This window comes from Humulus lupulus, chromosome 4, assembly GCF_963169125.1.
Source record: "Humulus lupulus chromosome 4, drHumLupu1.1, whole genome shotgun sequence".
In the NCBI taxonomy this organism is placed as follows: Eukaryota; Viridiplantae; Streptophyta; class Magnoliopsida; order Rosales; family Cannabaceae; genus Humulus; species Humulus lupulus.
The window spans coordinates 233,724,603-233,796,691 of NC_084796.1; positions in this window are offsets into that span (position 1 = coordinate 233,724,603).

Genomic DNA, 72,089 nt, shown 5'->3' on the forward strand with positions numbered 1-72,089 from the left:
TCAAGGTGCGTTACTAGGCACCAAGTTCACGGTGTTAACCGAACGGGTGTATACAATACCCTAGATGGCCATGCCATGGCAACTTGCATTCATCGTGCTTGTTTTCGTTCCTTGCCGATCCTGGCCTGTGTAGATCCTGGCCTATGTCGATCCCGACCTTTATAGATCAGTCACAAACACATAAACATGACATAGAAATTACACAAATTATAATACAATACTAAACAATGATAATCTCGCCATGAGTTGCTCTACGGGCGCAAACTGTTTTCTTACCTGAGTCCTGAGCTTACAGTGCAAGGTGATCCCAGCACGATCCCTAATTCCGAGCCTTAGCGGTAAAACCTAGTCACAATGTAATAATACATAACCATCACAATCTAAATTAATTTATAACTTTCGGATTAATATACTAGCCTCCGAGACCTCGAATTCTACTAAACCGGGTAGTAGGATCCTTTCCGAGCCCTTAAATTTGAGTTCACGGGCCTAAAAACCCTAGTTGGCCTATATTTTCCCGGGGCTAAAAACCCTAATTCACCAAAACCCAAAATCAAACCAAGGTTTAACCTTCAAGAAAACCTTTAAACAACAGCAGAAAACCTCCAGAAATTTAGAGACAACCTTACCTAATTCTAAGAATCGACCCTAAGCTAAATCCCAACCACTTCAAGCTTCAAATTCTAGAGCTTCTCCTTCAAAATTTCCAAGCCTTGAGTTAGAATGGTACTAGAGAGAGAAAGCGAGAGTTGAGGGTGTTGTGTTTTTTTTCTAAGTGTTCTGCTGAAGTTAGCCTAACCAAGTCTATCCTTAGCCATTTAATGCCTCCAAGGGCAATCCCGTCATTTGCCACATTCCCGCTAATTCCTCGATTAGTCCTATAAATCCCTAATTAATCCCAGCATACCCAAATAACCGTTAATCCGCTTCCTCGAACCGCCTCGGACCACACATCTCAAATATATCCCCACAATACTGTGGTCTCAAGCATAGCACACACATAATTACATTTACTCTGAACGAGCCAAAATGATAAATATGCCCTTATTAACATGAACAGGCCCACATGCATATTTAATTCACATAAACATACACATCTAAGCATATAATAATATAACTCGAGTAATCAAGTACTGATACACATATATCACAATTAATCACGTAATAATACAGTTATATTAATTATTTCCCTTCAGGCACGCTAATCAAGGCACTAAGCCTTATTAGCAAATTTGGGGCATAACACTGACGATCCAAGACCGAACAAACAAAAAAATCCAATGCTAATAAGCATGCCAACACGCAATACATTCAATCACGGTGCTAATAAGCACTTCCTGATATTCATCAGCAAATAACAATGCTAATAAGCATTCATGGCATTCAAAAGAAATTAACGATGCAAATAAGCATGTTCAAGCATTTATACATGTATAGCAATGCTAATAAGCATGTTCTTTAGTCCCTGCCATTATTAACAGTGATAATAAGCATTTCCTAGCCTATATTCAAATAACAACGCTAATAAGTGGTTCCTTTGCATTTACAAGCAATAACAAGGCTAATAAGCATATCTTTATCATTCTTGTAGCAATCAAGGGACTTGTCCTATCAGAATATCTTATGCTCCCTAATAAGGCATGCAGATAAGGTGTATGCATTTATTTAAACAGTTAAACATTTAATCACATAAGAAGTTACCAAACCCTGAGTCGAGCTTGTCTTTAGTGGCGAGAGTACATGCCTGACCACTCTTCAAGAACCCTTAAACCTTGGCAGCTTTGATACCAAGTTTGTGATGCCCCACATCACTATGGCTGCTTTCTGGAATGAAGACTGACCCTACAAACCAACACGAGTCTTTCCAACGTGCTTTGTCATCACTCGCACGTTTCTTGGGAAAACTTCCCAGGAGGTCACCCATCTTGAGATTACTCCAGGTCAAGAACGCTTAACTTAGGAGTTCTCAAGTGATGGGCTACCGAGAACGGTGAGGGTCGGGTACGGCAAAGGCCGAGTACGACAAGGGGCCGAGAGCAGCGTTTAGCACGCAAGGTGAGAGTTTCTAGGGAGAGACCCTATGGGATACCTGTGATATCCTCACAGTGTGGTCGTATGTGTTTAGCCTGTTGGTGGTTTAATTGTATGCTGAATGATAGCTATGCATGTGTTATTTGCTTGTGTGAGTTTTCTTGCTGGGCTTCGGCTCACGGGTGCTCTATGGTGCAGGTAAGGGCAAGGGGAAGGTCTACCTACCATGAGTAGAGAGAGAGTGTGAAGCGACGCATACATGTTTGGCCTGCCTGGCAGCCACGACCAGGGGTATTTTTGTGAGATGTTTGTATTAAACCTAAATTTTGTCGTTTAGCTGGCTTTAGTTATATTTCTGAGTTGTAAATATTTCTAAACAGTATTTTGAGATCCCAAATGTTAAATGCTTTATAATTTTCAATGAATGGATATATTTTCAAATTATGTGACTTCGTTTATGGTTTAGCTACACTATTGTCTTAAAACGTCGATTAGCGAGTTAACTGCACGTTTTAAACTCACTAGTAACGGATTTAAGGAAGTATGGCGTTACAACTTGGTATCAGAGTGAGCCAAGGTTTATGGTTCCTGGAGATTGACCGAACATGTACACTCACTGTCAGTGACAAGCTTGACTCAAGGTTGGTTGGTAATGATTGAATTATATGCTTGAATATGTGCTTAGCTTCCCTGTTTGCCTGCTTATTTTATATAGAGCATGATGAATGAGTTAACATATGCATGATGCCAGGGCATGGGTCATTGAGTGTTATATGTTATTTGTATGTTATGAGGATTGCTGTTATGGTTGGATGATGTGATTGGGAGGTGGTTTTGGATGTTATTATCATGCTTGATGAGTGACGTTGTTGATTACAGGCATATTGTTGAGATTCCTCGACAATCACCGAGACTCCGCGGCAGTCGGGCCGAGGATGACAACTAGGGTCAGGACCCTCCACCTACCCCACAAAATTGGAACAAGATGTTTGCCTAAATGGAAGCGAGACTACAACGAACAAAGGAAGAACTTCAACAGTTGAGGCAGCAGGCCCCTCCTCAGGCCACTAGGTTGTCAGTTCAGCAGGCTATGGCATCAGTGCCAATTCAGCCTGTTATGGAGAACAGGTGGGAACCTTTATATGAGAGGTTCAGGAACCAACATCCTCCCACCTTCGAGGGTGGACCGGACCCACTGCGGGCAGAGCAGTGGATGAATATGATTTTCTCCATCCTGGATTTTATGAGGGTGGAAGGGAACGAGAGGGTAGCTTGTGCTAGCTACATGTTCATAGAGGATGCCCGCATCTGGTGGGATGTTGTGACTCAAAGGAGGAATGTGGCGGTTATGACTTGGGAAGAATTCAGACACATCTTCGATGAGAAATACTACATTGTTGCAATCCGAGCTGCGAAGGTTGACGAGTTCATAACCCTGACTCAGAACCGGTTGATAGTTACTGAGTAAGCTCTGAGATTTGATCGGTTGGCGAAGTTTGTGCTAGATTTAGTGCCAACTGATGCGGCAAGAAGGGATAGATTTTTACAGGGGTTGAATGTTATGATCGTTCGTGATGTGAAGATTACTTTGGATCCAGAGACTACTACTTATGCCTAGGTCGTGGACAAGGCCTTTACAGCTGAGGGGGCCGAGGATCAGATATGGAGAGAGAACGTTGTTAGGCGCGATGCTAGGAGGACGGTGCCTCCTTTTATTGGATCCAGCCGGGGATAGTGGCTCTAGTGGGCAGAAGAGAAAGCCCCCAGATTCTTTTGTTCCTCCCAGCTCAGATAGGAGGGCACAAGGTGCTTTTAGTGGCTAGCCCCTCGGTTGTGACAGGTCAGATTTCTAGTGTTGGGTTTTCTTATACTGCATTGATTGATTCGAGAGCTACTCATTCATTTGTGTCTACTAGAGTGATAGATAAACTGTGTAGACCTAGTATTTTGTATTCTAGGGGTTTTCAAACTTTGTGCCGACTGGGGAACTGGTAGTCTCTAGGAGATGGATTAGAGCATTGCCAGTTAAGATAGATGGTAGGGAGTTGTCTGTTAATTTGATTGAGCTAGCGATGGATGATTTCGATATGATCCTAGGGATGGACTGGTTATCGAAGTATGGGGCGACGAATGACTGCAAGCGCTGAATGGTGACTTTTGAACCAGAAGGGGAGGTACCCTTTGTATTTGTGAGGACATACCAAAGATCGATTTCCGCACGAGGTATGGACACTATGAATTCCTGGTTATGTCCTTTGGATTAACCAATGCCCCAGCAGCTTTTATGGACATGATGAATCGGGTTTTCAAGGACTATTTGGACAAGTTTGTGATTGTGTTTATCGACGACATTCTGGAGTACTCTCAGTTAGAGACAAAGCATGAGCAGCATCTACGTTTAGTATTGCAACGGTTGAGGGAGCATAGGTTATATGCTAAGTTCAGCAAGTTCGAGTTTTAGCTACCGCAAGTCACGTTTCTGGGCCATATTTTCAGTAATGAGGGAATTCTGGTTGACCCAAGTAAGATTGAGGCAGTGAGATATTGGCCTAAACCGAGCAGTGTTTCTGAAGTTATGAGTTTTCTGGGATTTTTAGGGTATTATCGGCGGTTTGTTGAGGGGTTCTTCAAGATAGCTACACCGTTGACTGAATTGACGAGAAAGAAGAATAAGTATGCTTGGACAGATAGGTGTGAGAATAGTTTCAAGGAACTGAAGCGGCGTCTGATCACCACACCAGTGTTGAGTCTGGCGACGGACAATGAGAAGTTTGTGGTTTACTATGACGCTTCCAGACATGGTTTAGGGTGTGTGTTGATGCAAGCTGGAAAGGTGATAGCCTATGCATCAAGATAGTTAAAGGATTATGAGCAGAGATATCCCATGCATGATCTGGAGTTGGCAACGGTGGTATTCGCACTTAAGATTTGGAGACATTATCTGTATGGTGAAAAGTGCGAGATATACACTGATCGTAAGAGTTTGAAGTACTTCTTTACTCAAAAGGATCTGAATATGCGCCAGGGGTAGTGGTTGGAGTTGGTAAAGGATTATGATTGTGATATCCTATACCATCTTGGAATGGCTAATGTAGTGGCTGATGCATTGAGTCGAAAGGGCCCAGGACAGTTCTTTAGTTCGAGACAGATATCTAATAAGCTAGCTGAGGAGATGACTAGAGAGGGTATAGAGTTGGGGGTTGGTCGGTTAGCCAACATTACTCTTCATTCTTCACTCCTTGAGAGGATCAAGGAGGCGCAAGGGAAGGATTCCCAGTTGAGAGGGCACAAAGAGAATGTCTTAGTCGGAGCGGCTAAGGACTTTTCTATCTCGGATATGGGATTACTGAAGTATAAGGGACGGATCTGTGTTCCAATGGATTCTGATATTCGATGGGAGATCTTGGATGAATCGTATACCACTCCCTATTCCTTACATCCAGGTACGACGAAGATGTATCAAGATTTGAGAGTCTTATATTGGTGGTCGGGCATGAAGAGTGATGTGGTGGGTTATGTGGCCAAGTGCTTAACGTGTCAATAGGTTAAGGCTGAACATCAGAGGCCAGGAGGTTTATTGCAGCCTCTAGGGATTCTAGAGTGGAAGTGGGAAGATATTACCATGGAATTCATGGTTGGTTTGCCGAAGATCGTGGGACAGCATGACTCGGTGTGGGTGATTGTGGATAGGTATACCAAGTCCGCCCACTTTTTACCTGTCAGGACGACTTATACTGTGGAATAGTACGCCAAGTTATATGTGAAGGAAATTGTTCGACTTCATGGGTCTCCAAGGTCGATAGTATCCGACAGGGACCCCACCTTCTCCTCCAAGTTTTGGGAGAGTCTGCAGAAGGCTCTGGGCACACAGTTGTAGTTTAGTACAGCTTATCATCCTCAGCCAGATGGACAATCTGAGAGGACAATTCAGATACTAGAAGATATGCTACGAGCCTGTGTGCTGGATTTTGGAGCAAGTATCTCCCTTTGATTGAGTTCTCGTACAATAATAGTATCAGGCGACTATTGGAATGGCTCCTTATGAGATGCTATATGGGAGGAAGTGCAGATCACCTATCCATTGGGATGAGACGGGTGAGAGGAGATACGTAGGTCTTGAGATGGTTCAAAGGACCAATGAGGTGATTGAAAAGATTAAAGCTCGAATGCTCGCCTCCCAGAGTCGTCAGAAGAGTTACTCGGACTTGAGATGCAGGATCGTAGAATTTTAGGTCGGTGACCATGTGTTTCGTAGGGTTTCACCTTTGAGGGGAGTGAAATGGTTTGGTGTTCAGGGCAAGCTGAGCCCTAGGTTTGTTGGCCCCTTTGAGATTCTGGAACGGGTTGGAGAGGTAGCTTACAAATTTGCAATGCCTTTAGCTTTATCAAGGGTTCATGATGTTTTTCACGTATCCATGATCCAAAAGTATGTATCAGATTCGACGCATGTTCTGAGTTATGAGAATTTGGAACTGGACCAATATTTGTCATATGAGGAGAAGCCAGTTCAGATTCTCGATCGGAAGGATAAAGTCTTGCAGAGCAAGATCATCGCCTTGGTGAAAATGCTATGGAGGAACAACAAGGTTAAGGAGGTGATGTGGGAACTTGAATCAAAGATGCGGGAGTGGTATCCCGAGTTGTTAAGGTAATTTCGAGGACGAAATTTCTGTAAGGAAGGGATAGCTGTAGTGCCCAAATTTGCTAATAAGGCTTAGGGCCTTGATTAGTGTGCCTGGAGGGCAATCAGTGATTTATTATTATAATATGTGAATTTTGATAAGTATATGATTAGAGATGCATGTTTTGGTGAGTTAAATATGCATGTGGACCCCGTTTGGTTATTAGGGGAATGTTTGTAATTTTAGCCTGTTGAGGGGATAAATGTAATTATTGTGATATATCTGTGCTGCATGATCCGAGACAGTCCTAGGGAGCGGTTAGCTAGAAAGTCACAACAGGGTCGAATACCCGACTCGAGGCGAGTCGTGGGGTATTTCGAGCATTAGACGTTTTATTGGGTTATCGAGTTATGAAAATAAATATTTGGAGATATATATGAAGTTATAATTTTTAGGAGTGAATATTGGGGAAATTTACCATTTTGCCCCCGGGGACGTTTTTGGTACCCCGAGCCTTTGAGATAACCTTAGAGACTTAAGTTAAATAAACAAATTGAGGGAACACTCAGAAACTAAGGAACCAACCCTTTTTCTCTCTATCTCCCAATTCCCCCTTCTCTCGTAGTAGCTTGGTGAATTATCTAACCAGAGATTAAGGAATCAAGCTGGGATTTTGGGAGCTAGAAGCTTGGGATTTAGGGAATTAATTCAGATATTCAATTAAGTTCAAGGTAAGCTTTTAAACTTGTTGAATTGTGTTGAATTGTAGTTGGTGTTTCAAGGTTGTGCATGTGAGCTAGGTTGAGAATTGATCTTGGTTATTTGGGTGGGTTTTGGGGTTAGGGGTTTCTGGTTGAGCCAGGCAGCGACATGGGTTCATGGAGCCGCTGCACTTAATGTGTTTTTGGGCTTCAAGGAGGTTTTAGGCTCGGGAATCCAAAAGTTAAGGCTCGAGATGGATTTTATCACCCGGATTGATAGAATTCAAGGTCCAGGAGACTAGAATTATCACCCAAAGTTATTTAATGGATTAGAACATGATGGATGGATGGATATTGTTCATGCATTGTGACTAGGGTTTCAGCGACGCTCAGACTAGGGGACTGTGCTCGGGACATTGGTGTTTGGAAAGCTCGGGACACAAGTAAGAAAACTGTTGTACCCGTAGAGCAGGGCGAGGCCCTATAGTTTGTGTTGCAGGGAACGGCCCTATACGATTGTGTACAGGGCATAGCCCCATTGATTCTGTTTATATGTGTTTAAGTATTTGTTTAGTTATGCTATGTGTGCATATATGTGAATGAACGGCAAGAGCCAGGAACGGCGAGGGCCGGGAACGGTGAAGGCCAAGTACGGCAAGGGGTCGGGAGCAGAGTTTAGCACGCGGGGTATGAGTTGCCAGAGCGAGAACCTATAGGATACCTTGGATATCCTCACGGTGTAGACCGCGAACCCAGGGCCTGGTAAAGCGCTTGGGACGACATGATCGTATGTGTTTAGCTCGTTGGAGGTTTAATTGTATGCTGAATGATAGCTATGCATATGTTATTTGCTTTTGTGAGTTTTCTTGCTGGGCTTCTGCTCACGGGAGCTCTATGGTGTAGGTAAGGGCAAGGGGAAGGGCGACCTACCATGAGTATAGAGAGCGTGAAGCGACGCGTACATGTTTGGCCTGCCTAGCTGCCACGACTAGGGGTATTTTTGGGAGATGTTTGTATTAAACCTAAATTTTTTCGTTTAGCTGACTTTAGTTATATTTCTGATTTGTAAATATTTCTTAACAATATTTTGGGATCACAAATGTTAAACGCTTTATAATTTTCAATGAATGGATATATTTTCAAATTATGTGACTTTATTTATGGTTTAGCTACACGTTTGTCTTAAAACCTCGATTAGTGAGTTTACTGCACATTTTAAACTCACTTAGTAATGGCTCTAAGAAAGTAGGGCATTACACTAAGCTTCTCCCTAAGCGTTCCCGAGCATAAGCTAGCCCCGATTTCTCCAATGAATCGAGAGAGTAAGAAAACATGAACAAAAGAGAGAGTTTGCTGAGTGTTAAGTGAACGTGTTTTTGTGTTTTTTGTATTTGTGAGGTTACTTAGACTATAAGTAACTCTAAGTAAATCCCAATGTTCGGGGTACCGAAAGCGTCCCCGAGGGAAAAATGGTCAAAATCTCTAGAATTCCCTCCTAGTCTCATTAACTTCGAATATATCCTTGAATATTTATTCCCATTACCCGATAACACGGTAATGTACTAGATACCAAAAATACCCCTTGAATCACCCCGAGTCGTGTATTAGGTCCCTTTGTGACTTTCCTAATAACTTTCTCCCTAGGATCGCCTCGTGCCGAGTAACCCAAATATACCCACATAATAATGCTCGAGGAACGAGAAGCTTGCTTAAGTTCATAAATGGACCTATTCAACTTGCAAACTTTTTCTTCTTGTCCAGCTACTTTAAATCCTTATGACTGATCCATATAAATGACTTTTTCAAGCTTTCCATTAAGAAAAGTTGTCTTAACATCAATTTTCCATATTTAATAGTCGAGAGTGGCTGCTATGGATAGGAGGATGTGAATGACTTGAGCATGGCTACTGGACTAAAAGTTTCCTCATAGTCCACGCCTTCTCTTTGGGTATAACCCTTTGCCATTAATCGAGCTTTATAAGTTCTAATCTTTCCATCAACACCTCATTTCTTCTTGTAGATCCACTTGCACCCAATGGCCCTAAAGTCACTAGGTGCTTCCACAAGATCCCGGACAGAATTTGAGTACATGGACTCCATTTCTTTCTTCATGGCTTCGAGTCATAGTTTCTTTTTAGGGCTAGCCATTGCCTATTTGAAAGACAACAGATCATCATCACTAGGGTCACTAACAATTTCACCATCCAAACTATAGTGAATTGGGTTCCTAGAAACCCTCCAACTACAACGAGGCTCCATGACTGTTTGCTCAGGAATAATGGCACTTTCTTCAATTGAAGCGACTTGCGTCGGTTTGACATGAAGAGTGGAAATTTCATCATCAACTTGTGTTGATGACGATGGAACATTGGTTGGAGTCAATTCTTCAACCATCTCCTTAAAAACTAATTTTCTGTGCAGTTTGAAGTTATGGACATAATCGTTTTCCAGAAAAGTAGCATTCATTGAAGTAAACACTTTTTTTTCTGAATGACTATAGAAAATTCCACCCCGAGTTCCTTTAGGGTAGCCAAAAAACATGCAAACTTCGGTTCACAGATCTAGCTTTCCTTCCTTTTTCCTCATGATGTGGGCGGGACACCCCCAAATTCTATAATGACATAATCTAGGTTCACGACCATTCCAATGTTCGAAAGGTGTTTTAGGGATTGATTTGGACAGTACAACATTTAGAATGTGATTCGCTGTTTCAATTGGATGTCCCCATAATGAAGTTGGCAGAGTTGAGTATCTAAGCATGCATTTAACCTTTTCCAATAAAGTTTTGTTCTGGCGTTATGCTACACCATTTTGTTACGAAGTACCCAGGGCAGTAAGTTGTGATAAAATCCCAAGTTCAGTTAAATGATCTTGGAACTGCATATCCAAACATTCTCCACTCTTATCAGATTGCAAGATCTTTAACGTTTTACCTAATTGGTTCTGAGCCATACCTAGGAATTCCTGAAACTTTGAAAAAATTTCTAATTTCCTATGCAATAGGTAAAGACATGAGAATCTAGAGTATTCATCAATGAAAGTGACGAAATACTCAAAACGACCTCTAGCTTTTACATTCAAACGTCCACAAACATCTGAATGAACAATTCCAAGTGATCATATAAAATGAGATTACAAGGAAATTGGGTTTTAATTAGGAAATAAAACCCCAACACACGGCCCGTGTCAAGAAAATTAAGGGCTAGGCACTCTGACTTGGAGAGAGTCGTGGCGCTTGGGAAGGGCGTTGCGACTCAAATTAAGGATATTGGCCAAGTTAGGTTTCGGGTGGCTGGAACCCGAACCTACGGTCTAGAGCAGGGTTCTACTACCCGATTGAGTAGAATTTGAGATCTCGGAGACTAGGACTCAGGCTGGAATTCTTTACTTACTCGATATTTATGGATATCGCTTATTATGGTTGTGAGTAGGATACCTCTACGACATGGGACAGTGTTGTGCATGGGGGATCGTTGATAACTAAATTATGCTTGGACCAGAGGTAAGAAAACTGCACCCAATACATGATATATGTGATTAGGGTTTGGCCTGGTTGTTAAGTATAGATTTGATGAGGAGTTGGGTCCCTGTGAATGAGCATGATTATGATTATGCCTGTGATTGCCTGATTAAGCATGCATGAATACTGTTTATACAGATACTTATTAAATGATATGTGCTTGTTTGCATTAACTAATTAAAAAGCATTGACTTATAATTCAAGGACGAAAGTAGTGCGCTGAGCGTTGGTCGAAAGCATTGACTTATAAGTCAAGGGCAGCAATAGCGCGCTGAGCGTTGGTCGAAAGCATTGACTTATAATTCAAGGGTGGCAATAGTGCACTGAGCGCAAGTTAATGTGGTTCGGCCTAATCAAGAGTGTGATATACGCTTGACCGACCCTATGGTTGTTGGATATTTAAGCGCTAGGTACGGTGGCCTAGCTCTAAGGCTGGTTATACAAAGAATAGGGCAATGGGCCCCAAGATGACTCTATAGTCCCATATCCTAGGGAAATTGGCCCCGGTTTGACTTATTAGTCATTCATTTAGGGCAATGACCTCAGGGTGACTCTATGGTCACGTTTTTAGGATAATGGGCCCTGGTTTGACACTGTAGTCACTTATCTGAATAGAATGCATGCATGAGTAGGGTTATTACTGCTAGGCATGCTTATTATGATTTTGTGATATGTTATTAACTGATTATGAGCATGTTTAAGTTTTCTTGCTGAGCCTTGGCTCACGAGTGCTTTGTGGTGTAGGTAAGGGGAAAGGGAAGATGGACCAGCCATGAGTTGGAGAGCTTCAGTAACGACGTGTACATATGCGGCTGCTCGACCACCATGGCCAGTGTTTCTCAGAGGAACTAGGGTCAAACCCTATTTTGCCGCTTAGGTCAGCTGGTTGTAACTTTTGAATTGTAAAACATTATTTTGGGATCCCATTTATGAACGTAAACATTTTAATGAAATGGTTATTCCTTTTGACCAAAAAATTTAACCCTAAATCGTTAAACACGTTTAGTTACACATTTATGGCCAAGAGACTCGTTTAGAGGGTCCAGCACTATTTAAAAGACACAGTGTAATTGTCTTGGCTATCTAGGGCGTTACACTGACGATGTCCCCGGAAACCTTGCCCTTTACTCTTGCTCGCTGTCCTTGGAGTCTTGTTGTGTTCGGGTGCTCAACAAGCCTTCTTTTGCCCCAGAGCAGGGTTGTCATCGATTTTTCCCTTGCCATGCTCTTGTGGCGCAGGTGAGACTCCAGCTCCAGCTAGGTGCATAAGCGGCACACCTGCTGGCGAATCTTGCGTCTTGTAAGTGGAGTGCTCGGGAAGCACACCTACTACGCCGATAGGTGGCACTCCAGCTGGGTGCACAAGTGGCACACCAGCTGGCTGCACGAGTGTCACACCAGCTGGCTGCCTAGATAGTACTTCGTCATGTGGATCTGCTCGCAGCCCTAAGGATGACAGAGAGGCCCTCATGGAGTTAACCATCTCCTATAAAGCGGCAATATTTTCCTCATGAGCATGGAGTTTTTGTTGGTTTTTATAAATCAAATCAGAGATTATACACAGCGGAACAATAATCAAATTGTTAATTTAATCCCATAAGATTTCTAGATCTACTTCTTCACATGCATATATATATTGAATCAAAGACATGAATAGAAAAAATACCTCAGGTCCTTCCTTGTTGCTATCTTTTTGTATGGATAAATCCTTGAGATCTCAAACCAAGATCTTCCAAAATGTTCTCAGCACACAAAGAACGAGTGTGGGCTTGCTATACTAAAATAGGCAAAATCTATTTATCAGATGTTCTCAACACATGAGATCTGATTAAGTTTGGACCTAGGTTTTGTGAAGAACAGTGACTTTTGTATGTATCACTGTTCTCTTTCTCTGAGAGAGATTTCAAGATATTTTTCTATCCCTGAAAAGTTACGTTCTGTAAAACTGATATCCTATATTTAATATATCCAATATATTAAAATAAAATCTTGGTTATTTTAAACAATTTGAAAATAACTAATCAGTTATCAGATTTTTGTTTAAATAATAATATTTTAATCAAATTACAATATCTCATTATTTATTTAATATTTAAATAACTAAAATTGTGGAACCTAGAAACTGTTCACAGTCTCTTATGCGTGTAGCACAGTGACTGTGCACTGTGCTACACGTGTACCACATGCCAGTGATGTCATGTGATTTTTCTCAATTTTTATTATTATTTAAATACCAAAAATCCCAAAAATAAATTAATTCAAAATTAATTATATTTTTGTTAAATCAAATAATTAATTAATTACAAATAATTAAACAATAATTATGTTTGATACGTAGAAAAATATTTTACATATCACATAAGTCATTTTTGCCCATTTTTGTATTTACCTTTGTTAGTGATTGTTTGAGCCATTTCAGGAACTATGGACCTATAACATTAAGCTCCAATAAATTGAAACTAAATAATTAAACTCTTTAATTATAACAGCTAATTTATTAATTCTGATATTTCTCCACTATAAATTCATAATTGCACTCTTTATGTTATAGATATACTTTTACAGAAATCTTATCTGAAGTTGTCCATTGATATAACCATCTTACAATAGTTCAACTCTCTAATTAATTAGTTCATAAATTAGAATGGAAGAATTACCATTTTACCTTTCTAATTTACTTCTTATTCCTTAAGTACCATTAATTCACTAGTGAATAATTAATCTATAATCTAATTATAGATCTGAGCTCAAAATCATTCAGTTCCAGAATTAACCCTTAAGGGAACTAATATACGATCCGTTAGGAAAGATTAGATTCTGTATTGTTGATACATGTTCCCAGCCATCCATAATATTAAATCTCCAAAACAAAAGTCATTGGCCTCATTCTTTGAAGAGACCTTAACAAATGAATCAAAAGATTTAATAAACATGAACAGGAGTTCATGAACACTCAGGAATTAGGTTGATCTATAAATGATCATCCGTTATGATATGAATTACAAGTCTTTATTGTTAAATGGTTTTTGGATAAAGACTTTAATTTATATCGGTCCATGTCATATATAATCATATTATATAAAGCACATTTACCGAGATGTCTTACCACATCAATAATCTGAATCTAGATTATTTGTATCATTATGATACTCAGTAAACCGTACTTACAACTCCAATTAAAGAATTCCATAACTTTAATTTGTTGTTGTTGACTATTTTTATTCATTCATGTGGTCTTAATTCTCTCGTACTAAAAGATCACATCCTCAATAATGAATATGGAATTTTTATGATATTTACAAAATTATTCAACCAATAATTTAACAATAATAATAAACCATTGTATTTATTTATTCACAGAAAAACACAAATGTCTTTTACATGCTTTCTGAATACACTCCTAACAGTTTTTGCTTCTGGGTAGCTACCTGGTCGCGAAGCACCACCACGTTTGTTGGGTCCTCCGTGTCCATAGGCTGGGGATAATTTTCGTCATCGCCACTGTCGTCTATCCCCTTGTATTCGGGGTTCTCGTCGTAATCCTCCTGGAACATCTTCAGGAGGTCTTTCGGTGGTGGACGGCTGGTTTCTCCTCCCACAGCTCTGGTGGGAGGAGTTGCATCGTGTGGTACATTCTATCTAGTGGTCACTGTGGTCACTTTATTCAAGCTTTCTTCAAGCTCTCAATAAAAGTATCAAAATGTTGACTGTCTTTTCGCTATCAACCTAATATAAGAACTTGAAAGAAACTAGAAGAAAATAACACAGATATTTTATGTGGTTCAGGCTATAAAAGTGCCCTAGTCCCCGAGTCTTTGATATTAGTGATTTAGAAGCTTGTGTGAACAAGCTTCAATGGAGTCTTAGGCAGCGTCTATATTGCTCTGAGTTTACAATGCTTAAATAGCTAAAATTATGAACCCTTTACTAGGAGATTACCCAGCCCTATTTATAGAGGTCTGGATTATTAATGCCATTAATGAACAATTAATACAGCATTCCTCATTATTTGGGGAGTAAACTACTAATTAATTACATAGAGATGCTGTCACGACCCGAGCCCTAGGCCGTGGCAGATTTGTAATATCCATAACTTGGGTGGTCAAAGGTCAAACTTTGACCCTCGGTGGAAAATAGTCTTTATAAATGATCCTTTAATTTATATTAAATATTACTATAATTATAAGTCGAAACAATGGAATAAATCCTATAATTATATATGAAAATATTACGGATAAAAGTAGGATCATTTATCTAAATACATAGAATAATAATATTCCCACAGTTATGTAGTCACCAAACAGTTAAATTTAATAAGTCATAAAATACCCAAAATAATACTTAGCATCCACCATTCCTCATTTCTAACTAGGGCATAGCTAATTTAGATGTACAGACCGATAGGTTCCAAATTAAATACATACAATATTCAAAAGATAGGACTATGGCACTAAACACATTGGCTTCAGCAATAATTCACACTTTTGCACGTTAGCGTCACTAGGCTCCTGGAATGGGAGAGATAGGGGTGAGCTTATAAAGCCCAGTAGGAAAGTAACTAACAACATAGGACTCAAAAGTTCAATAAAAACCCCTGCATGGTTAGCTTTTTAAAACAAAACATATATCATCATGTATAAACCAAAATAGAGAGAAACCAAAAATAATCATAAGAGCATAGCTACCAGTGTACATCACACCGTCCACTAGACCCCTAGTTTCCATTACCCACCATAGAAAATCCGACATCCTAAACCGGGTAGTCGGACCTGATAACCACCACAATGGGGAGGCTCAGAACACTTCCTGTATACAGATGCTAGGTCTTTACACCTACAGGTGAGTGGACACCTGATCTACCTATGATGACATAGAGACTAGGTCGTGAAACAACAACGTGCACCAATCATGATCACTATGGCTCTCATTAGTATAACCAGATGCAGGTAAACATGAAAAGAAAGAAAAATATTCCCTTTATATTTTAGAAAATTGGGCAGCATAACAGCTACATTTGATTAAACCCAAAAACCATAACCTGCATAAATAAGTGAACAAAAATATGTATTTGGCACTCAGTGCCCTTAGGACAGATCAGAAAACATGCAGGTTATGTTTTCAAATTTTCAAACATTTTAGAAATATCGAAATTAGAATATGTTGAATGCAATCCAATAGGCTAGTTGAGTCCCTACCTCTTTAGATACCTCCTTAGAATTTAATCCGAGCCCAAAGCAACGCTCCTAAGCTTATCGATGATCTTAGAATGATTTAGTCCGATTTTAATATCACGTTTTTCCTACGTGCACCAAATGAGCAAACGATTATCATCACAGCATTCCTTATTCAAAATCGTGTCCAATGACATATAATATGACCATATTTAAATATTTAAGTTCCGGAACCTTACCCAAGCGGTGCCTTATAGCGGTTGGTGGCGGTACCGGAAACGTCGACGAATATATGCATGGCATATATCAAAACGATTCTCTCGACGAGTACATCAAGAAAGTACAGCTCCTTCGCCCAAATGACCTCCAGTGTCGCCGGAAAACATTTCCAAAGGGCGAAGATACCCAAAATCTTGTCGGAGAAAAACGGCGAGTTGAACGGAATGAATTAGTGGGTTTTGTTCCTCTCTCCACGCTGGTTCCAAGGGTATCAACCACTCGTCAAGAGGTGGTTGGAGTTGGCCGAAAAACACAGTCAAAGTTGACGGACCAAAACTTTGACGGGCGATTCCGAACGATTGACGGCGAGTTGGGCGGTGCCGCTTGGCAGTTGAGGTCGCCGGAGCAAGGCAAAACCGATGAGCTACCGCGCGTCAAAAATGGTGGCCGGTGGTGGTTGGGTCTGGTGTCTTGCCATCGGTTGCCGAGATAAGAAGAAGAAGAAGAAGAGAGTGCTCGGGAAGAAAAAGGAAAAAGAAAGAAAAAGAAAAGAAAAGAAAAATATGCTTATTTTTAAAACAAGTGGGTCCCACCACTTAAATAATATATATATATATATATATATTCTTTTTCTTTTTTTCTAAGTCTTCACATTCTTCCCTCCTTAAAGAAATATCGTCCTGAAATTTTCAAAGTACAACCTCAAGCTGAAAATTAAACAAATGAGGATACTTCTCATACATCTCCGACTCTGACTCTCCAATAGCCTCGTCTTCTCTTTGGTTCTGCCATAAGACCTTGATTACGAGAATCCCTCTATTCCTTAACACCTTTAACTCTCTCGCCAGAATTCTGATAGGTTGTTCTTCATATGTCACGTTCTCTTGAATAGGGATAGCCTCATATTCAATGATGTGCGATGGGTCTGGAGTATACTCCCTCAGCATCGACACATGGAACACATTGTGAACATGGCCCCAACCGTGCTGGTAAGTTCAATCGGTAAGCGACCTCCCCAACCCTCTCGATGACCTCGAAAGGTCCAATATACCTCGGGGCTAGCTTACCCTTCACTCCAAATCTTGTCACACCACGCATGGGACTAACTTTCAAGAAGCTATAGTCACCAACCTCAAACTCAACTTCTCATCGGAGGAGATCGACATAACTCTTCTGACAATTTTGAACAACCTTAAGTCTCTCTTGGAAAAAAATACTTTGATCTTCCCAGTAGTACTAGCAATTTGATATCCAATTGTGACATGTTAATCTGGTTCTGCCCAACACAAAGGAGATCTGCATGGTCTCCCATATAAGGCCTCATAAGGAGCCATGCCTATACTGGTCTGGTAGCTGTTATTATAAGTGAATTCCACCAATGACAAGTGTTCTCCCCAGCTACCCCCAAAATCCAAAATACAAGAACGAAGCATGTCCTCCAAAGTTTGGATAGTCCTCTCAGATTGTCCGTCTGTCTGAGGGTGGTAAGCGATGCTCAAGTTAAGTTCAGTTCCAAAAGATTTTTTTTTTTTTTTTGCAACGCTCGCCAAAACCTTGATGTAAATCAAGGATCTCTCTTAGAAACAATGTTGGAAGGTAACCCATGCAGTCAAAGTATATTATCCACAGAAAGTCGAGCTAGTTTAGAAACCTTATAATCCTTCCTAATTAGAATGAAATGAGCAAATTTGGTCAAACGATCGACAATCAACCGGACAGTGTCATGTTTTAATGGTGTTAATGGTAATCCCATCACAAAGTCCATCGTGATCTCGTCCCACTTCCATTTTGGTATAGTTAAAGGTTGAAGCAGTCCTGAAGGTCTCTGGTGCTCAGCTTTAACCTGTTGGCAAACCATACACTTAGCTACAAAGTTAGTCATGTCTCTCTTCATACCTTCCCACCAATATTGTCTTTTCAAATCTTGGTACATCTTTGTGCTTCCAGGATGTACAACAAACTTAGACCTATGGGCCTCAATCATAACAGACTCTCTAAGATCAGGGATTTTTTTGCAACGACTAATCTTTCCTTATGGTATAAGAATCCTTCAGCATTTACTGTCCATCCATCTAACTGCTCACCGTTTTGGATTCCATTATAGATAAGTCTCAATTTCTCATCTTGCCATTGACATTTCTTAACTTGTTGAAGTAGCACTGTGTAGCAACCGCATTTGCTTTTCCATGAGGATATTTCAAAGTGAAATCATAATTTGCCCTGTACTCGACCCTTCTTCTTTGCCTCAAATTCAAGTCTCTTTGAGTAAAGAGATACTTTAAACTCTTATGATCAGATTCTAATTCAAACTTTTCCCCATATAAGTAACATCTCCACATTTTCAAGGTAAAAAATCACTGCTGCAAGTTCCAAGTCATGTGTGGGGTAGTGTTTCTCATGTATCTTTAATTGGCGGGAAACATAGGCAACAACCTTGCCATTTAGCATGAGAACTCCACCCAAACCAGTACCAGAAGCATCAGTAAATACCACAAACAGTTCATCACTATTGGGCACAACGAGAGTAGTCGCCGTAGTCAATCTTGGCTTAAGTTCTCTGAAAGCTTCTTCACAACTGTCATCCCACACGAACTTTAAATCCTTTCTTGTTAGCTTTTTCAAAGGCATAGCAATTCGAGAAAAATTCTCCACAAAGCGACGATAGTAACCTACTAACCCAAGACAACTTCAAATCTTAGTAACGTTCTTTTATTTTTCCCACTTTAAGATAGAATCTATCTTCGCATGAATTCACAGTAATGTCTTCTTGATATTTTACATGCCCTAAGAATTTGACCTCAGTCCTCCAGAAGTCACATTTTTCTTTCTTAGCGTATAATTGATGGTCCCTCAAACTTCGCAACACAACTGTTTAATGTTCTGTATGGCCCTCAGGTGTCTTGGAATACACCAAAATTTCATCAATAAAAACAACCACAAACTTATTTAAATAGGGTCTAAAGATTCTATTCATAAGGTCCATAAATATTGCAAGTGCATTCGTTAACCCAAATGGCATCACCAAAAACTCAAAGTGTCTATAAGAAGCTAACACATGGGTACACTATCAGTTTTTAATGAACTTAATCAGTTGGGTACCGACGATACCAATAAAAATAAATATGGGGTATTTTTCCAAAAAAAAAAAAATAGGTACTAATTCATAAATTTTTCAAAATATTGAGTAATTAATGTGTTTCAATATAATCAACTAAATTGGTTGTGCAATACACATGTGTGAGTCGCACATCTGAAATAATATCAAATAAAAAAGACATCCATTTTCCTACCAAAATAGAGGATTTTTTTTTTCAAATCCAGGACAATAATTTTTCTCCAAAAAATGCCCTGAATGATTAGTTTAGACTTTATAGGTTGCCAGAATGGGAATATACCACATTAATCAAAAGAATACATGGCCCCCAAGACAGCGATCTGTAAGTGAGCCGAGGGACTCAGATGCTCCCAAAACAACCCAAATTATTTGAAAGAAGAAAGAAGAAAGAAGAAAGCATCATCATAATCATCACCATCCATGCTCAGGTGGGTATGAACCTGACGTACGGCTCTTGTCACATCCTCGCCACTTTATGCACGTCAGCTTAAATTAATATTAGGTCATCAGTTAGATCTACGCGTCCACACCACTATGATTTGGACTGAGAGCTCTTTGGCCATCTTATGTACTTGTAGAGTTTATATAACCAGTCATTTTATTTCTGAAGCAAAACTTAAATTACAAGTTATATATATATATGTCGTGTTTGAAAGGGATAGGGTGAAAAGAAACCACAAATCTGAGAGCAGAGGAGGTGGACAGACGTGATGTCTATCTAAAGTCTACACCAAGTTAAATGCTTCCACATATCTTTTATCTTTTTTTAATAATAACAAAAGAAAAGTAAACATTATTATAATTTCTCTTAAATATATTAATAATTTTACAAACTTAATTATTGGTATTATATCTTCTTTATCCCTATTTCCATTCCGAGCGTTCTAGCTAAAACATATCACAACACAACAAAGAATAATATCTAAACTCGTGATAGTATTGATGATAGTTAATTATGAAAATATATATTAAAATCACCACACAAAAGAAAGAAAAAAATAGCTAGAAAAGAAAAATATTTGTAATGTGTTTTAACTGGATTGGGGATATGACATCACAAACCCTATATAATTTAGTTCTCAAGATATATATACAGCAAGCATGATGGGTAGGTTTTTTAATATTATTTTATTTTTTGTACGAAGAAGTTATAATTTTAATATTTTTATATGTCATTATTTATTGTAGTCATAACAAATTTTGTTTTACAAAAAATTATAAAATTATTAGGTTGAAAATAGAGTTTTAATTTTTTTTGTCCTACTTACTATTTAGATTTTTTATTTTTCTATTGTTTTCGGTACAAAATTTGAAGAAAATTTGTTATAACTATAATGAATATTCTTATTTAATAATAAAATAAAAACTGAGCATGATACAAGGTAATGCTATACCAATAGACTAAAAGAATCCTACCCTACCACATCCATTTAGATCTCTTACATTAACTTTTATATATATGATGACTTCTCGCGGTAAGTACTTCTTTATTATAAAAAAAAAGGTCGAACTCTAACAATGTGTTAAGGGCCAAAAATAATATGACTTTTCCAACGGGGACGGCATATATATCATCACATGCATCACATTGTATATCCTTTTTGACGGTCACATTTTGTCTACGTAATATATATGTATATATATATATCCTTTCCTTCGTGCTTTCACACATGTCACTATACATACATATAATTTAATATAACATAACATAATATATATTGTTTCGAATTGGCCCCCTTGCAGTCGTAGTACTGTTGTGTGGCCAACCATTTATAGATGGTTGATTTAAAATTAATATTCGGCAACGTAATATAATATATTATAAGTAAGGTGTTCAGCATCTAAACTAATTTAATTTCCTTGAATTAATTTAAACTAATACAATTATAAAAAATTAGATATTTAATTATAATTGGATTGGATTGGATTGGATTTATAAAGTTTGATGTTAATTAGATTAAATAAGATGACAGACGAGACTATAAAAATCTAATTAAGAACATATCAAATCCAATTACAATTAATAAAATATTTATTTCTTTTTTTTTATATATATATACACCATATTAATTATAAATGTATTTAATTTTCTTATCTTTTTTCATAGTTGTTAGTACTTTGGAAATGTTATTGTTGTTATTTTCATGTTATGCTATTATGACACTTTAGTTATTAGTTTTGAGGCATTAGTAATAAAAGTTTAATAGATTTTATGTTGTAAACTTAATATTTTAATAACTTAATGTAGCAATTGTGAAGACTTAATTTGATATTATTACTACATAGTGTCTAGTTTTTGTATGCCTTTTGTTTATTTATTGATTTCTTTAATATTATAATTTAGATTCAAAAATAAAATAATAGATACAATCCAATTATAAATTTAATTACAATTGAATTGGCTTGGATGTTATTTTTAGGCTGAATTAGATTGGATTTGATGATGATTTAACATCCAATCTTTAATTAGATTAGATTGGTTAGGGATAAAAATAATGAATAGCATCAGGTAAGCACCTATATATATAAGAAGGATCGGGGCACCGAGAGTGGCCTAACTAACTACCTTCTATATATAATATAAATTCAATATAAAAAAGCGAATGTTGAAAGATTCCAAAATTTGCATTCAGTGTAGCTATAAGATTCCAAATCCAAGGTCACCAACTTAATATTAAATAAAGCTTAAAGAAGCTTTAATTCTAACCATTATTAATATTTATGGATATAGGATAAGAATAAATACGTGAAGATCCAAAGGATTCTAGAATTTCTTCCTCAAAACCAATTGAATTGAACCAAATAGAACAATGTTATTATTAATTTATATAAGAGTATTGTTAAGAGATGATGTCTAAAACTACAAGAAAATAGTACAGTACATTGTTCTAGGTACAATTTAATATTAAGTCTCGCAAATTTTAATTTAATAATTATTGTGGAGTATCACTCATGTCCACTCACTACAAAAAATGGGACTTTTACTGGCACAAAATTGCGCCGGCAAAACCTAGGTAGTTTTTGCCGACGCAATTTTACGCCGGCAAAGGACCGCGACGTATCCCGTCACTAATTTCACTTTTGCCGATGCAAATGTAATGCGCCGACAATAGTATCTTTTGGCGACGAAAAAATACGCGGGGAAAAATAAGGATGCATCGGCAAAAATTTTTGTCACGTTGTTGTGGAAAATACTTTTAGCGACGCAAAAATGCGCCGGCAAAAGTTGACTCTTTTAGTGGCGCATTTTTGTGCCGGGAAATGTGTATATATGCAGTGAGAATTGAAACTTTTGCCTACGTAATTTTGCGCCGGTAAAAGTATTTTTTAAATAATATTTTTGATTAAATTACTAATTTTATTTTCAATATATTAATATTAATTAATAATTTTCGATTTTAATATATTAATAATTATTTAATTTTTTAGTAATATTATTTAATTATAAATAAAATTAAAATTAAAATTTATAAATAAATAAAAATTACAACTATTAATATTGCCCGGACATGAAAAATATATAAGTAGTTTAGTAAAATAAATGTCTCATAAATTAAACTTTAAATAAATAAATAAACACTTCTACAAATGAGTACTGCCCGCCTCATCATCCCCGCCCCCGTCAGCATCATCGTCCTCGTCCAGATACTGGTCTCGTAAGTCAACAGTAAAACCAGGAGCCAATTCACCAACCTGCTTCAACAAAGCACTGAGCAAGAGATCTTGACGCCGTTGACGACTCTCAAGTTTGGTATTATGCTTTTTTAGGTTCTGATTTTCTAGCATAATGTCCTCAGTTCGCTGCAAAAGGCTGCCCATTTCAGGTGGTAATTGCCCGGACATTTGAGAAGTTGACGAAGATGCTGCCCTCTTTGCGCCAATTGCCTTCAACCTAGGCAACCCCCCAAACCCTTTCTTATAACGCGAGCGGGGTCCAAGGACATCCGTGACAATATCCATATCAGGCGGGAACTGACCGTCGACATTATCGCCGACACAAGAAGCAGCAGATGATACAGGGGCCGTACTCTGCGATGCTCGACGCTCGGTCATCTCAGTCTGCACAATAAAAAGCACGTATCTCGAATTCCAATATAACATTATTTGAAAACCTAACTTATAAATTTTTAATATAACAACATATAAAATATAACTTTATTATCTATCTGCCAACATCCTATCATTAATGACTGCAGACCAGTGATTGAAAAAGAATGTAATTAATTTTGTTCCCGTATCAGGGAGCAAGGGGCTAAAGTAAATTTGGTCATGAAAATCCATATCTGAATGCAAGTCATGAAGATGTTGTTGATACATACAATAAGTGCAGTTAATTCCATTAATGGGGAATTTACGTCTCCAAACATATACATCAACTACATTTGCATGTCTTTCATTCAGATATGGATTTTCATGACCAAATTTACTTGAGCCCGCAAGCTCCTTGATACGGGGACAACATTAATTACATTATTTTTTTATCTTAGTCCACAAACATTAATCATAAAAATATTGGCACATAGATTATAAAGATTTAATTGTTAAAAATTTAATTAATAATTAATAAATAATTACTAATTGACAACAACCAATTAATAATTAATATTTATTAATTATTTACTAAACTTTTTTAAAGTTAAATGATCATAAATTAGTTAAGGTTATGCAACTTACATGTTTTGTCGCCGCTGCATCACTAATCCACTTATCATTCTTCTTGTGGAGGTGCTCGAATGTGTCGATCATGCTCAAGAGCTCGCCAGTAGATGGGTCCATCTAAAAAAGCAAATTATTTAAACATTGTGACATTTATAATATTTTTGTAAATGTAAGGATATAGGTTATTATAATTTACGTGATCATAAACATGGGCAACGATGGATTTGGAACCGTGTCCTCCTGGTATGGTCATTTTTTCTCGAGCTTCTTTATTTTTATTCTATATACGCTTCAAACAGAAAATAGTACTCATTAATCTAGATTGTAATTTTATAATTAAAAATTAATGTAAAATCTACAGCATACCTGGTGAGAATCAGAAGCCCAAAAATCACATAGAATTGCCCAATCAGAAGAAGTAATCGACACAAAAGGTTTTGACTTCGCTCTCTCATTGTACACCTCTCCTCCAACATCTACCCAGTGTTTCTTCATCGTGTGGCACCAATCAGTCAGATGTTTTTGCATTTTTCTTACCATGGCATCGTTGATTACTGGATTGTCTTCTAGATAAATGATTTTTTCCTAAAATCACAATTAAATTTGGAATTTGTTAAAATATTATGAAGATAGACAAAATATTTAATAGTGAGTTATTAAAGGTTTAAAAAATGCTTACAGATAGCCTCTTTCGAATAACTTGGATATCAGCTGGTTTTACTTGTTCCCAAGCTAGCGTAGTTGGGGGTACAGTGCTACGCAAATAACGAGCCATGAAATTGTTGAACCACTTGCCGTACTTTTGAATAGCTTTTCCAGTTTGTTCATCAAACTCTACTTTCAAATGACTAACTTTTTTGGTGGCCAACTCCTTCTCGATATTGGCACCGTAATAAGCTCCCCTACCTCTCTTGGAGCTACCACCTATGTCATTACTTGGTTCGGCCATTCTACATTAAAATATTCATTAATTAACTAATTCAAATTATGTATGTCTGTTGTTTTTTTGTTATAAAATTAACATTTATTCATTATGGTATTTCCAAACCTACCATATTCCGACCTAGTGGATCCCTTGGAGATAGTAAGGAGTCATGTACTTCTCCTCATTTTTTAAAAATGTTTCTCAAACATTTTTAAAAAATGAGGAGTAGTACATGAATACATTGGCTATCCCCAAGGCATCCTGTTGACTGCGTTTTTAGCCAACGACGTGAGAACGTCAAATACGACGAACCTTCAAGAGAATGTAAACGACAACAGACGGTATAAACAAGAAAAGTAAATAACACAGAATTTTTATAGTGGTTCAGCCCCGATTGTCGGTAATAGCCTAATCCACTTAGAGTTGTGATTTATAAATCTATACTCAAGATCAGATGGACTATGCCAACTGAGTTTTTTCAGTATAAATTGTGAAAATACAAGAATTCTCTCTAATTTCAGCACTTTCTCTCTCTAGAATAGACAGACCCAATTTTATCTCTCTAGAAAGAATAAGCAGAAGGGGCCCTCTCTCATCTCATAAGCTCTCTATTTATAGAGATGAGATCCTCAACTGATATCCCCTTATAATAGGGATATTTTACTATATTTATTATATTTATATTACAAATAAACATTCAACATTCAAAATGTAACAAACTCCCCATTTGTGGGAAGAATGAGAGATTCCCGCGCATGTTGTTGAAGTTGTATCTGACTTAGTCTCCTCTAGCTAGTTGGTCCACCTCCTACTCGCTACCCATGCAAGGGCTGGTTGAACGTGCATGGTGGTAGGTTGAACGTGCATGGTGGTAGGAGATGCACTTCTCTCCTCTAACATGCACTCTCCTCTAGCATGCCATGTTCCTCCTTGAACCAATCTCCTTGGCTTCTCCTCGGACTAAGGTGGTCCGAGGCAACCTCCTTGGCACCTCACCTTGAACAACATTGAGGGAACCTCACCTTGGACAATATTGAGGGAACCTCACCTTGGACAATATTGAGGGAACCTCACCTTGGACAATATTGAGGGAACCTCACCTTGGACAACATTGAGGCAACCTCACCTTGGACAACATTGAGGCAACCTTCTTTAGCATCTCCCAAACATGTCCGATCGAACATTGTATAGACTTTCCTTATGAAAGTCTAAGTCTCCATTCTCTTGCATGAGACTCCTCCTCCTTAGCTATTTACCTTGGACACGTTCGAGCCAACACTTAGAAAACCTTGGGAGACTTGCCTCCTACACACCCTTGGGGTCTCCTAGGACCACACCCTCCTTGGGGTCTCCTAGGACCACATCCTCCTTGGAGTCTCCTAGGACCACTCCCCTTAGCTCTCCTAGGAGGCACTCTCCTAGATGCATTCTCCTTAGCCTCCTAGGATGCATTCTCCAATTTTTGGGTATAACATTTGCCCCCCAAGTTTATTATACGATTTCCCTCGTATGATAAACTTTTCTTCTAGCAAAATGTTCTCGAGGTCATCCAAAGCTCCTATCCGGTTGATAACTTTCACGTAAACTCCCATGACAGAACTTGTCTTGAACTTTCCTTGTGATTTCTTCAAACTCTATTTTCTTGATGTAATGAAAATATAAGCTCCCTTTGTATACGTTGCAAAAACATCATAGTATAGAGGCAGGTTGTTGAATATCCTCGATTTGGTTGCGCTAGGATTAGAATTTCGGTGATAAATTTTTTTTTTTTTTTTTTTTTTTAAGCATCGTGATCCGATCGGATGCTAGGACTAGGGCCCTTGAACAAGATTGTTCGATCGGACACATGCATTAGGCTCCTTGGACATGCTCGGCTTGCACCATGCAAAACATGGTCTCCTTGGATGTGATCCGATCGGACCTGGACACTCTTCTTGGCATCTTCAACCATGTCCGATCGGACAATGCACTTTTGGCCCAAAACTAACTCCATCTTTTGGCTTGTATGGGACTTCTCCTCTGACTTGCTCCGAGCCAACCATTTTGGAACACATGCATGGCCTCCTCGGACATGGTTCGATCGGAGCTTTCATGACATGGTTCGATCGGGCAAAGCTTGACCAAGGAAACGTCCAGCCTTCCTTCACGCGAGCCCAGCGTGAATTCCCCCAGGATGTCCGATCGGGCATGGGAGTTTAAGGGGGTTCAAAGTCTGCTGCCAAGTCGGGCATTTCAATGCAAAGATAGGTAAGTGTGGTCCGATTGGACTACACAATTGCCTAAAGTTTTCAATGCCCGATCGGAAGTGATCACTCGCCTCGTTCAAAGAAATGCATGCCTCAAGCCTTAACAACAGCCCACCATCTCCGATCGGATGCAGCCTAGTTGTTCGGACACCAACACTTAGACGCACACGGGCCTACCTGAACACTTATGGCATCCGCTTTGGCTCTCCTCGGTCATGTCCCAGCTACAAATTTTTGGAAGCCCAAACTAAGGTCCGATCGGACTCTTTGTGGCTTCTCCTTGGACCATGTGATCTGAACTAATCTCCTTGAAGCTCACCTCGGATAGGTCCGAGCCAAGCACTAGGATCCTCCATCCATGTCCGATCGGACATTGCGTGACCTCGGCCAAAATCTAAGTCCTTTGGCGTGGTCCGAGCCATCTTTTTCTTGCCATCTCCTCGGACCAAAATGGTCTAAGGCACCTCTCCCATGGCATGTCCGATCGGACATGACACCCTTCTCCTCGGACCAAAGTGGTCCGAGCCTATCTCTTTCAAGCAAGGTCCGATCGGACCCTTGGCACACATGGGTGAGCTTCTCTCGAACTTGTCCGATCGGAGCTTTCCATTTAGGGATTCCTCAAGTTAAGGTCCGAGCCAAGCATTTTGGAGCTCACCAAGCTTAAGTCCGAGCCAATTCCTTGGCACACATGCATGACTCTCCTCGGACATAGTCCGATCGGAGATATTCAACATGGTTCGATCGGAGATATGCAACATGGTTCTCACGGCCTTTCCTTGAACCAAGGTCCAAGCCAATGTCTTGGCTTCTCCTCGGACATGGCCCGAGCCAAGCATTTGGCTCCTCCATCAAGGTTCGATCGGGTACTTTGTGGCCTCTCCTTGGCCAAGATCCATCTACTTGGACGCAGCTGGGTTCCTCGGACTAGATGCATCTCCTCGGACAAATGCTCCCCATTCCGATCGGATATAATGTAGCTTCCAACCACTCAAGTGTGTTTCTCCTCCTCAGATGCAACACCTTAGGCACCAATATTTCTGGGCCTAGATCCTTGGACGTAGGCGAGATGCTCCTTGGATCAACATGCATCCGATCGGCCGTCTCAAGGTATGCTTTGACATCACATTTTTCAAACACTTTAAGCATCTGTATTGATCGTGAGCATGGTCAAACAGGCATAAGTCGTGTTGACATGAATGCAATGCAATGCATGGAACAGTAACCAGCCTTTTAAGCATGCACATCCGATCGGACATAGGCAGCATCCCCATTTGGACGCTTCTCCTTGGAACTAGACACACCTTTCGGACCAAACATGGTATACTCCATGCTATAATTTTTCCAAACATTTCACCTTTAGGCACTCTTAGGACCTTTTAAGAAAGACCATCGAAGCACCTTTGTTCGAGCCTCCCAAAATTATTTTGAGAGATTGATTTTTCTCAATAAATCTTGGTGAAAACTTGACTTCTCCTCCCAAGGAGAAATTTTCACCATGTAGCATTTATTTTGCACGTATTTGTTTGATTTACTCCAGGGAAGTCGATTGGTGATACATGCTTAGCCTACCAGGGAAGTTGTATCTGCTCTCCTGAGCAAGAAAACTTTGCACCTGGTGAGCTAAACTTGTAGCTGTTGGCATTTAGACTTTACTTCTCCTTGTTAACTTAAAACATTCTAAGTCTCCTCTAGACTTAAAAAGTTATAAGTTTTTTGTGAAGAGTAAAGTCACTCTGGTGTATGCCTTAGATTTTCGCATGAGTACTTAGTTTTCTAACTTAGAAATTCTAGACATTTCATAAGTCCATGCTAAGTATACTTTCTCACACTCTTATTGCTCTAACATTTTATGAGCATGATGTTTATGGTCACACGAATATCTGCTCCTAACTTGAAATTTTAAAAATTCCAAGTTACTTAAGCTTTGCCAAGCAAGTTAGCTTAATGGCCTTTTTGGACTTCGAAAATTTACAAGTCAGCCTAAAAACAGATATATTACCTCGTGCTCTTATTGCCTGTGTTAAGTTATATACCAGCATACCCCATGTGCCCCCCAGGTGGTTGGAGGTTGAAAGACCCTTAGTCACTTGCTACATGACTGAATCTGTTCGAGCAGTTAACTACTCGTGAAACACATAGAATATATGGAAAATACTCAAGCAGTTGAACACTGCTTGAACACATCGACCAGTTGAACACTGCTCGGATAACTAACACACATGCATATTTGTAGCAAGAATCGACCACGCTGCGCGTAGTCTCTTTTATTACTCGTAAATTAAAAATGACAAAACATGTCTAGCAACGAGTCTTAAACAACCAAAATTGTTCAAAATAAAATGATTGGTTAGCAAATAACCAGTTCATACACCAAACTTAAATAACAAGTCTAAAAAACTCGAAACCAAGCTACCACTCTGAAAGCGGTATTTAAAAATAATATCTCCTTCGACGCTCTATGTGCACGCCACCCCAGTGATTCCTGCTCCTAGCACTCCTCCTTAGCATACTCCTCCTCTTGCTTCGTTGCTCTCCTCAGCTAAGGGTGGACCTCCACATATAATGTCTACGGTGAAGTCCACGGGTCCAGGCTGCAAGGGTGGAGATTTTTGTCCCTTGAATCCGGAGTTGCTTCTACCTCCTTCTCCTTGGGGTGTCTCTGCTCGGTACTTCTTCAACTTGCCCGACCGGAGAAGAAATTCTATCTCGTCCTTGAGGTGGTTGCATTCATTTGTGTCGTGACCATAATCTTCATGGAAGCGACAATACTTGTTCATGTCTCTCTTCCTCATCTCTCTCCTGATGGGTGGAGGCTTCTTGTAAGGAACCTCCTCTTGACTAGCAAGATATATCTCTGCTCTACTGGTTGAGAGAGTGGTGTAGTTGGTGAATTGAGGCTCATACTTGGTTGGCTTCTCACTTGAATCCACTTTTGCCTTCTTTTCTTCATGGTGGTCAGACCCATTACTTCTACGTTTCTTTCCACCATCACTAGGAGAGTCACTTGGTCTGCTTGGGTTGTTTATGCCATTCTCCCCTTTCTCTATTGCATCATCCAAATTCATATATTTTTCCGCCCGGTCAAGAAATTGTTGAAGTGTTGAAATTGGATGGCGATGGATGCTGTCCCATAGAGGACTCCGATAAATTATCCCAGCAGATATAGCAACCATCTTCCCTTCGTCTCCTACAGCAGTTGCTCTATTGGCTTCTCTCATGAACCTCTGTATATAGCTCTTTAGAGACTCATCTTTTCTTTGTTTGATATCTGCCAAGTCGTTGGCATAAACTGGTGGAGTCCGGGCAGTGCTAAATTGTCTACAAAACTCCTTCCTGAATGACTCCCAAGAGGTAATGGAGTTTGGTTTAAACCTCCAATACCACTCTTGGGCATTGTCCATCAAGGTGGTGGGGAAGACTCTACACCGATAGTCATCACTCACCCCGAGTAGTTCCATCTGGTCCTCAAACTTCCCAACATGTCTTATCGGGTCTGCCTTTTCGGTATAAATTGGCAGTACCGGTGCTTTGTACTTTGCTGGTGGTTGGGCTGCTCTTATTCGAGCAGAGAACGGGCTGCCACTCCGGTAGTCTATCGGATCTATCTCGGAAGGTCGCTTTGACAAACCTTGCACTGCAGCTGCTAGCATGTCAAGCTGGGCTTGGATAGCTGGTGCGACTGATGAGGTTCCAAGGTTTTGACCGCCTGGTCGGGCATTACCATCTGGCACGCCACCGTCAAGTATTTCTACTTGACTGGTAGGACGGTCCAGATTTTTCCCTTCGACCGGGACGGTCCTCCTCTTGTTGGTGATAACGTCCCTCAGATCCTTCTGAGAAGCATGCTCTCCTACCCGATCAAACACCGTACTCTTCGATTTCCCAGTGGGCTTACTACGTGGGACTTCATCTCTCCTGCTACGCCGCTGGTCGGGGTGCAATGGAGGCTTCTTGGCACGCTCTGGGCAGTGTTCTCCTCCTTGTGGGTTGTGGCCCTCCTTTTCCTTGGATTGGCTGGTTGGATGACTATCAGCCTCATCCCCACCATGCCCATCTTTGAACTGAGAGGTCCTCTTCTCTCTAGGAGCTTTATTTTGCTCCTGCCCAGGTGGAGTCTTTTTACTGCCCGATCGGTGACTTCTGGAGGGGGTTCTAGAGTGCTCCCCTTGGGTTGAGGTAGTGTGCGATCGAACTCCATCTCCCTCACTAGGTGGGTTATTACCACCCCTCCTTGGTCTATCATTACTCCTACCACTAGCTTCTGTGGTCCTTGCTCCTGGAGTGGTTGCCCCTCGTGCTGTAGCTTGGGCATTGGCCTGGGCCAACTTGGTAGCAGCCTCCAAAGCAAGCGCTGCTTCACGATGTTTCTGGTTGACCTCCTCCTGTTGTTGTCTGAGCTCCTCACTTCTGGCCTCCATATCGCGTTTTTGCTGCTCTAAGGCAGCTCTCTGCCTGGCCATCTCTTCAGCAAACGCCTCTTGCCTAACGTGGAATCGTGCCATCTCCTCCTGGAAGGCCCCCATGGTCTCTTGGAGCTCTTCAACTCCTGGAGTCACATCCTCAAGCATGACCCTAGGTTCATTCTCATGATATTGCGGGCAAGGACCTTCAGATCTAGCAGGTTCTTTAGAGGAGTTCGTCCTCTTGGAAGCAGCAGTGGTGTTCTTAGGCGCCATCTTGCTTCAGGGACCGTCTGTTCTTCTCTTCAGGCTCTCAATGAAAGCACCAAAATGTTGACTGCGTTTTTAGCCAACGACGTGAGAACGTCAAATACGACGAACCTTGAAGAGAATGTAAACGACAACAGACGGTATAAACAAGAAAAGTAAATAACACAGAATTTTTATAGTGGTTCAGCCCCGATTGTCGGTAATAGCCTAATCCACTTAGAGTTGTGATTTATAAATCTATACTCAAGATCAGATGGACTATGCCAACTGAGTTTTTTCAGTATAAATTGTGAAAATACAAGAATTCTCTCTAATTTCAGCACTTTCTCTCTCTAGAATAGACAGACCCAATTTTATCTCTCTAGAAAGAATAAGCAGAAGGGGCCCTCTCTCATCTCATAAGCTCTCTATTTATAGAGATGAGATCCTCAACTGATATCCCCTTATAATAGGGATATTTTACTATATTTATTATATTTATATTACAAATAAACATTCAACATTCAAAATGTAACAAACTCCCCATTTGTGGGAAGAATGAGAGATTCCCGCGCATGTTGTTGAAGTTGTATCTGACTTAGTCTCCTCTAGCTAGTTGGTCCACCTCCTACTCGCTACCCATGCAAGGGCTGGTTGAACGTGCATGGTGGTAGGTTGAACGTGCATGGTGGTAGGAGATGCACTTCTCTCCTCTAACATGCACTCTCCTCTAGCATGCCATGTTCCTCCTTGAACCAATCTCCTTGGCTTCTCCTCGGACTAAGGTGGTCCGAGGCAACCTCCTTGGCACCTCACCTTGAACAACATTGAGGGAACCTCACCTTGGACAATATTGAGGGAACCTCACCTTGGACAATATTGAGGGAACCTCACCTTGGACAATATTGAGGGAACCTCACCTTGGACAACATTGAGGCAACCTCACCTTGGACAACATTGAGGCAACCTTCTTTAGCATCTCCCAAACATGTCCGATCGAACATTGTATAGACTTTCCTTATGAAAGTCTAAGTCTCCATTCTCTTGCATGAGACTCCTCCTCCTTAGCTATTTACCTTGGACACGTTCGAGCCAACACTTAGAAAACCTTGGGAGGCTTGCCTCCTACACACCCTTGGGGTCTCCTAGGACCACACCCTCCTTGGGGTCTCCTAGGACCACATCCTCCTTGGAGTCTCCTAGGACCACTCCCCTTAGCTCTCCTAGGAGGCACTCTCCTAGATGCATTCTCCTTAGCCTCCTAGGATGCATTCTCCAATTTTTGGGTATAACACATCCACTAGGTGCATCACTATTATTTTTTGTTATAAAATTAATATTTTATTACTTATTGTCTTTCCCAACTTACCCTATTTCGACCTAGTGGATCCCTTGGAGATAGTAAGCAGTCATGTAGTCATTCTCATTTCTTCAAGATATTTCTCAAACATCTTGAAAAAATGAGAACCACTACATGAATACATTAATTATCCCCAAGGCATCCACTAGGTGCATCACTATTGTTTTTTGTTATAAAATTAACATTTTATTACTTATTGTCTTTCCCAACCTACCCTATTCCGACCTAGTTTATCCCTTGGAGATAGTAAGCAGACATGTGCGACTACCCATTTTTTCAAGATGTTTCTCAAACATCTTGAAAAAATGAGTATCAGTACATGAATACATTGACTATCCCCAAGGCATCCACTAGGTGCATCACTATTGTTTTTTGTTATTGAATTAACATTTTATTACTTATTGTCTTTCCCAACCTACCCTATTCCGACCTAGTAGATCCCTTGGAGATAGTAAGCAGACATGTGCGACTACCCATTTTTTCAAAATATTTCATCAAATATCTTGAAAAAATGAGTATCAGTACATGAATACATTGACTATCCCCAAGGCATCCAATAGGTGCGTGTGTACCTATATCTGATACTATCATTAATTAATGATAATAAATAAAGTTTTCATTGAATTAAATAAAAAGTTACATACACTTGTATAAATTACATATCACTGTCTTCATCATCACTAACTACAACAACATTACGAACATCACTATTGTTGACTGTGTTTTTAGCCAACGACGTGAGAACGTCAATAACAACAAGCCTTCAAGAGAATGTAAACGACAACAGAAAGTTTAATCAAGAAAAGTAAATAACACACAAGATTTTTATAGTGGTTCAGCCCCGATCAGTCGGTAATAGCCTAATCCACTTAGAGTTGTGATTTATAGATCTGTACTCAAGATCAGATGGACTGAGCCAATTGAGTTTCTTCAATACAGATTGCGAAAATACAAGAATCTTTTCAAATACCAGCATTTTCTCTCTCTAGAAAGAAGAAGCAGAAGAACCCCTCTCTAATCCCATAAGCCCTCTATTTATAGGCTTAGGGTCATACATCTGATATCCCCTAGAATCCGGATATTTTATTATATTTATTACATTTAAATTACAAAAAACATTAAAAATGTAACCAAACCCCCCATTTGTGGGAAGAATGAGAGATTCCCGCGTATCTTGTTGAAGCTGTTTCTGGGAATCTTGACTTAGTCCTCCTCTAGCTAGTTGATCCACCTCTCCTACTGACCACTCATGCAAGTGCTGGTCGGACATGTGCATGGTGGTAGGACATACACTGGTTGGTCGGACGTGCATGGTGGTAGGACATGCACTTCTCTCCTCATCCTTGGGGTCTCCTAGGTCCACTCTCTTGAGTTCTCCTCGGACCAAGGTCTCTTGGGCTCTCCTCCTCGGACCTCATCCTTGGGGTCTCCTAGGATCACTCTCTTGGGGTCTCCTAGGACCACATCCTTGAGTTCTCCTCGGATGCATTCTCCTTAGCCTCCTAGGATGCACTCTCCTTAGCTCTCCTAGGATGCATTCTCCTTAGCCTCATAGGATGCACTCTCCTTAGCTTTCCTCAGACCAATGTGCACTTGGCTTGGTTATGACATCTTTTAAGCAGTCCAAATTCTTCGTCAGTCTACCGAGTCACTTTATCACAACACTGAGGAGTCAATGTATTTATTGACTATTTAATGTGTTTTTTACGGACCATGTACTGCCATTTGTCACCTCTATTGCCACGTCATCAATCTCCATTTTTGGGGATAACAACTATCACTATCACTATCGACTAGAACATTATCGTCATCCTCATCGTCTTCATACTCGGCCAACGTGTCGTCTTCAAATTCAACTTCATCATCGACAAAAAATTCATCTGAACCTTCGCCAACCAAATCATCGATGTTTTACACTTCAGTGGCATTGACATCAACCCAATCATACTGAAGATTATCAAAAATTGGAAGTTCTACCCACAACTGAAATGAAGAAGAATTAACTTCTTGCAATATTGGTATATCATTTGTGGTCTCAGTATCATCAACATCGGAATTTGAGAAATCCCATACATTCCTCGGAATGTATTCATTAACGAGCCTCCAATCATCCCCATTTTTCACATCTCGAAGATAATACACCAGCTTCGCTTGAGATGCGAGAACGAAAGGAACATCTTTATAACATTCTTCCTTCACATATACGCTCGTAAAATTGGATTCCACTTTAATTCTACTTGTATTGAACCATCTACACTTGAATAGGACAACACTGTAACCCATCAAGTAGGACAATTCAATTACTTCTTCCAAAACTCCATAGTAGTTCACTCCTACCTCACTTGGCACCATTACACCGCAATTTTGTGTTTTAAGCTTCATATCACGACCACGAGTCACAAATTTCACACCATTCACTATCATCCCTGGATATGAGTACACGGTGCCGCTTGATTTGTTTGCGAGAGCATACAATTCATTATTCACTTCAGTAGGTGTTGACTCATGCAAACCGTTCACCTATCAACATTAACATTGAAAGTTAGTTTTGGATTGATTGAGTGAGGGTTCAGAAAAGAATTGACTAATATACATACTCTTTCTTTGAACCACTGAGGAAAATCAATTTCTTAGTGAACTTCAAGATTTGAGCCCCCCCCCCCCCCCCCCCCCCCCCGGTCTGTTAGGAGTGTGTCCTAAAATCATGTAAAGACATTTGTTTTTTCTATGAATAAATAAATACGATGAGTTTATTATTATTGTTATATTTAGATTGTTAAATTATTGTTTGAATAATTTTGTAAATATCAGAAAAATTCCATATTCATTATTGAGGATGTGATCTTGTATTAGTACGAGAGAATTAAGATCACATGAATGAATAAAAGTAGTCAACAACAACAAATTAAAGTTATGGAATTCTTTAATTGGAGTTGTAAGTACGGTTTACTGAGTATCATTATGATACAAATAATCTAGATTCAGATTATTAATGTGGTAAGACATCTCGGTAAAGGTGCTTTATATAATATGATTATATATGACAAGGACCGATGTGAATTAAAGTCTTTATCCAAAAACCATTTAACAATAAAGACTTGTAATTCATATCATAACTGATGATCATTTATAGATCAACCTGAATCCTGAGTGTGCATGAACTCCTGTTCATGTTTATTAAATCTTTTGATTCATTTGTTAAGGTCTCTTCAAAGAATGAGGCTAATGACTTTTGTTTTGGAGATTTAATATCATGGATGGCTGGGAACATGTATCAACAATACGGAATCTAATCTTTCCTAACAGATCGTATATTAGTTCCCTTAAGGGTTAATTCTGGAACTGAATGATTTTGAGCTCAAATCTATAATTAGATTATAGATTAATCATTCACTAGTGAATTAATGGTACTTAAGGAATAAGAAGTAAATTAGAAAGGTTAAATGGTAATTCTTCCATTCTAATTTATGAACTAATTAATTAAAGGGTTGAACTATTGCAAGATGGTTATATCTATGGACGACTTAAGAAAAAGATTTCTGTAAAAGTATATCTATAACATAAAGAGTGCAATTCTGAATTTATAGTGGAGTAATATCAGAATTAATAAATTAACTATTATAATTAAAGAGTTTAATTATTTAGTTTCAATTTATTGGAGCTTAATGTTATAGGTCCATAGTCCCCGAAATGGCTCAAATAATCACTGTCAAAGGCAAATACAAAAATGGGCAAAAAGGACTTATGTGATAAGTAAAATATTTTTCTATGTATCAAACATAATTATTGATTAATTATGTGTAATTAATTAATTAAGAATTAATTAATTATTTGATTTAACAAAAATATAATTAATTTTGAATTAATTTATTTTTTGGGATTTTTTGATATTTAAATAATAATAAAATTGGGAAAAATCACATGCCTGCACATGCATGTGGTACACGTGTGGCACAGTGCACATGCACTGTGCTACACGCATAAGAGAGAGACTTGGTCTCTTGATTCCACAATTTTAGTTATTTAAATATTAAATAAATAATGAGATATTTTGATTTGATTTAAATATTATTATTTAAACAAAAATCTGATAACTGATCAGTTATTTTGAATTTGTTTAAAATAACAAATATTTTAATATATTGGATATTATTAAATATTGGATATCAGTTTTCACAGAACGTAAGTTTTCTGTGATAGAAAAATATCTAGGATTCTCTCAGAGAAAAGAGAACAGTGACAAAAACAAAGGTCATTGTTCTTCACAAAACCTAGGTCCAAACTTTATCAGATCTCATGTGTTGAGAATATCTGATAAATAGTTATTGCCTATTATTTGTATAGCGAGCCCACACTCGTTCTTTGGGTGACTGAGAACATTTTGGAAGATCTTGGTGTGAGATCTCAAGGATTCAGCCATACGAAAAGATAGCAGCAAGGAAGGACCTGAGGTAATGTTTCTATTCTTGTCCTTGATTCAATATATATATGAGTGTGAAGAAGTAGATCTAGAAATCTTATGGGATTAATCTGACAATTTGATTGTTGTTCCGCTGCGCATAATCTCTGATTTGATCAATAAAAACCAACAAATGGTACCAGAGCCATCTTCACATATATATGTATTGAATCTGTGTGGGTTTAATTTTATGCATTTATTTATGAATGGATGACTTAATATGATTGAATGCGTGGGAATGTTGAATCGTTAATTGTATGGTGTTTTTGGGTTAGAATTTTTTTATGATTAGATCATTGTGTAAGCCATTAAAGGGCATAGGATTTATGTAATTTTATTTGGTTTTCGATACCATAAAATTGTAATTCCGATCACACAAAAGTCAGAACGGAGCCCGGAATTCAGAAATCAGCCACCGCACCTCCGAGGCCATCCTCCGAGCCACTGCCCGATGTCGTACGGACATCGTACGGACGCCGTACGAACGGCTGTACGGACATGTCCGTACGGTCCGTGCGGTCTGGCCCCGACGGCCCCGTTTTGACGCCGTGTGGCCCCGCTTGACAGTCCAGAATTTTTTTTTTTTCTGAAATTAATCTGTTATTTTTTTAAATTTTAAAATGTTTAAATATCCTATTTTTGAAATTTGATATTTAAACAATGAGATATTTTTGTTGTCTTAACAAAATTTTTTTTTGAATATCTTATTTAAAATTTATTTTTTCAAAATAACAGATTTAAATTCACCTCAGTTTTAATTAAAAGTTGTTTTAATTAAAAAGAAAAATAAAAAAGAATGATTATTTAAAAGTTTGTTTTAATTAATCAAAAATAATTTGAAAATTGTTTTCTCATTATTGTTCTGGACCAACAATGCCACAAATCCTACCGACAGTAAAGTAAAGAAGCCCGATGGAGATCAAGGCATTTTATTTTATTTTAATTTTATAAAGTGGTTGTAAAATTAGAAATACCCAAAAGCACCCGGTTCAACATTTATTGTTTATTTATTTATTTAAATAATTATTTTCATGTGGTTAATGTGATTGATAACATGTTCATGCATTGTATGCCATACATAAAAAAAACTCACACAGTCATAATCATGCATCTCATTAGTAGAAACATGATTATTAGGATTGTCCTATATGTTTATATGAATTGTTTTGTGAAATCAATTGCATGTAAACTACTTAGTTTTATTTTGAAAACTTGGTAAAATGTCACACCAATTTTTAAGTCTTTATGACTTAATTTCTTTAAACCAACTTTATTTTAAAAAGTGTTTTTTAGTAAAGTTTAGATGAACATGATTGGTAATTTAAAATTGGACATGGACCTAGAAACTCGCTTTCTTTCCAATTTTAATTGTGTTCATAAAGTTTAAAGAAACTATAATTAATTTGGAATTAATTAGGTTAAAAACACTTATTTCAAAATAGTGAGTGGGAGAGGGTTGATATCTCAAACATAACCCATGGTCTCCATTATTAATATGACACCGTGAGATATGAATATCGCCTCGCGACGGCTTTGTTTTCGTCCCCCAAAGGAAGGTGTCTGGACATATCAATAGCAAGGTTATATTTCTTACATAGATAGGAACTAATGATGTATTTTAGGCTTGACCGACCCTAAGGCGGCATGTCCTAAGTTAAGTCATGAACTCCGAAATAATGGGTTACACTCACAAAGTTATGATTAAGCTTGAGAGTGGATAATCATAACTTGACCAAACTAAGCGGTACTTTAATGTTTAAAAGAGAAAATAAAGTGTTATTTTAAGTATTAAACAATAAAGATAAGAATGTCTTATAAATTCTCTAAAATTAATTTGACCGACCCTAAGGCGGCACTTTAATTGTTAGAAAATTTTATCGTGGAAATTAATCTTTATTTTATGTGTTTTAATTGTGCTCATGCATCACGTTTAATTTCCGAAACTTTGATATTTATTTTTCTAAATATAATAATAATATTTATTTGTACTTATTTTTTACCAGCAAAATGTCTATTGGTGAAGCACACACCGATGCCTTTCTCAAATCCTTGGTTTTTGAACTTGGAAATATGAAATACTGGTTTCGAGGCATGTTGACTATTTTTTCTTATAAGAAGATGATGTCAACTGTCTGTGAAAAACCTCCAACAGAACCACCTCTGGCTACTAGCTATGAAGCAGAAGAAAAATATGCAGATTGGATGAAATCCGATCGTATGGCACGTTATTGCATGCTTTCAACCATGCCTGACGAAACAAAGGAAAAATATATACACTATGACTCAGCCCATGAGATGTGGCGAGCAATGACAGAGGAAGTCTATGCTGAGAGTCGTCGTTTATATCAAACGAAAAAGGTAAATAAGATTTACATATATTTTTCAACTTTGAATAATAGATTCAAATACAATGAATATCATATTCAAATTTTTGGATAGTAGATTCAAAAATATATGCCACTAAACTATTTTTCTTTTGTCTTACCTTTTGCAGAATCAGAACCCTGAAAAGGAGGAAGAGACTGATGAGGATTTTGGTAGCGAGTAAGGAGCTGGAGAAGTTGGAGAGCAGTAGTTTTTATTTAGTAATTTTATTGTTAGTTGAACAATTTAAATTTCTTTATTTTGTTTTAGAAATTTTAGATTTCTTTAAACAAAGAAAACTACAGTCTAGAAATTTAGTTTATTGTTAATAATTTTGATTATTAATGTTTGGAAACTAATTTCTATTTTTGCATAACATTTATTTCTTTTATTAATAAAGTAGTTATTATTTAAAGAAATTATCTATTTACTTGTTATGCAAATGCTTTGGGATAAACAAAGTTTACATACTCAAAATGAATGACAAATTTTTTTTTTTTTAATTTTGAATTATTAAAAAAAAACTAATCCTAGATCTATTAAACTGATTCCGATAGTGAAACATATCTGTGACACTTGAGATTGGACCATATTGGTCTAGACAGAATAAATAGGCTTGTAAAGGATAATCCTTTGAGAGAACCATTTATTAGATCTCTCCCTATTTATGAATCCTGTCTAGAAAACAAAATGACCAAGAGACCTTTCTTTGCTAAAAGGTTCAAGAGCCACAGAACCACTTCATCTAGTACACATGGATGTTAGCAATCCACTTAATGTACAAGCAAGAGGAGGTTGTGAATATTTCGTCATTTTCATTAACGATTATTCAAGATATGGTTACCTATACTTAATGCAAAGAAAATCTGAGACTTTTAGAAAGTTCAAAGAATTTCAAGCAGAGGCTGAAAAGCAATTAGGTAAATCACTAAAAAGCACTTCGATCTGATCGAGGAAGAGAGTACTTGGACTGTGAATTCAAGAACCATCAACATGAGCATGGCATTCAATTCCAACTCACTACACCTGAAACAACACAGTAAAATGATGTTTCAGAAAGTCGGAATAGAACGTTACTAGATATGGTTAGATGAATGATGAGTTTCTCATCATTACCACTGTGATTCAGGGGCTATGCAATTCAATGTGTTCTATACACATTGAATGATGTTCCACCTAAGTCTATCCAAAAGACACCCATAGAATTATGGAATGGTTGTAAACTTAGTTTGCACCATTTTAGAATTTAGGGTTGTCGTGCACACGTGCTTAAAGGAAAGACCGGGAAGTTGGAAACACGCTATGAAGTGTGTATGTTTGTGGGATATTCCAAAGAGACTAGTGGTGGAGTTTTCTATAGTCCAAAGAAAATAAAACATTTGTATTGACAAATGCAATTTTTCTTGTATATGGCTATGTTAATAACCACAAACCTCGCAGTAAAATTGTACTGGAGGAGATGGTCTCAAATAAAGTCGCAAAGTCACTAGCAATAACCAATGAAAAACGGCAAGAGGAAACTACTAGTTCTAGTCAGAATACTAGAGAACTTCATTGTAGTGGGAGGGTTAGTAAGTAACCCACGTACTGTGAACACGAAGTTCAAATGCTTGTGTTTGACACAAATAAAGACGATCCATTGACATTTGAAAATGCAATGAATCATTCTGACAAGGAAAAATGGCACGAAGCCATGAACCAAGAAATGGAATCGATGTATTCCAATTCTGTCTGGGTTCTTGAAAATCCACCTGAGAATATCAAATCCATTGGTTGCAAGTGGATATTCAAGAAGAAAAGAGGAGCGAATGGGAAAGTAGAGACTTTCAAAGCAAGGCTTGTAGCCAAAAGGTTACATACAGAAAGAAGGGGTTGACTATGAAGAAACCTTTTCTCCTGTAAGAAGGGGTTGACTATGAAGAAACCTTTTCTCCATTAGCCATGCTAAAATCCATTGGTATACTCTTGTCCATAGCTGCGTGCATGGATTACGAGATCTGGCAAATGGATGTCAAAGTAGCTTTTCTGAATGGCTACCTTGACGAAACCATTTACATGTCTCAACTAGAAGGGTTCGAATTAAAAGATCAAGAGCAAAAGGTTTGCAAGCTTCTTAGGTCCATTCATGGACTCAAACAAGCTTCTAGATCTTGGAATCTTAGATTTGATGACACAAGAAAAACATTTGGTTGTTGAACAAAATGTTGACGATCTTTGTGTCTATAAACAAATCAAAGATGGTATAGTAGTATTCCTCATTCTTTATGTTGATGACATCCTACTCATTGAGAATGATATAGAGACATTATCAAATGTAAAGAACTGGTTAGTTGAACAATTCCAAATGTAAGATTTGGGAGAAGCCAAGTATGTTCTGGGCATTAAGATTCTTAGAGATAGACAGAACAAAACTTTGGCACTGTCTCAAGCAACTTATTTTGATAAGCTGCTACAACGCTTTAATAAGAAAAACTCCAATAAGGGTGATATGCTAACCCAATCTGGAGTATTCCTTTCCAAGAAGTAGTGTCTCAAAACACCTCAGGAAAAGGAAGACATGAGACAGTATCCCTATGCCTCAGCAGAAGGCAGTCTGATGTACGCCATGTATGTATAAGACCTGACATTTGTTATGCAATAGGGATAGACAGCCGTTATCAATCCAATCCTGGATTGAGTCATTGGATTGCAGTGAAGAATATTCTCAAGTATCTTAGAAATACTAGAGATTATATGCTTGTATATTCAGGTGGAGACCTGAACCCCACTGGTTACACTGATTCTGATTTTAAATCAGAAAGAGATAGTCAAAAATTGACTTCTGGATCAGTGTTTATTCTTGGAGAAGGAGCATTAGTCTGGAAAAGCATTAAGCAAACTAGCATTGTAGACTCCACCATGGAAGCCGAGTATATAGCAGCTTGTGAAGCAGCTATGGAGGCTCTGTGACTCAAAAGGTTCTACTCCGATCTGAAAGTTGTTCCAGAAGTGGAGAAACCACTTGTTCTATACTGTGACAACAGTGGAGCAGTGGCCAATTCTAAAGAACCAAGAAGCCACAAGAGGGGAAAGCATATAGAGCGCAAATATCAGTTAGTTAAAGAAATCGTACATAGAGGAAATGTGTCCATTCTGAAGTCGTATCAAAACACAACCTCGCAAACCCGTTCACAAAGACGCTTCCAACAAAGCAATTCGAGGGTCATGTATGTAATATGGGATTGAGAGAAATGTCTCACTTGCTTTAAGTACAAGTGGGAGATTGTTAGGAGTGTGTCCTAAAAGCATGTAAAGACATTTGTTTTTTATATGAATAAATAAATACGATGGGTTTATTATTATTGTTATATTTAGATTGTTAAATTATTGTTTGAATAATTTTGTAAATATCAAAAAAATTCCATATTCATTATTGAGGATGTGATCTTGTATTAGTACGAGAGAATTAAGATCCATGAATGAATAAAAGTAGTCAACAACAACAAATTAAAGTTATGGAATTCTTTAATTGGAGTTGTAAGTACGGTTTACTGAGTATCATTATGATACAAATAATCTAGATTCGGATTATTGATGTGGTAAGACATCTCAGTAAAGGTGCTTTATATAATATGATTATATATGACAAGGACCGATGTGAATTAAAGTCTTTATCCAAAAACCATTTAACAATAAAGACTTGTAATTCATATCATAACTGATGATCATTTATAGATCAACCTGAATCCTGAGTGTGCATGAACTCCTGTTCATGTTTATTAAATCTTTTGATTCATTCGTTAAGGTCTCTTCAAAGAATGAGGCTAATGACTTTTGTTTTGGAGATTTAATATCATGGATGGCTGGGAACATGTATCAACAATACGGAATCTAATCTTTCCTAACAGATCGTATATTAGTTCCCTTAAGGGTTAATTCTGGAACTGAATGATTTTGAGCTCAAATCTATAATTAGATTATAGATTAATTATTCACTAGTGAATTAATGGTACTTAAGGAATAAGAAGTAAATTAGAAAGGTTAAATGGTAATTCTTCCATTCTAATTTATGAACTAATTAATTAAAGGGTTGAACTATTGCAAGATGGTTATATCTATGGACGACTTAAGAAAAAGATTTCTGTAAAAGTATATCTATAACATAAAGAGTGCAATTCTGAATTTATAGTGGAGTAATATCAGAATTAATAAATTAACTATTATAATTAAAGAGTTTAATTATTTAGTTTCAATTTATTGGAGCTTAATGTTATAGGTCCATGGTCCCCGAAATGGCTCAAATAATCACTGTCAAAGGCAAATACAAAAATGGGCAAAAAGGACTTATGTGATAAGTAAAATATTTTTCTATGTATCAAACATAATTATTGATTAATTATGTGTAATTAATTAATTAAGAATTAATTAATTATTTGATTTAACAAAAATATAATTAATTTTGAATTAATTTATTTTTTGGGATTTTTTGGTATTTAAATAATAATAAAATTGGGAAAAATCACATGCCTGCACATGTATGTGGTACACGTGTGGCACAGTGCACATGCACTGTGCTACACGCATAAGAGAGAGACTTGGTCTCTTGATTCCACAATTTTAGTTATTTAAATATTAAATAAATAATGAGATATTTTGATTTGATTTAAATATTATTATTTAAACAAAAATCTGATAACTGATCAGTTATTTTGAATTTGTTTAAAATAACAAATATTTTAATATATTGGATATCAGTTTTCACAGAACGTAAGTTTTCAGGGATAGAAAAATATCTAGGATTCTCTCAGAGAAAAGAGAACAGTGACAAAAACAAAGGTCATTGTTCTTCACAAAACCTAGGTCCAAACTTTATCAGATCTCATGTGTTGAGAATATCTGATAAATAGTTATTGCCTATTATTTGTATAGCGAGCCCACACTCGTTCTTTGGGTGACTGAGAACATTTTGGAAGATCTTGGTGTGAGATCTCAAGGATTCAGCCATACGAAAAGATAGCAGCAAGGAAGGACCTGAGGTAATGTTTCTATTCTTGTCCTTGATTCAATATATATATGAGTGTGAAGAAGTAGATCTAGAAATCTTATGGGATTAATCTTACAATTTGATTGTTGTTCCGCTGCGCATAATCTCTGATTTGATCAATAAAAACCAACACTGTCTTCTTAATTCATCCATATGCTCACTACAAATGGACAATAATATTATGATTTTGGCATTTAGTCGGTATATAAACCAAACATCATTATTGAAAAAAGACTAGAAAACACACCTAAGGTACTCCTTAATTTCGGCACAATTGTTCAAGATATACCACTCAGCCTTTTGCTTTAACTGCGGATTGAGGAGCATACTTGATTTCTTACCAAATGGACGACCAACAGCCTTATAAATAGAATATTCCCGATTTGGTTGGGATTCAACGCGATCGTCATTCCTCTCAGGTCGATTGAATCAAGTCTCAACCCCCTGAAGGTACATTGAGCAAAAGGTTAAGGCCTCGTTCACCACGTAAGCTTCTGCGATTGAACCTTCCGGACATGCACGATTTCTTACTTACTGTTTATAAACTGCCATCGAACGTTCAATGGGATACATCCACCTAAAGTGCACGGGACCGCCAAGAATTGCCTCTTTCAGAAGATGCAAAACCAAATGCACCATAATGTCGAAAAATGTTGGAGGAAATATCATTTCCAACTTGCATAAAATGGTGATAATGTCTGTCTCCATCTTCTCAAGGTCTTTCACATTCAAAGTCCGTGCACAAAGTTTTTTTAAAATACCGCACAACTCAATAATTGGCTTCTGAACTTCAGGAACCCAAAACGACCTAATTGCGGCGGGCAACAACTGCTGAAACAACACGTGGCAATCGTGTGATTTCAGCTCAGTTATCTTGCCATCATTGACATTGACATTCTTCGAAAGGTTTGCAGCAAAACCGTCCGAGAATTCAACTGACTTCACAAATTCACAGAAAACTCGACGCTCCGGGACACTAAGGGTGTAACTGGCGTGCGGTTTCTTCCACTTGTTTCCCTCTTTTCGGAGGTGGAGTTTTTCCCTAATTTTCATGTCTGCTAGATCAAGTCTTGCCTTGTCAGTGTCTTTAGATTTTTCCTCTAAGTTCAACAAAGTTCCCAAGACACTGTCGCAAACATTCTTCTCAATGTGCATTACGTCCAAGTTATGCCTCAACAATAACTCCTTCCAATAATCAAGCTCGAAAAATATGCTCTTCTTCAACAAATTAAGTTCAATCGGAGCCCTTTTGCGTTTCACACCACCAAATTCTTTGTGTTTCCCAGGATGTCTAATTAGCAAATTCTCTAATTGCTTCAACACATCATCACCGGAGTAATCTTTCGGTGGTGGCCTAAGTTCCTTGTTACCGTCGAATAGTGCTCGTTTGCTCCTCCATTCATGATCCATATCAAGAAACCTCCTATGGCCAATGTATGCAATTTTACTTCTAATCCCTACAGAGGGAGTTTCTTCATTACATGTGGGACATGCCTTGTACCGTTTTGTGCTCCACCTAGACATCATAGCATAAGCTGGGTAGTCGTTAATGGTCTACAAGATTGTTGCACGCATATTGAACAAGGTACTATTGTATGCATCTCGTGTCTCGACACCATTCACCCATAACTCCTTCAACTCGTCAAGCAGATGTCTCATATAGACATCGATATCTTTTCCAGGGGAAGAAGGACCTGGAATTAGAATAGACAACATTAATGACTGTGGTTTCATGCACTTCCACGGCGGCAAGATTTATGGGACAAGTATCACAGGCCACATGCTGTAAGAGTTGCTCATGTTCCCAAAAGGATTGAAACCATCTGTAGCCAACCCAAGCCTAACATTTCGAGGTTCGGCTGCGAAAGATGGGTACAACTCATCAAGGTGCTTCCACGCCTTACTGTTAGCGGGGTGCCTCATCACACCATCTTCCCTTGACCTTTTAGAATAGTGCCATCTCATATCCTCAGCAGTATATCTGGAACTGTACAACCTTTTCAATCTCGGCGTCAACGGAAAGTACCGCATGACCTTATGGGCCACTTTCTTCCCGTTCCCACGATTATCTTGCCAGCGACACTCACCACAAACCGGACAGAATTCCAAATTCGCATTCTCCTTCCAAAACAGTGCACAGTCATGCTTGCAAGCATCGATGGACTCATATCCCAATCCAATACTCCGCAACTTTGCCTTCGCCTCATAGTTAGACTTAGGTAAAATTGTTCCGTCAGGCATAGCGTCGACTAACAATTCCAGCAAACCATCAAAGTAATGATTGCTGCACTTGTTAATAACTTTCAGATGCATCAGCTTCACCAAGAAGTTCAACGCGGAATAATTTCGGCAACCCGGGTACAATTCACTTGACATCTCCTTAAATAAATTGTCATACTTGTCGCGATGTTGAGGATCATCTTGGGGAGGATCATTATAGTTTCCAGCGGGAACGTCATCTTCAGTGTAAACATCCTCCAGGATATCCGCGATCTCATCTCTATCATGATCTCGTACCACAGCTGGTGGCGACGGCAGCGCCTCTCCATGGTAATGCCACACTTTGTAGGACTGTACGATGCCATTGTTGAATAAACGCATCGAAATTGCTTTTATAGGCTGGAACTTAACATTCCCACATTTCTTGCACGGACAGCGAACCAAACCCCGATCGTTCAACTGATTTTTGGCGATATCGAAGAACTCCTTAACACCATTTTTATACTCCAAAGCACAACGATTCCTCGCACTCATCCAGCTTCTGTCGCTCGCCATCTTTAAGCGAAATAATTAAGAAAATATTAATAATTGTCTTAAAATGAGGGAAATGATAGTCAAAGTATTTCATGACTGTTTGTCTTCCTAATTATCTCTAACTGATAATAATATCCTATCTCTGGCAAAAATAATTATTTATAGGGATATTTGCGGTTAAATTACTCAAACTTACAACTTACTAACACGTAAATGACACGTGGCACCACATGATTGGTACACATTATTATTATTTTAAATAATTTTTCATAAAAAAATCATTTTATAATTTTCATTTTAAAAAAAATCCAATTTATTGTTTTTCAATTTAAAAGTAACAAAAAATAATTTTTTCTCATTTTGTAAAAAAAAAAAAAAATTTGTTGCTTTTAATCAATTATTTAAGATTAAGTAAAAATAATATTTAATCTTAAATTATTGCTTGGATTTTAAACAAAATTACTTAATCTTTAATAGAAAAAAAGTAGACAAAATGATAAATAGGAAGATTTTAATAATAATAATAATAAATTAAAAAATTTGAGGATATTAACAATAAAAAATTTAATTTAAAAAAATAGTATTTTTCACACTTAATCTTAAATTGAAAAAAAATTTGAATTTTTTTTTAAAAAATGTAAATTTTATTTTTTGTTAAATTAAAAATTATTTTAAGAATAATAACAATGTGGACCAATCATGTAGTGTCACGTGTTACTTATTTATTACTTTTAATTTAAAATTAATTTAATTATACATTAATTTCATTTTGTAATTTTTTATTAAATTCTTCAATTTGTATTGGATTATTTACTTAATCAATAACAATTTTATTATATTTATATTTTATTAAATCATTTATATTTTTAACTTTTTCAATTACAAAACATCTAATATTAATGTTAAAATTAATTATTAATTATTATGATTGGTAATTTTATTTTATTTAAATTATAGTTAAAAATTATTTTTTTGATGAATTTTTAATTATATTTAAATTTTTATTTAATTAATTATTAAACTTTTATTAATTTTACTAACTCCAACAAAATTTGGGCAGCATAACGACTATATTTCAAACTATCCCAAAAATTGAAAAACCTACAAATTAAACACATATATAACCAGAATATTCCTAGAGCAATATACAGAATATTTTCATAGTATGCACAATATAAACCAAGATTAATAATATATATCAAATCTTTTTATATCAGTAACATCAAAATAATTTATTTAGTAAATATTTATAAACAAATAATATTTAATATAAAAAAATATAATATATGTTTTTTTAATATACATAATCTAATATATTTTTTAATATACATATTAAGCATTAAAATTAAAAAATATACATACTCAAATCAGTTTTTTTTTTAATAAATACTAAAATCATATTTTTTTTTCATTATTAATCTCATTTTTCAAAAACTACACATATTTATTTGTTTTTTTTAACAGAAAAATATAATTATAATACCAAATATCACACACATACATTTATATTAATCAATTTTCTAAAAAAATTTAACATTAAATAAACATATGTACACACACATTTACATATATACAGATAAACATATATACATAAACAAATATATATACATATATAAAAAAAAGACAAATTTAAATATGCATATATATATCCGGACATATAAATATATACATATATATAAATTGATATATATATAAATTGATATATACATATATATATTCAGATATAAATATATATATAAACCGAAATAAATATATATATAAACCGAAATATATATATACACATATATAAATATATATATAAACTAACCTCTGGAGTTGTTCCACCGAGAGATTGGAGCAATAACACATTGTTTATAGGGAGAGAATAACAAAAAAAAAATACAATTACAAAACAAAATATAGAGAAAAAAATCTAAAAATGTTAAAAAATTTCTCATTTGATTTACTAATCTTGAGAGAGAAGCTTCACTGTATGAGTTGAGCCACGGTGGGATTACGGCTCACGAGGTGGTTGGAGTAATTAACACAGAGGAGAGAGAGAGAGAAGCTTTTTTTTTTTCTGAAAAAAAAAACTGAAATGGGGAAGAAGGAGGCTACGGCGGGTCTAATATCGTTATGACTTTTGCCGTCGCATTTCGTTGCGCCGGCAAAAGTATTTATTAAACCCTACCACAAAACGTCGTCGTTTTACTTAATACGACTTTTGCCGGCGCAACGAAACGCGCTGGCAAAAGTATACCCTCCTACTTTCTTGAAAACGTGCAAAACATTAAAAAAAACACGTTTGACTTTTGCCGGCGCGTTAGATGAAATTCGCCGGCAAAAGTCTGTGGGTTTTTATTTGAAAACTGATGGCACTTTTGCTAGCGCAATTTGGGGTTGCGCCGGCAAAGGTACTGCCCTTTTTAAAAACCGAGCACTTTTGCCGGCGCAACCCCGAATTGCGCCGGCAAAAAGCTTGTTTCTTGTAGTGACTTATTTGGTGCCTTAGTCGATATGAGAAAAACTGGACATTATCACTAGGAAATTGTGGTGGTTAGGGAATTCGGAAATAATCAAGATATTTAGCCTTGGCTAGTTGGTATTCTATTTGTAAACCAAAAGGGTGCGAAGGCTTAGGCCTGAGAAGATTTGCAAATTTAAATTTTGCCTTCATTTTTAAGCTTGGCTGGAATTTGTTTTTTAGATCATGATACTTGCAGGGCTAATGCTTTCAGGAGTAAGTATTGTAAAGATGAGGATTCCTGGGTTGCTAATGTAACACCCTGGTTACTCTAAGACAGTTACTGTGAGCTTTGAAACATGCTTAACTCGCTAATCGAGTTATTTTGTTATAAACGTGCATCTAGGTGTTATTAATAGGCTAAAGTGAAAAACTTGATAAAAAAGGAAAGAATATATTTTATTTAAAACATAAAATTATTCATGGGCCCATAAAAGCATTTACAGGTTGTTTACAATTCAAAATGGTCATTACAGTGTAAAAAATTACAACCCGACGACCTAAGCGTCAAAAAGAGGGTTAACCCCAAGTTCCTCTGAGAAACACATTGGCCGTGGTGGTCAAGCGGCCGCTTATGTGCACATCGCCACCTAAGCACTCCACTCAAGGCTGGGTGAGCTTGTCTATCCCTTTACCTGCACCACATAGCACCCGTGAGCCAAGACTCAGCAAGAAAACTCATTACTGCATGTATATAATATCAAATGATGATCATGATAAACATACAGAGATTATAGCCCTAAACAGATGAGTGAATATCACTTCAAGGTTTTAGTAACCATGCTGGGGCTTGTAGCCCTAATCAGATGAGTGACTGATGAGTAAGTCACTAACTTAAACCAAATGAGTGACTGATGATTAAGTCACTAGCTTAAATCAGATGAGTGACTGATGAGTGAGTCACTAACTTGGGCTCCGCACCCTAGCCATGTGACGATGCAATCACCTGGGCCTTCCGGCCCCGACTCTGAGTGACTAGCCATTAGACTAGACAAGCGCTTTTAGTTTTCATCGAACTTGAGGTCAGTCAAGCATTAATGCTCATAATGGGTCATTCAATGCTTATGTTGATTAGATCTAATCTTTTCGGCTTGTGTTAAACACGCTAAAACTGTTCTTGACTCTTAAGTCAATACCATATGACCAGTGCTCAGTACTACTGCCGAACTTGACTAGTAAGTCACAGCTTCACAGTTAATACCGACACCATTGCTGATTCTAACTAATAAGTCAGTGTCATTCACAAGTAAGCAAGATTTGCTAAGCATTTGATATGCAATCAATATCCACATTTAAATACTCAACATGCCTCATGAATAACCATGCATGTCACATATGGGGTGCAGTTTTCTTACCTCTGGTTCGAGCAAGAAATAGCAAAAAAACGACCCTTGAGAACGATCGACTATTTGATTCCTTAGCGGTCACCTAGTCATAACAAAATATAACCTCCATTAATGAAAATCAACCATAAAAGGTTCTTGACCTAAACCTCACTCTAGGGACCCCGAATTGTACCCAATCCCGAGCCTTAGGAATTGAAACCCCGAGCCAAAAACCCTCAAAAGTGCCCAAAACAGGAATCTGGAAAAGCAGGGTAGCGCTAGCGCCCCAGCGCTACAAGCAAGGTTGATTAGCCCTGGCTAGGGTTGAGCGCCCTCCTTTTGGCTTTGTAGCGCTAGGACCAGGCTGATCAACCATGGTTTTTCCCTCCTTTGATTCTTCCATTTCCAACCCAAAAAAAAAGCTTCCAAACCTCATTCAAACTCCCAATTGAACCCAAAAACCATATACACAAGTCCTAGGCATCATAACCCAGGCAACCCTTGCCAAAAACTCCCATCAATTTCCATTATCCAACTCAAAAATCCAACTGAAAACCAAATGAAAAACAGGGCAAGAACCAGAGTTTTAATGGCTAGAACCTTACCTCAAGCTTAGCTTAGAACCCTCTTCAATGGTGGACCACAACTCTAAGCCCTCAAGGTCCACTTCCTTAGCTTGAGTCCTCAAATTAAGCTCAAAAATGTCAAAGGAAAAGGAGAAGAATATTGGTCAGGAGTAGGTGAAGATGGTGCTCTGTTTTGGCAAGTTCCACAGCCTTCTTTGGTTCAAATATATCCTTAGGGTGAAAAGACCACATTGCCCCTAAGCCTAATTAAAACCCTAAACATCCTCCATGGGAAAAATCGTCCATTCTTGCCTATCTCGTTAATCACAATTAACGCTCTCCAATTCCCGATATTTCCATTATTCTCAAATATCAATAATTCCTATCACATTACCCTTTAATTCCCAGTAATGTTCTAATCTCAAATTACCCCGAGACTCACCCCGAGCCCCAAAATCAACCCCGTTATGACCAAACCGCTCACTTATATTAAAAGATCGTCTCATACTAAATGGCTAGAAAAAATCCACATTATAATGTGGCCTCATCAACAATTCACCAACATGCATGAAAATATACAATTACACCCTCAACGGGCCAAATTACCAAAATGCCCCTATGATTAAATGTGGACCCGCATGCATGTATCTATCATCATATAATAATATAATTCACATAAACATGCATATAATCATTTAACAGTATAATAAATCAATTATGGCCCTCCCGGACTACCAATCCAACCATTAAACTGCATTAGGGATTTTGGGGCATTAAAATATCCCCTCCTTACAGAAATTTCGTCATCAAAATTTACCTGAACAGCTCGGGATATTGATTCTGCATGTCTGACTCTAGCTCCTAGGTCGCGTCCTTGACCTTGTTGTTCCTCCATAATACCTTAACCAAAGGTATCGTCTTATTCCTGAGGACCTTGTCCTTTCTGTCAAGTATCTGGACTGGTTGTTCCTCATAGGAGAGATCTGCCTCAAGCTCTAGATCTTCATAACTCAAGACATGGGTCACATCAGATACATACCTCCAAAGATGTGAAATGTGAAACACGTTATGCACGGCTGACAATGCCGGTGGTAAGGCCAGCCTGTAAGCCACCTGACCAATCATTTCCAGGATTTCAAATGGACCTACAAATCTAGAGCTCAACTTGCCTTTCTTCCCAAATCTTCTCACCCCTTTCCATGGTGAGACTCTAAGGAAAACGTACTCTCCCACTTGGAACTCCACGTTCCTGCGTTTGGGATCTACATAACTTTTATGTCTGCTTTGAGAAGCGAGCATCCGATCTTCAATCTTCTCAATGGCCTCACTAGTCCTCTGAACTGCCTCAGGACTCAAGTATCTCCTTTCCATTGTCTCATCCCAATAAATGGGAGATCTACATTTCCTACCGTACATCATCTCATAAGGTGCCACCCCAATAGTAGACTGATAACTATTGTTGTAGGAAAACTATATCAAAGGTAGATACTTACTCCAGGATCCACCAAAATCCAGCACACATGCTCTCAGCATGTCCTCTATATCTGGATTGTCCTCTCAGATTGTCCATCTGTATGAGGATGATAAGCAGTACTGTGTTCCCATGGCCTTTTGTAAACTCCCCCACAACTTGGAGGTAAAAGTGGGGTCCCGATCTGACACGATCGACCTCGGTGCTCCATGGAAGACGCATTATCTCTCTCACATAGAGATCTGCGTACTGGTCAACGGTATATGCAGTCCTCATTGGTAAGAAGTGAGCTGAGTTGGTGTAGCGATCCATAATAACCCAAACTGAATCATGTTGACCAACAATCCTTGGTAACCCCACCACGAAATCCATCGTGTTGTCCTCCCATTTCCACTCTGGGATATCTAGAGGCTGCAATAACCCTGCTGGTCTCTAATGCTCAGCCTTGACTTGTTGTCATGTTAAGCACTTAGCCACATATTCCACTACACCCCTCTTCATCCCTGGCCACCAATACAATGATCTCACATCGTGATACATCTTCTTGGTGCCTGGATGCAAAGAATAAGGTGTAGTATGTGATTCATCCAGAATCTCTCGCCTCATAGCAGTGTCCAATGGAACACATATCTGACCCTTGTACCTCAACAAGCCCAAATCAGACACTATATAATCTTTGGATACTCCAGCCACAACATCTTCTATGATCTTGATCAGCTATGGATCACCCAACTGACCCTTTTTTATCCTCTCCAACAGTGTAGATTGTAGCGTAATATTGGCCAACTGGCCCACCAACAACTATATACCAGCTCTGGTCATATCATCTGCTAACTCTCTGGCTATCAGCCTCGCACTATAAATCTGTCCTGGACCCTTCCTGCTTAAAGCATCAACTACCACGTTGGCTTTTCCTAGATGGTACAAAATATCACGTTCATAATCTTTTACTAACTCCAGCCAACGCCTTTGTCGCATATTAAAGTCTTTCTGTGTGAAGAAGTAATTTATGCTCTTGTGTTCAGTGTAGATCTCACACTTCTCCCCATAAAGGTAATGCCTCCATACCTTTAAAGCAAAGACCACAGCCGCCAACTCTAAATCATGAGTGGGATATCTCTGTTCATACTCCTTTAGCTGACGAGAGGCATAAGCAATCACCTTTCCTACCTGCATTAAAACACAGCCCAAACCTTGATGTAAAGGATCACAGTATATCACAAACTTCTCCTGATCTATTGGAAGACATAGAACTGGAGATGTAATCAACCTCTGCTTCAGTTCTTGAAAGTTGTTCTCACACCTGTCTAACCACACAAACTTCTTGTTCTTGCGTGTCAGCTCAGTCAATGAAGTAGCAATCTTAGAGAACCCTTCCACGAAACGCCTGTAATAACCTGCCAATCCAAGGAAACTTCTAACCTCTGAAGCGTTCTTTGGCCTTGGCCAATCTCTGACTGCCTTAATCTTGGCTGAATCTACCTTAATCCCTTCCTTACTGACAATGTGCCTAAGGAAAGATACCTGAGATAACCAGAACTCACATTTCTTGAACTTTGGCAAACAATCTGTGTTACCTCAGTCTCTGTAAGACCAATCTCAAATGTTGTTCATGCTCTGACTCTGACTGAGAATAAACCAGGATATCATCGATGAAGACCATCACAAACTAGTCCAGATAATCTTTGAACACTCTGTTCATTAAATCCATAAAAGCACCTGGGGCATTAGTCAATCCAAAAGACATGACTAAGAACTCATAATGGCCATATCTCGTGCGAAAAGAAGTCTTTGGTATGTCTCCCTCCTTGACCCTCAACTGATGATAACCAAAACGAAGGTCTATCTTTGAGAATACAATTTTTCCTTGCAACTGATCAAACAAATCATCTATCCTAGGTAGAGTATACTTGTTCTTAATTGTTAACTTATTCAATTCTTTGTAATGAATTCACATCCTCATAGAACCATCCTTCTTTTTCACAAATAGAACTGGCGCACCCCAGGGTGAGAAACTACGTCTGATAAAACCCAAATCCAACAGCTCTTGCAACTTTACTTTCTATTCTTTTAACTCAGTTGGGGCCATTCTGTAAGGTGCTCTAGACGCTGGCTCCATCCATAGTGCTAGTTCTGTAACGCCCTGGGTAGCCAAGACCGTTACATTGTGTGTTTATAAAGGTGCAAGACTTACTAATCAAGTCATTTAGTTGAAAATGTGTCACTAAAACCATTATTGATCTAGGGTTAAAAGATTTTGATCATAAAAGATCAACTGCATTTAAATAAAAATTTCATACACGAGATCCCGGAAGAAATAGAGTTTAAAGGAAAGTTTACAAAAATGCAGGGTTATATACAACTACTAGCCACTCTAAGGGCAAAATAGGCATTTAAGGTATGCTTGTCCCTGTCCAACCCTCGGTTGTGGCGGCCGAACAGCTAACTATGTACATTCCGCCTCTAGAGCTCTCCAAGTTAGGGTTGTTCTAGCTTACCCTTGCCTTTATCTGCACCACGTAGCACCCGTGAGCCAAGGCCCAACAAGAAAACCAATACACAGAATATAACCAATAATAGTAACCAAACAATTCATAACTCATTAATCAAATACTCAACAGATCACATGATTCATATAATCAATGATATCAATCAACAATCTATCATCTAGGTAATTAACATATCATACAATATCCAGGGTAGAGCTGTAAATACGGGTCGGGCTTTTGAGCACAGCACGAAACCGGCACGAGCCCGGGAGGCACGAGCACGACACCGCACGAAAAAATATGGGCTTGGGTCAGGCACGGCACGAAAAAATATGGGCTTGGGCCAGGCACGGCATGACACGGGCTTAGCACGGCACGGCACGACAAGCCCAAAGGCACGACACGAAAGCACGAACAAACTAGCCCGAAAGCACGACACGATAAAAAACCCGATATTTTGACATTAATAATCATAATAAATTTTTATTTGTCAATAATTAATAAATTAAAATGATAATATATGTCTTATTTTTTTCAATGTTTATATTTTTATAATTATATTAATTTATTTTAAGATTTGTTAGTTAAATTTTTAGCATTTATTAGTAGGTATTAAAATTCTAATAATTATCTTTGATATAATTTTGTGTAAAATATTGTTAAAAAGTATATAAAAATATCTAAAATTATAATTTAAACAAAGAAATGTATTTGGTGTGGTGGTAAGTCCATTGATGGTTAAAGAGGAGGTGGAGGGTTCAATTCTCCATTCTCAAATTTTTTTAGCAAAAAAAAAGTGGGCCTAAAAGTGGGCCCAAATTTGGGCCCGAATATAGAAAGTGAGCCTAAAAGTGGGCCCGAATATAGAAAGTGGGCCGGCCCGACTTGGGCCCGACACGGCATGACATGGGCCGAACCCATGGGCCGTGCTGGGCCTACTCTTTCAAAAATGGGCCGGCACGAGCACGACACGAATTGACTGTGGGCCGAGCCCGGCCCCAATTTACCAGAGGCACGAAAAATGTGGGCTGGGCTGGGCCGGGCAGCCCACATTTACAGCTCTAATCCAGGGTCGACGCCCTTAGGTCGCACCCACTGTTTATCCCACTGACTCTGGTTCGCTTAAACCGAATATTAAGCTGTCCTCAGCGACCAGTGGCTGAGCCGCGTCCTGTACGCCAATATTAATTTCGACACTCTTAGGTCGTATATTTAATGTTCACATGGCATAATACCATCATACAATGTTGCATACAAGTATAGGGAACCCATAGTCCCAACATAGTCATACAGCGGGGTGCAGTTTTCTTACCTTTAATTCTGAGTGCTTTGATTACGAAAAATGACCCTGGAGCATGATCCCCCCTTCCGAGCCCTAGCGTACACCTAGTCATAATCATGATAAGGGATTCCATCAATAATAAGTGAATAAAGGTTTTCGAACCAAGTTCTAGCCTTCGGGACATCGAATTCCACCAAACACGGTAGTGGAATCGATCCCGAGCACCCTAGGTTAAGTTCCCACACCTAAAACCTTCTCAAAGCCCAAAAATGCCCTTAAGAGTCGTGGCCCTATACACCCCATGCCGCAGCCCACCTCCAACCATAAGTTCAGCCTCCCCATACAACCGACACGTGCCGCGACCTTAAGCTCCCCATACCGCGGCCCGCCCTTCCTTTTGGCTCCCATTTGTTCTAGAGGGCCGCAGCACACCAAGAACAGAGGTGCGGCCCGTCCCCTTCGAACCCAGAAATCAATCCTATAACATAATTAAATCAACAAAATAGTTCTAATATGCTCCCAGCTACAAAACCCAACAAGAACCTAGTATAAATCCTCATCCAAAACATCAATTCAATCATTAACCTCAAGAACCCAAGAACACTAAAACTCAGCCAAGAACTATAGAATTAAACGGCTAAAATCATAATTCAAAGCTTACCTCAATTGAAGATTGAATCCACCAAATTGCTACTAAGTTACTCCCTAAAATTCCAGCTCAAATCCTTGTATTTCTAGCTAAAATTTCCCTTTGGTTTCAATGGTTTAGCTTGAGAGAGTTTTGGGAAAGAGATAAGTGAGCTGAGAGAAAGAGAAGGGTCGGTTTAGGCAGCTTCTACTTATTTCTCTTATTTTTATCTTATCTAGCTTAAGTCACTTAAGTTATTCCCATGGCTCGGGGTACCAAAAACGTCCCCGAGGGCAAAATGATAAATTTCCCTAATATTCCCTCCTAAACTCTCTAACTTCAAATATATCTCCAAATAATTGTTTCCATAACCTAATAACTTAATTAAACATCAAATACCCAAAATACCCCTTGACTCGCCCCGAGTCAAGTATTGGGTCCCGTTGTGACTTTCCCGCTAATTGGCTCCCTAAGATCACCTCATGTCGAACGCTGCAAATGTATCCACATAATAATGTGGTCTCAACCATTTATCACAAATAATCACATGTATGCCCTCAACGAGCCAAAATTACAAATATGCACTTATAAGCTAAACAGGGCCCACATGCATATTAATACCCATAAACATGCAATTCATATAACCATATAATCATATAAACATGCTTACCACATAATCATGCATTAAATCATTTAAATCACACATAAACCAATTATGCCCTCCCAATACACTAATCAAGGCCCTTAAGCCTTATTAGTGATTTTTGGGTCATTACAACTATCCCCTCCTACAGAGAATTTTGTCCTCGAAATTTACCTGAATAACTTGAGATATTGATCCTGCATTGCTGTCTCAAGTTCTCAGGTCGCTTCCTCAACCCTGCTATTCCTCCATAACATTTTAACTAGAGGAATTGTCTTGTTCCGTAGAACCTTATCTTTCCGGTCTAAGATTTGAACTTGTTGCTCCTCATAAGACAAATCTGTATGCAATTTTAAGTCCCCATACTTTAACCCATGTGTTGTATCTGAGACGTACTTCTGAAGCATAGAAGCATTGAATACGTGATGAACTCCCAACAGCGATGGTGGCTAAGCTAACCTGCAAGCCACATGTCCGATCCTTTCCAGGATCTCAAAAGGTCCAATGAACCGAGGTCTTAGCTTGCCCTTCTTCCCAAACCTCCTCACCCCTCACAGTAGTGAAACTCGTAGAAACACGTGGTCCCCAACTTGGAACTCCACATCCCTACGCTTAGGATCAGCGTAACTTTTCTGTCTACTCTGTGAAGCAAGCATTCTAGCTCGGATATTCTCAATAGCTTCATTAGCCTTCTAAACCATGCCCGGCCCCAAATACTTCTTCTCGCCCATCTCATCCCAATGAATGGGTGACCTACATCTCCTCCCATAAAGCATCTCATATGGAGCCATTCCAGTCGTTGACTGATAACTGTTGTTATATGAAAACTCAATCAACGAAAGATACTTACTCCAAGATCCATCAAAGTCGATCACACATGCCCTAAGCATATCCTCCAACACCTGAATCATCCTCTCAGACTGTCCATCAGTCTAAGGGTGAAAGGTTGTGCTAAACTTCAACTGAGTCCCCATGGCTTTCTACAAACTACCCCAAAACTTGGAGGTAAAGATAGGATCTTGGTCTAACACAATAGACTTAGGAAATCCATGGAGACGTATGATCTCCCTCACATATAACTATGCATATTGATCCACCCTATAAGTCGACTTCACTGGCAGGAAATGAGCTGACTTGGTGTATCTGTCCACTATCACCCACACCGAGTCATGAAGCCCCACTGTCCTGGGTAAACCTCTCACGAAGTCCATTGTAACATCCTCCCATTTCCACTCAGGGATACCCAAAGGCTGAAGCAACCCCACTGGTCGCTGATGCTCGGCTTTCACCTGATGACAGGTCAAACACCTGGCCATGTACTCTACCTCCCTGGCCATCAATACAACGTCTATAAATCCCGATACATCTTCATGGTACCCAGATGAAGTGAGTATGGCGTAGTATGCGACTCATCTAATATCTTTCATCTGATCCCCACATAAGCAGGAACACAAATCCGCCCCTGATACCGTTGCAGACCAACCTCACAAATAGAATAGTCCTTAGCTACCTCCGCTAAGACATTCTCTCTAACCCCTACAACTGTGCATCTAATAATTTACCTTCCTTAATCCGCTCTAGTAGGGTCAACTGCAAAGTAATGTTGGCCAATCAGGCCACCACCAGTTCTATCCTCACTCTGGTCATCTTATCAGCCAACTCTCTGGAAATCTGAGTAGAACTAAATAACTGTCCCAAGCCTCTCCGGCTCAATGCATCCGCCATTACGTTGGCTTTCCCCGGGTGGTAAAGAATATCACTGTCCCAACCCTATCTCGTTAATCATAATTAACGCTCTCCAATTCCCGTTATTTTCATTATTCTCAAATATTAATAAATCATATCCCATTACCCTTTAATTCCTGGTAATGTTCTAATCCTCAAATTACCCCGAGACTCACACCGAGCCTCGAAATCAACCCCGTTATGACCAAACCACTCACTTGCATTAAAATATCGTCTCATGCCAAATGGCTCGGACAAATCCACATTATAATGTGGCATCATCAATAATTCACCAACATACATGAAAATATACAATTACACCCTCAACGGGCCAAATTACCAAATTACCCCTATGGTGAAATGTGGACCCACATGCATGCATTTGTCATCATATAATAATATAATTCACATAAACATGCATATAATCATTTAACGACATAATAAATCAATTATGGCCTTCCCGGTCTACCAATCCAACCATTAAACCGCATTAGAGATTTTGGGGCATTACAACTAAACTTCCTTCAAATGCTTCTTTTGTGGCTAAAGGAATTTTGGGTACAAGGGACTTCAATAGAAGAAACTCGAGTTTCATCATTAGAAATGGCTTTCAGCTTCTATAAGCCATTCTCGTTGGTTAAGCTGTTTGGAATGGAACAACTATGGGGCTGCCTTCAATCCTTGTATTGGTGACAATTTGAAAGTTGCTTCTTTCCTCAATCAATCTGATGGGAGTTGAACCTGGAGGCCCTGAAAATTTGGTTGATTCCCCAAGTTGCTCAGTAGGTTTTTTATTCCCAAAAACTAGAACCTAATAGTCAAACAAAGTTATATGGAGGGATGCTGCCAATGGTGAGTTCTCTGTCAGGATGGCAAATAGGAGTTTAAACAAGACCCGTTTTCAAGGAGCTCCAAAAATTTGGAAGCAACTCTAGCATTCAAAGCTTCATCAACGTTTCAAACTATTTTTGAAAGACGACCAGAGTATTCCCTTGTTTGGAGACAAGTTAATAGGATTATTTAGAGTGGACTCTATTTGCGCTGTGTGTGGTGATAGTCCTGTTGACTTTGCTCATATTTTCCTGCATTGTGAGGTGGTTAAGAGGATTTGGCTTGATAGCAAGTTATCCTTCTGTCCTGACACAGCTGAGATTTATTCGGGTATAGATTTTCACAATTGGTTGTTCTCGCTTAACCTTCTGGCTCATTCTTTGGGTCATTCCCAAGAAAATGTTGTATTGTATGTTGCTATATTTTTTTCGTTAGATTTGGGAGTTGAAAAACTTAGCCTTTCATTTGGGGAAACTTATGTTACCTCAAGTGGCCCTTCACAAAATTAACAATCATTTTCTCGAGTTTGTCCAGAACAGAGATCGACAGGAGCATGCTTGGAGTGGAAGGGACTGCAGAGCTCCAGCTTGATTGTTCCCGAGACCAGGAAGAGTGAGGATTTTCATTGACGCCTCTTTCAAAGATGGGAATGGTGCAGCTGGCGTGGTTGTTCATAGGGGAACTCGTGAAGTGGTTACATTGGAAAGTATTAGACTATGGTGTTCCACATGGAATAAGTGTAAGAATATTGAACCATTAATAAGAACATGTGAAACTCCACTAATAAACAATTGGTTTTTAGATGGAGCATCATGATTCTTGTTAGAAACTAGCCGCTTAGGGGCCCAAGGTCTGTTGGAAGCAGAGTTCAAGGCGTTCCTAGCTGCTTTTCGGTTGGAGTGGAATCAGGAATGGGACGAGTTCATCTTCATTTTAGACTGTCAACAACTTTGTAATGCTATGGAGAATGGTGTTACTACGGACTGGATATTCCTCCCAAACGTTTTGAAAGTTTTTACTATGTACAAGTTATTAGGTTTCCCTCTTTATTAGATTAATGAGTTTTTGGCAAGTTGAACTTTTGGGAGGTGATCCCCTCTGTGATTCACCAAACCTTTTGCTGGTTTTTAGCTTTACTATAAATTTCTCTTTTGATAAAAAAAAAAAAAAAAACTATAGTGTGTTACTTTGGGCACATTAAAGTGTCAAATATCAACATTCTTTGTATAATTGCTATATATACACTTATATTAAACAATGGAACCAAGATACCATTATAACATTAATGAATATGTGATAAATATTCAAACATTTTGAAGAGCAAGTTAAATAAGTAGTGATATAATTAAGTGGTACTTAACAGCAATATCGTAATAAAATAATACTATTGCAATTCATGATCAGTACTTGACCGCGCCCACTCACAAATTAAGAAGATATGTCAGTTGTATCTCAGCATAATCAATATATGCGATATATATATATATTTATATATGTATATTAGTATACATGTTGCATCCTTCGACGTTACATTTTTGGATTCGCACTTATATATATAATAATACCAGTCCTTTTTTATTACTATTCTTTTCATTTCATTAGCACGTGCTTCCAAACTTTATAGAATTAGTACATATTCGTTTTTTCAGAACGACTATTATATAAATAAAGTATTATTACATAGTGCATGTATATAAGTTACATGGTACACATGGGACGACGTACGACGTACGACGTACATATACAGAACATTGTCGTATAATATAACATTATCGATCGTTAGTGACTAGGTTGAATCAAATTATGCATAAGCTTTTAGAACAACATTATTACAAATGATGATATTGTATTATATTAATTTTGAGAAAGTCTATTATTAGAAGTCTCCATCCGCCCCTAGTCTTTCCATCTTATCTCATTCTATTTGAAAACCCTAATTTTCTTTGGATCTCTCTCATTCGGAGCGTCGCCAATGATGCTCCGCCTGTGAAGCTCTGCGGGTTGGTGCCTTGCTCACTGTGGTATGTGCTCACTCTTCTAAATTTTGGTTCAGCTTAGGTTTGTTTTTAATATTAATGTCTTATCACCCTTATCTTTTTAAGACTAGTTTTTGCCAAATTTGTTTAGATCTTTTCCCCCACTCAACATTCGAAGGTCATCTATTTTTTGTTTTTGAGTTGTTGATTTTTGGTGCTAATGGTCGATTTACCATATTGTTTTATCAAAGAATGATAGTTCCAATTATTGTATCTGTTTGAGAATTTAGATGAGTTCATCTATTTAAATTCAATGTTTATGGTGTATTCCATCATTAATAAAATATCATTTCACAACGCCAAAAGAGGGCTACAACGTCACTTCTTTGCGTCGATCCACGTAATTGACTGACGCAATTGCTTTATTAGATACAGTACGCTACTGTATATCAACAACGACGGTTACATACCTGTCATTTACATGAAAACCGACGCTAAATAGTTTTAATCAAAACATGTATTTTAATTGTATTGGGTATAGCGTTTGTTCATAATCAACGCTGGCCCAAATATTAACCCCTCATCCCTGTCCTTCCCCACATTCTCTTCTCTCTCTTTGACCTAAAAGGTGATTTCAGCAACGACGCCCCCTCGAACTTAGCCCCTAGCTCGTCTCTTGTCGATTAGAGCCCCGTTCCCACCCCACTAGGGTACTCGAGCCTTTCTCCGTCCCTCGCGGCCTCCAAAGCTCTGACCGAAGCTTCTGCCCCTCGCGATCTCCACAACTCTTAGAGGCTCCACCTATTGTGGCCTCCACAACTCTGAGTCTCCGCCCCTCCATAGAGGTGAGGTTAAATTTTGTTCAATTTGTTTTTGTGGAATAAGTTAATTTTTTTTCAATTTTTTTAATATAACTTGGTTAATTTTAAGAATTTTGATTAAATTGGAGAATATTGAAATTGATAATTATGTTAAATTATAGTTATTAGAATTTAGAAATTGAGATTTGTGAAGTTGATATAATTATGAGAATTTAAAAATTAAAATTTTCTTAATAAAGTTAGGTTAATTTTTAGACTTGGAAGTCAATTGAGAATTGAGATGTGAAACTATGAAATTGAGAAATTTAGAAATTGATAATTAGGTTAATTTGGAGATATGAGAATTTAGAAATTATGAATTGAGAAAAAAAATGGTTTAATTAAGTTAGGTAAATTTTTGACAATTGAGAAACTTATTGTTGTATGAAAAGTTTTTAAAATAATTATGTAATTATTTATTATTGTTAATGTTTAACTGTGGTAAGGTTTGACGCGTTTGGATTTGGTGGTGATCTCATTTAAAGGCTAAAAATTTGTCTTGGATGAGGTAATTTAATGAAAATTTAATAATATGTATACATTGAAAGATATAGTGATATTAAATTTAGTGGAATTTAAGATTAAAAATTAGTGAAGATAGGTTCTGGACAGGCTACTGCGATACTAGGATAGAATTTGTGAGCCTAATGATGAAGAACTTAAAGTGAGTATTATGAAAGAGGCGCACACGACACCCTATTCCTTACATCTAGGATCCAGGAAGATGTACCAAGCCCTGAAGGCTTTATACTGGTGGTCGGAGATGAAGAAAGATATAGCAAAGTTTGATGTTAAATGCTTGACTTGTCAATAAGTGAAGGTAGAGCACCAGAGGCTAGCAGGGTTATTACTGTTAGGATTAATACCCTAAAAGCATGTAAAGACATTTTATATAATTTAAACAAAAGGGCAATTTTATTATATTTGAATGTCATAATTATTTTTTTAATTTATTATATGCTAATATCAAGAAAATTATTTATTCATTCATGAAAACATGATTTTGTATTAGTACGAGAGAATTAAGATGATATATAATAAATAAAATAGCTAGTAACATATTAAAGTATGAAATCTTTAATGAATGGTTATGAGTACGGTTCGGTAAGTATACGAGATGCGAGTAATCTAGATTCGAATTACTGATATGGATAGACATCTTAGTAAATGTGTTGTATATAATAGAGATTATATATGACAAGACCAATGATAATTAATTATCTTTATAAACTTTTCGTTTGACATAAAGATTTAATTCTTTTCATAATAGATGATCATTTGTAGATCAGTCTAAATCCTGAGTATTCATAAACTCCTGTTTGTGTTTATTGGATCTTTTGATTCACTCGTTAATGTCTCTTAGTATATTGAGGCTAATGACTTTTATTTTGGAGATTCAATATGGCTAGGAACATGAATTACAATAATGAAATCCATATTTCCCTAATAGATCGAATATTGGTTCCCTTAAGGGTTAATTCTGGAATTGAATAGTTATCGAGCTCAATTCTATAATTTAATTATAGATTAATTATTCGCTAGTGAATTAATGGTACTTAAGGATCAATGGGTAATTAGAAGGGTAAAACGGTATTTTTGACCAGCTCTAATTAACGAACCAATAAATTGAGAACATAACTACATTTATTGATTATATCAATGGACTACGAGAGAAAACTCTGTAAATATAATTCTATAAAGACCTAGAGTGCAATTCCATATTTATAGTGGAGTAATCATGGAATTAATAAGTAAGATTATTAGATTAAAGAGTTTAATTAATAATCTAGTTTATTGGAGTTTCGCATTATAGGTCCAGGGTCCCCAGATCACCTTTGTCCTACACTGTCAAGGGAAAGGATGTCAAAAGAAAGATTTGTAGAGAGAAGGACTTAATTGCAAAGGAAATATTTTTTTATGGCAAGGAAATAACAATGTGATAGTTATGAGTAATTGATTAATTATGAATTAATCAATTATTTAACTATATAGTTTTTATTTTGAAAAACTATAGGCTAAAATTAATATTAATCTTGTTTGGATTAATATATAGAGAGAATAATAAATATCTTATTTAGAATATGATATTTATTTATTTATTTTAAAACTGATATATTAAGATAAAGTTAATTTTAAATTAACTGATATTTATATTGGGATAAATATATTGTCTTAAAAGTTGAATAAACAAACAAATGAGAAAAATTGGGGAAACCCTAATTGATGTGGGCGACACACTCACTGTACAATGAGTGTGTGGCGCCACACACAGGGATTCCCAATCCCTGCAATTTCAATTTTGAATTTCAAATTATTTGTTTAATCAATTATTTAATTATTATTTTAAAATATGATTTAAATAAATAATTAAATATAAATATCATATCAGTTTTAATTTGAATTTTATTTTTAATAAAATAAATATTAATTAATTAGATTAATTATCTTTATTAATCTGACAGTACGATACTTTCAGATTAGGGTTTTTCGTTAAGGAATTTTTAAGCGATTAAAAATTAGACTCTTTCCCTCTCTCTCTCTCTCTAAGAAAAGTGATAGTTTTCTCAAACCTGAAAACTATTCAACTCATCTTATCTCAATCAAACATCTCTAGATCTCATGTGTTGAGTACATCTAGTCACATAAATCAACATTTTGAACCCTCTGTGCTCACACACGTCCTTGTGTGTTTGAGGGGTCTGGTAGATCAAGGTGTGAGCTTTCAGAATACTAGATAGGAAGATCGTTGATTTTATACAAAAAGATTCAAGGACACTTGATAGGCTACAAGAGGTAATCACTGATCTGTTTTGTATGTGATTTAATATTTATATGTGTATGATTCTAGCTTGTTTTAATAATTATTCAAAATGGTCCATATATTCTGGTGCATAACTATGATTTGATCACTTAATACCAACAACTACAACCATTCTACATTTTAGAATGGAAGTGGGAAGACATAGCAATGAATTTTGTGGTAGGGTTACCTAGGACCACAAAACAACATGGATAATAATGGATAGACTCACCAAGTCTGCTCATTTCTTACCAGTCAAGACGACTTATTCTGCAGACCAATATGTAAAATTATATGCTAGTGAGATTGTGAGACTTCACGGGGCACCAAAGTCGATAGTCTCTGACAAGGGTTCGGTGTTTACTTCAAACTTTTAGAAAAGATTGCAGAAAGCGATGGGTACCAGGTTAAAGTTCAGTACCGTTTTTCACCCTCAGACAGATGAGCCATCTGAGAGGACTGTCCAAATTTTGGAGGATATGTTAAGGTGTTGTGCTTTAGAATTTTCAGCGTCTTGGAGTCAGTATTTACCCCTGATGGAGTTCTCTTATAACAATAGTTATTAGTCTATCAATTGCATGGCTCCCTATGAGATGCTTTTTGAGTGCAAGTGATGAGGAGAAACATATATTAGGTCCTAAAGCTGTTAGGGAAACAATAAGGTAGTTTAGAAGATTTGTCAGAGAATGCTTACTGGTCAGAGTAGACAAAAGAGTTATGCATACCTTAAGAAAAGGGGCATCGAATTTTCAGTAGGCGAGTTTGTGTTTCTAAGAGAGTCGCCAATGAAAGGGGTTATGTGTCGCCAAATTAATGGATCATGTTCGATCATGGTTCTTGAGGAGCCTATTGACCCATACGATCCAAAAGAGAGACAGGTCCTAGGACCTTGTCGCCAAACTATTTGATCTTGTTCGATCCTAGTTCTTGAGGAACCTATTGACCTATACGATCAACAAGGGAGACAAGTCCTATTACCTTGTCGTCAAATTATGGATCATGATCTTGGTTCTTGAGGAGCCTATCGACCCATACGATCCAAACAAAAGACTAGTCTAAGGACCAGTCGCCATCATCAGATCATAATCGAATATGGTCCTTGAGGGACCGATCGATAATTTGATCTAAGACTCGTTACAGGCTCGATTAGCCCATCTAGACCTGATTGGTCCAACTTAGACACTTCTCTCTACAATCATTATAACGAGTACACGAGAGATTACGTAGATCGTGATCGACACTTATCATTACTACTGAGTATGAAACCATCACCCGACTACTAATGAGGGACAAGCATTTGCTGCTTGCATCATTGAGTGAAAAAGATAGTATTATGTGTCTAAACGATCGAAGTAAGGCATGGTCAAGTAGCAAGTTACCATGGCTTTTAAACCCATGATCACTTGGGGGGCATATAGTACATACTGATCGGGGTACACAAGCAAAGAGGGCGTGACCCTAAGTACTAAGCAAGCTCAAGTTTTTCTAGGACATTTGTTCAACATATGTTCCGAAAGTGCAAAAAACAAAAACAAAAACAAAAAGGCATTGGTGAGGAGACTCCTATCCATGTCCCGTATAGGGTGGTCGACCTGACTTGTTTTGTTCATGGTACTTGGTGAAGTATCACACTACTCACATTACCATGGTTGTTAGCATGAAAAACATAAAAGAGTAAGGTTAGTATGGCACGTGAAATACATGTGTTCAAAGTATACTGATACCTGAACAAACGAGGGATGTGAGTTGATATACTTACTAAGCATTGGAAATAAAAAAGAATTCAATCAATACACTGAGTACTCATAACAAAAAAACATAAGGGCATAAAATGTCATATGTAAAAATTGTCAAGTACAAGGTGCCCCACTAATGGCATGAAAGGATAGACAGAGTAAAAAGACCAAAAGAAGACTAACTAGGGCAAAAAGTATCATCTAAAAGACCGCCCTGAGCCTCGGCAGCCTCACGAGCCAGACACTTCTTAAGATCCTTTGCTCGCATCTTCTCGGGAAGGAAATCCAAGTCCAGATCTTTGTTGGACTACCAGATCAAGTAGAAGCAAGAGAAAGTTATCTTTGAATATTCCTCTCGAGCCTTGTCTCGGACAGCCTTGACCTCTTGCTCCTTCTCGACAAGAGCATCCTTCCGCAATTGCTCCATGCCAACAATCAGCTTATCTTTCTCAACTTCAAACTGTTGGAGTTGATCGGCAAGTTTCCCCTCAATCTGGGTTATCCTAAGAGTCAACTCGATCACTTCCTACTGTTTGAGCTCCACGATACTGCGGAGAGTGTTGATCTCTTCATCTTTCAAAGCAATGTCTGCATCCCGAGAGCCAAGAACTCGCCTAAGGTCCAGCACCTCATGGCGGACAACTTCAAGCTCAGAATGAAAGTTGGACCAAATTAATCTGCCACGCTCCGGAAGTATGGATGAAGAGGAAGTAGGGCACTAGACTTGATGGTAGAATGTGACAACCAGATCCTATGAATAGAATGCTCCTAAGCATGAGTAGCCTGGCGATGAGAACCCTCAGTATGTTCTCTCTAAGAAGAAGAGTGATGGGAACCTAACTGGTATCCCGATGCAAAGGACGTTGCAAGGAGTCTCGCTGACTGGGCAGACTCTGCTTAGAAGAATGACTTCGCTGGGATGTGCTCTGAGAGCCACGAGAAGTACTATGCTGAGAAGACATCTGAGAAGAGTCAGGCGAAGAGCCTTGGGTGATGTGTCGGGCAATAAGAAGATTATCTTCAGAAGCTTGCCGAGATGTCTGTTTTACTCTCACCATTGGGCAACACCTTTTCAATAGTCTTCCTCACTGAACAAATATAAAGCGGAGCGAGGCAAAATCCTTTTCACCCTTTCCGAGAACTCCTTGGGAGTACACTCGCTTACTGACTTGTCTGATGAAGAGGAGCTGGGCATCTGCAACAAAGTAAAAATAAAGAGTAAAGTTAGTAAGTGAACATTATGAAGCAATTAAATTGGGGCATATCCTTCAACTAAGAAGCAAAAATGAAGAAAATCAGAGGAAAAAACCTATATAGGGGGTCGGCCCAGTGAAACTAAGCTTGGGCCGACCACCCTGAGTCCCTAATATTACAAAGCATGAAAATAGGGTCATAGGTGGTCGGCCTAACACCTTAGGTCGACCACCCTAGGGATGCAGACCTCAGAAAAATGCCAGAGGACTAAAGTTCAAGTCTCCAATAAATTGTACAATACAAGGAAGATGTAACACCCTGGATAACCAAGGGAATTACATTGTGTGATTATAAAAGTGCAAAACTTGCTAATCAAGTTGTATAGTTGAAAACGTGACACTAAAGTCGTAATGAGGTTAGGGTTAAAAGGTTTTGGTCATAAACAGGAAATTTCTCATTAAAATAAATGTTTAATACATGGGATCCCAAAATAAGTTTTAAAGAACAGTTTACAAAATTTCAAAGTTTATGTACAACCACAAGCCACTCTAATGGAAAAATAGGCACTTTAGGTTCTCTTGTCCTTGTACCATTCCTCGGCCGTGGCGACCAATCAGCTGACTATGGACATTCTGCCTTAGAGCTCTCCAACTCAGGACTGGTCCACTTTGCCTTTGCCTTTACCTGCATCACGTAGCACCCGTGAGCCAAGGCCCATCAAGAAAACCATAATGCAGAGCATAAACGATAATCAACAATCACATAATTCACAAATCATCAATCAGATACTCAGCAAGTCACATTGTTCACATAATCAATGATATCAATATGAAAACCAATAATCAATCATCCAAATAATAAACATGCCATAATCATCATATTAATAACAATAAACATATCGAACATTATCCAGGGTCGACACCCTTAGGCAGCACCCTCTGATTGTCCCACCGACTCCGGCTCGCTTAAGCCGAGCTCAGTGATTATATACTTAACCTCAGCTACCAGTGGCCGAGCTGCATCCATGTGTGCCATTATTAATTCCAGCACTCTTAGACCATTTATTTCATGTTCACATGGCATAATACCATCGTACAACATTATATACAAGTATCGGGAACTCGTAGTCCCAACATAACCACATAATTGGGTGCAGTTTTCTTACCTTTGATTCCGAGTGCTTCGGCTAATTGAGATTACCCTCGAGCACGATCCTGTCCGAGCCCTAGCGTACACTTAGTCACAACCATAAAATAAAATCCTCATTAACATTCAATTCCGTAACCCAACTTTGGAACCAATCCCAAGCTCTCAGGAAGTCCAATTCCACCAAATGGGGTGGTGGAATCGACCCCCGAGCCCCTAAGCGAAAACCCTAAGAAAAATACCCAAAACCCATCTCTGGAGGCAGGGCAGTGCTAGAGTCAGAGACTCAAACCCCCCTGAAAATGCGGCCTAGCGCTGTAGAACCCCCACCTTACACCCAACACATGCAAACTTTTCTGGGTTTTCCTTCGAACTTCCCCGAGCCAAAGCTCCAAAGACCCATTCCAAATATCAACTAAACTCCAAATTGAGCCTACCATCCACTATATCTCATCCAACATGACCTAACAACATCAAAACTTGGCCACAAGCATCATCAAACACAGAAAACCAGAATTAAGCTTGAAGCTCAATAACTTCAACAGAAAAACCAAAAACCAGATAAACAAAGTCAGAATTTGTTACCTTAGCTGAGTGAATTTGACCCTAGGTTGCCTTCAATGCCCTTCCAGACTTTAATTCCTCAAATCCCCAAGCTCAAGTCCTTAAATTTCCATCCAAAATACAAATTCAAAATTCAACCTCACAAACCCAGAAAATTCAGACAAAACCTTTAAACCTTACCTTAATTGGTAGCTAACTCCAATTGAATCTCTTAGCTTCTCCAAGGATCAACACCCCAAACCAAGCCTAGAATTCCTTTGAGTTCTTAGCTTCAAAATTTCTCTAGGGAGAGTGAGAGAGGAAGTGATCGTGAGGGAGAGAAAGAGAGGTAAGTGAGTGTTCTGTTTTTCCCCTTCTTTGTCTTTCCTTTCCTTTTCAGCTTCTACCCCTTTCTACAACTTCCACTAAAGTCTAAAATGAACAAAATACCTCATTTATCCCCCTTTAAAAATCAAAAGACCCTTTTGCCCTCCCAATTAAATCCAAGTCTCTTAATCACTCTAAGGGAATTTTGATCATTTGCTCCCTA